The sequence below is a fragment of the Lepisma saccharinum genome, chromosome 6 (assembly GCF_977018435.1).
Source record: "Lepisma saccharinum chromosome 6, izLepSacc3.1, whole genome shotgun sequence".
NCBI classification, from domain to species: domain Eukaryota; kingdom Metazoa; phylum Arthropoda; class Insecta; order Zygentoma; family Lepismatidae; genus Lepisma; species Lepisma saccharinum.
In genome coordinates this window covers 79,436,707-79,508,795 of record NC_139234.1, presented here as the reverse complement: position 1 = coordinate 79,508,795, position 72,089 = coordinate 79,436,707, and the positions used below count along the sequence as shown (strand labels likewise).

General features: G+C 37.8%; 1 protein-coding gene across 1 annotated transcript; it reads right to left on the bottom strand.

The window, feature by feature from the left end:
• Nucleotides 1-56,794: 56,794 nt before the first annotated feature.
• LOC145989123 (uncharacterized) lies at nucleotides 56,795-62,263 on the bottom strand. The gene has a single exon (XM_083124417.1). The coding sequence runs from the start codon at nucleotides 62,261-62,263 to the stop codon at nucleotides 56,795-56,797; it is 5,469 nt and encodes a 1,822-aa protein (XP_082980543.1).
• Between the last annotated feature and the right edge of the window lie 9,826 nt (nucleotides 62,264-72,089).

Sequence of the window (72,089 nt, the reverse complement as noted above, 5' to 3'; positions counted from 1 at the left end):
CATGTCTTGCTCAAAGTGGGCACCTCCGTTACGAATGCAGGCACGCAGGTTTTTTACGGACATTTGGTCTCGTAACTCGTGATGCGATGTTGTCCTTGATGTGTTGACCAGCTGTTAAGATCCTCTCCCTGAGCTCTGCTTGCGGGTTTGCCGGTGTCTTGTCGTGTGGCTCCAAATGTAAAAGTCTCTAGACGTCAAATCGATCGGGGGATCGAGCTGGGCAGTCATCATGCTGATAAATCATGTCACGTCTTGTAACTAGAGGCACATCCTCCAACAACATTGCCATCCCGTTCCTCAAAAAATCTTCATAAGAGATGCCATTTAAGATTTGGGGCAGGAAAACTGGCTCGATCAAATGATTGTTGATGACGCCCATCATCGTTCTGCCTGGGCATGCGATAGTGGCTGTATGAAAGTTACCCAAAGAAATTGATTGGCCTAGGCGGCCCAATTCCCTGGCCGGCTCGATCCCCAGATTTGAAGCCTTGCGACTTTTACATTTGGAGCCACATGACAAGACACCGGTAAACTCGCAAGAAGAGCTCAGGATCAAGAAGATCTTAACAGCTGGTCAACACATCAAGGACACCATCACATCACGAGTTACGAGACCAAATGTCCGTAAAAACCTGCGTGCCTGCATTCGTAACGGAGGTGCCCACTTTGAGCAAGACGTGTAATGTTCCGTAATTGTATTGTTGATTGATTCCATTCACATGAAGATGAATGAAGTATTATTTCTTGTACACAAATGTGTATGTTAGCAACATTTGTACCTTGTTGGATAGCAGATGACCCAAGGAAGTAATTTAAGTAATTTGTACGCTTTGTGTCATACCATTTTTGTTATTAATACGTTGCCAAGTAAACTTAGAGTGCATTTTTTTATCATCACTTGTAAGTTTAGACCCACCCGTTACTTACATGTGATTGTTATTTCGGAAAAACTTTTTTTTCAACGAACCACTTATTTGTTAGCTATAAGAAAACGCTGAAATAAGTTCCATACAATGAGCAGTTTTTTTCTCAATTCATCTTTTTATGTGGAAAATTGTCATTTTTTTAAAAAAACAATAGAAATTCGATTATCTCGAAAACTACTAATTTTCGGACGGGGTATCATATGGTCAAATTTATTGCAAATTGTCTGTACTTTAACCCCCACACATTCTCGATCTAGGCCATTTTGCAGGGGATGTGATCAGCACCATGCTCCGGCAGCCTTTACCCCCCAGGCTGGGTGCGGAGACAAGGCTGGATAAATTCCAACCAATTCCTGGAATCGAACCTGGATCTCCCACGAGGTTGTCAGACTAGACCACCGCGGACCCTTGAATGAGTTTCATATGTTGATTATTTCAATGAATTTAATACATTTGCTTGTTTTTTATGGATTAAAGTATAATAAAACAATGGTAATGTGAATTTGTAGAAAGTTTTCGACATACCCCCCCCCCCCTTGATGAAATCCTGCGTACGCTACTGACGTACATGAAAGTAATACATGTCATATGTACAAATAGAATTATGTTCATCATGCATTTTGTGTCTTTCAAAAATACAGTTGTGTGCTTGTTTTCCAGTATTAGCTAATGTGAAATTGAACGTGTTGGAAAAATATTTTCAAATCATTTCTTCCATGACAAATGCTTTAGCACAGACTTCTAACCCCTTCTTGCGTGATTTTTAATAACGTCTTTGATGCTACTATTATTACTACCACTACCACCACTATAGTACAATTATCATTATTTGCACGTTTGTCCTGGTACTGGCCCCCCCTCCAGACAAAAATTCGTGGTTGCACCCACTGGAGTACGCAGGATTTTTTTTCTGGAATTGTATAGGTGGATGCTTTCAGTGGCACAAACTTATAGGGATCCGTGGGAACATAGCGCACCTAAGAATTTGTAAAGGGAAAGTGCTCCCCTGTGCTTAGCACCACGCCATGAACGCCCCACACTTTCTTGATCCGGTCGTGAGTGGGGGTGATGTGATCAGCATCACGCCTCTGACCGCCTTTACCCCCTAGGGTTTCCCCAGGTACCCATATCAGTCGAAGCTGGGTGGGCGCCGGGGCCGCTTCCAACGTTAGGAAAGTTCCCGGATTTGAACCGGCCGGGGATCGAACCCCGGTCCTTTATCATGGTAGTCAGACGCGTTACCGACTGAGCCACCGCGGCCACACTTAAGAATTTGTCGTGTTATTATTATTATATTTGTTATTGTTATATATTTTCGTATTAAAATCAATAAATAATATTTTTAAAATAGCGAGTATGTTGCATGTTGCAAGATCCGCTGACTAACGACAGGTGCGGTCCTCCATTCATATTGGGGGTTAGGCGTAGAGCTGACAACTCTGCACTGTAAAAAGATATGTCAAGAAAAAGCAATATGAGGCCATGGATGTTCCCAAGGCAAAATATTCCGGAGGTAAAATAGTCTCCCATTCGGATCTCCGGGTGGGGACTACTTTGAGAGGTCCCTGGACTAAGGATAAGATCTACATTAGGAATAAGGATATTAAATTAGGCACCTGGAATGTTCTGAGCCTTTACCGGCCTGGGGCATTTCAGTGTACAGTTAATGAGATAGTTAAGTATAAATTAGATGTAGTAGCTGTCCAGGAAGTTAGGTGGCCAGGAGAAGGGAATTGTAAAACTAAAAATTATATTTTTTTCTTTGGTGGTACTGAAAATCATAATTTTGGAACAGGCTTTTTCATAAATAATAGAATTATCTCGGCTCTTAAAACAGTAGAATTTATTAATGATAGGATATCATATGCAGTTTTACAGGGTAGGTGGTGTAAACTTATTTTAATAAACATACATGCACCAACGGAAGATAAAGATGATAATACTAAAGATGATTTTTATGCAGTATGATATGAAAATTCTGTTAGGTGACTGTAATGCACAGATTGGCAAAGAAGAGACATTTAAACCCACGATTGGTAAAGAAAGTCTTCATGAATTAAGTAATGATAATGGTATAAGATTGATTACTTTTGCAACCTCAAAGAATTTAATTGTGAAAAGTACCATTTTTAAACATAAAAGACATCCATAAATATACCTGGTCTTCTCCAGATGGTAAAGCTCATTGATAAGAGAAGGCATACTAGTATGATTGACGTTCGTACACATAGAGGTGTTGACTGTGCCAGTGACCATTATTTAGTAATTGCTAAATTAAGAGAAAGACTCTCAATGATAAATCATAAGCAACAAAATCTAAAAGTTCTAAAATTTGATACAGGAAAGTTTACTGATGAAAGAATTAAGAAAGATTACCAAATTAAACTGTCAAATAGATTTGATGTTTTGCAGGATTTAAATGATGATGAAAATATAAATGAAACAGACGTAAATAAGAATTGGGAGCACATACATAATGCAATAGAATCAGCAGCTAAAGAAAGTATAGGATACCATAAACCAAGAAAAAGTAAGCCATGGTTTGATAATGAATGTCATAATCTAATAGAATTAAGAAATCAGGCTAGACTTAGGTGGTTAAATAACTCTCATGATACAAATATAAACAATTATAATAGAATAAAGCGAGAAGTTAACCGCACGTTTAGAAGTAAACAAAGAGATTACTTGAAAAGCAAAATTAACGAAATTCAAACAAACAGCAAAAACAAAAATATCAGAGATTTATATAAAGATGTAAATGAATTTAGAAAGGGGTGGCAACCTAAAGTAAACTTGATAAAATATAAAGACGGTGATTTTCTAGCTGACCCAAGCGATATTCTAAATAGATGGAAGAACTACTTTAATGACCTTTTAAATGTTCACGTAGGAGATAAATCAAAGTGAATGAAGTACACACAGCAGAACCTTTAGTTCCAGAACCTAACTTGACTGAAGTTAAAGATGCTATTAAAAGGCTAAAGAATAACAAAGCGCCTGGCATTGATTTAATACCAGCTGACTTAATTAAATTTGGTGGAAATTCATTAATATGTCAAATTATATAATTCAGTCAAAAGAGATAAATTATATAATATATTAGTAGAGTTTGGAATACCTAAGAAGCTTGTTAGTATGATAAAAGTATGCACCAGTGAAACAGAAAGTAAAATTCGTGTGGGTATTAACGTGTGTGACAAATTCACAATTCATGATGGGTTAAAACAAGGAGAAGCATTATCTCCATTGCTCTTTAATTTTGCCTTAGAATATGCTGTTAGGAAGGTAAGCGAAACTAAAGAAGGACTAAAATTAAATGGTGTGACTCAGTTGTTAGCATATGCAGATGATGTAGACTTATTAGGGGATGATATAAATACAATTAAGAATAGTACTAAGATATTTTTCAAAACTGCTAAAGAGATAGGTTTGGAAGTTAAAAAAGAGAAAACTAAATATATGCTTACAGGCCGAAACCAAGTGTTAGGTAATAACCAAAATCTAATTATTGATAACAACTCGTTTGAACCAGTTTCCAAATTCAAATACTTAGGAGTAATATTAACAAATGAAAATTATATTAAAGAGGAAATAAAAAGTAGGCTTAATTCAGGAAATGCATGTTACTTCTCTCTTCATAAACTATTGTCTTCTCGTTTATCTAAGAAACTAAAAGTTAAAATATACAAAACAGTAATTTTGCCTGTAGTATTATATGGGTGCGAAACTTGGCCCCTTACATTGAAAGAGGAACATAAATTGAGAGTATTTGAAAATAAGATCCTTAGGAAAATCTTTGGACCTAAAAGGGATGAGGAGACAGGTGAGTGAACTACATAATTTGTATTCATGTCCAGATATTATTAGAATAAATAAATCAAGAAGACTTAGGTGGGCAGGCCATGTGGCACGAATGGGAGAGGAAAGAGGAGTTTACAGGATTCTTGTTGGGAAACCTGATGGCAAGAGACCTGTAGGAAGGGCAAGACGAAGATGGAGGGACAACGTTGAGATGGATTTAAAGGAAATCGGTAGGGATGGAAAAGAGTATATAGATCTTGCTCAAGATAGGGACAGATGAAAGGCCTGTGTTGCTGTAGCCATGAACCTTCGGGTTTAAGAAGGCTAGAGAGTTAGTTAGTTAGTTAGAGTATGTTGCATATTAATATCAAAATACATGGAAGGGAGAATTTGAGATTTTTTGAACTTATAAGAACCCAATGTTTTTCAAAATTTGGCATCCCTGACTGCTCTCTAGTGGGGGGCATACACAATAAGATATATCGTATATTTACAACTTTCCACTCTCAAAAATCTCAACTGGGGATAAATTTATAGGGCTTGAATTTACCACTCTGGTTTTTCCAGAAGTTTATGGTGCTTTTACTTGAAAATGTCTATTTTTCAAAATTTTGGAGGGGACAGTAGCGTACGCCAGTGGTTGCGCCTCTGCTCACAAAGAACACTCATGCCCAGGCTCGAAACTGGGACCCTTGGCTTCGTAAGGTGTTTAGTAACCATCCCACCATAGAGGTCGGCTGGTGAAAGATGTAGGACAGCTTAGTTGGTCAAATTATTATCTAACATGATAAAAGTGTGATATTGTTTCACATTTATTATTTTGCTTAATGTACGTAAAAATCTTGCATACTGGAAACTAGAGGGAAACATTATGAAGCACGATTTATAAAGGACTCCCTTAATCAGTTCTGCAGAGAAGCCAAAAGCTGTTGGTACATATTAATCGTCTATTAACATTATCGACCTGTAAATATCAAGTAGTTACAGTCCCGACTAGACTTTATCTTTGTATTCTTTGGCAGCCCGGAAAGGTCGTTATCGAAATATTGTTATTTGATGTTGCTCGAACTTTTTCCGTTCGTTGGAGTTTCAAGATATCATCCCTTTCCTGTTACTTATACCTTTTGCTATATCTGCCAATGCGACACAATATATTAAAAATTTGCCCCCTCTGGGATTGAATTTGCCCTCCCTACTAAAAATTCCTGGCTACTGACCTGAGTAATACTTGTGCATCCCTATGTACTCTTCGCGACACCTTATTGTCCGCCCTGAAAAAATTCGGTCCTGAATTCGTAAATTTCGCAACATAGCACTTCAGAGCCAACTTGCAAACGTTCTTTCTAAATAAAAAAGGCTCTTGTGAATTTTCATTCTTTCACATTCCATGATGGTAGAAACCCTAAACTAGTAATACAATACATCATTATTTAAACAAAACTCGTAAGTAGATATGAGAGTGCTGAATTTCTTTTTACGGATCTTCGTTCTGAAATTGAAAGTAGGGAAATTCATGTGCAGTTTGAAACACTGAACAAGTTCTCCTCCACCTGGAGGAAATTATAGACTTGACATCATGTATGTATTGGCATCTTTAAACTGGTAGCTAAGTTTATCGTGAGCTACTTGGAGTAGAGATAGCGTGATTGCTCATAAAGAGGGTGGGGTCCCGGGTTCGATACCCGGTGGAGGCACATAGTGGTTCGGATCCCACTTTAAACTGTAGGTCCAGTCCCGATTAGCCTTACTGTGCATAAAGTGGACTTAAAACACCAAATCAACCAACCAACCAACCATAAAGAAGGTGATTGTAGGTTCGATTCTCTATGGAGGCATGACTTTTTTTTCAATAGTATAGCGTTGGGCGTAAAGTTTATCCACCGAGCTTGGAAATTAACTTTGGTCTATGTATTTCACGAGGTGAAAGGAAACAGTAAGAAGTGCAGCATTTCCTGAAGCTATTTCGATGGTAGGAGGCAATTATGTGTCATGTGGAATGCGCAGAATCAAGATAGGTAGGGCTAAGTCTGAGGGGGTTGGTTCTGAATATTGCGAATTTAGTGGAAATATTGTTAATTCAAATACTTCGTTGAAATAAGACAAGTATTTTGGATACAAAGCAGTGGCGAATTAACGATCATTCTCTGCTTTGCATTTTTTAGATGTCACTCAGTATATAAATAGTTATTATTCCCCGCGCAGCTTCTTCTTCCGTTCAGCTCGGGTCATAAGGAAGCGTGGTTCACTCTCCCCCTCCTCGCGGGAGTGCGGTGCACAGGAGTCGCGAGTCTGCGCAGGTATCTTTGCTTGTGGTTCCACTATAGTAGATTTATCGCATGAGCCTTGGTCGCAATAGGCATTTCCTTACATGAATTGGTGATTTGCTATTAGTTTTAGACGCATCGCAAGATGGAGGTGAGAGTATTAACATCAGTCAGAAGGAACGGACGTAACATAACCAATCTTATCCATTTGAACTTTAAACTTTCCCCTTCGTTACATTACTGCACATAGAGAATATCTCTAATTTCGTTAATATTTGGTATACTAACTAAATTTGGCCTTCTAATGACAAATCTGTTGTTAAAATGCCGCGGACACATTTGGAAATCGTGAAAAAAAGCTGATGTATGTTGATTTTTTTAAAAGAAAAAAGCTTTTTCGCGTTGTTTTACGAACAAAATTTTAACTATGCTTGCCTAACCTAACCGAACCTTGCCGGAAATGGTTCGTGGGGCTATCCGTGAATGATTTTTGAGGCTATCCGTCAATGTTTGTGGGGCTACCCGTGCATAGTTCGTGGGGCTACCCGTGAAGTTTTACACGCGTCCGCAGCATTTTAACAACAGATTCGTGATTAGAAGACCAAATTTAGTTAGTATACCAAATATTAACGTAATTACAGACATTCTCTATATTCTCCATTCATACCACATTTTTCTCCACAAGTCGTGAAAAATCATGATTTTTTGAGAACTGTTTGATATCATGCAGGGTATTGTGAATAAAATGTCGCATAAACTCCTCATAAATTTGCCTCTTTCTGCTCAAACTTGATGGCAATTTCCTTTAGGTGGAGAAAGACCCTATTCAGTGCTTCAAACTTATCTAATTTCAAGTCGAGCACGCAGAATCGTAAAAATTCCTCAAGATACTTAATCCAATTTACTATTTCTGTTTGAGTGTGTGTGTTATATTAGCGGTGTATAGTTTCTAAGATCATGGAATGTGCGAAATTGGAAATCTTTCACAGCAGCGTTTTTCGTCTAGTTGAATGACCGACTCAAAGTTGGCTACCCTCAGCTGGCGCTCAAGTGCAATGTTGCTACGTTTACAAATTCAGGACTTAGAATTCTTTCTGAGCGGTTAATTAAGAAGTTGGGAAGAGTGCATTTAATTATTATGTAAGCCATACTTACTTTCTTTTCCCTTGTTAATTGAATCTGCCAGTTAATTCTGCCATTCTTTGAGACATTTTTACATGACAAGCTCTAAGAAACGGTTAACAATATACTGGTACGTACATTGCTGTAAGCCACCACAATGAATCGGGCAAAGATATGAATCATTATTCTTTAAATAGTAAATTTTTACTTTAATACCTTGTCTACAGATTATCCTTCTTAAATTTACATACACCTTAAATGCTGCTTTGAGGTACACATTTTTTATATAGTTCATTAACTATATCGCAACAATGAGAAAGATTTTGCTGTTTTTGTAGAGATATTCTACAAAGGATAGTATAATATAATATCCATTGTTTGTATTGAGTAAGGAGGTACAAAATTATCCACAATATATTTGTGAAATAGGCTATTAAAATTTAATGAAGTCGTAAAACTTCATTGTTGGATATTATATTTATTTGACGTAACATTTACATAATGCTATAGAACTGAAACATAATAAGTAGGGCTATGTTATTAAAGAAGGAACTGAATATCCTTTATTATGGCTAGAAAGTAAATACGTGACCTATACACATCGAACTACACAATTTCCGACAACGTATGCACAAAAATATGGACATAAAAATCCCATTTTTCTTCGTGTTAAATAAAGGAATATTAATAGTAATATGGTCGACATCCATGTAATCAAAATGTTTAATCAGCTAGGTCCGTACTTCGCACTGGTTGAACTCAAACATGTTTGCACTAACATGTAACTGAAATTTGTATTACACACAACGCACAAATTCGCTTGTAAATTATGAGGATATAATCATTTTTAATTTGAGATTGTAATTATTATTCTTACTCTGAAATAAATAAATTTACACGATCTGTTTTTCGAACTACTTGGTCATTCAAATAGATGTATTTCCCCAAAACATAGGATCATTCTTTTCACCTCATCAGCCTTTTTCGCATCGCAGATTCAGGCCTGTAGTCTTCGCCCCACACGTAGCAGACAAGCTAAAAAGATGAACGAGCGATTTGAAGAACGTTCATTTCTTGTCTGCTGTTGTAGGAGATTAGCTACTGCTGTAGCTATAATTAAAAATTAAAACAAAAGTATGGGCTATTCTGGATTAAAATTATCCGATATGCCTGGTGAGATTTTCAGGAACCACTCCACGTAGGACACCTCGATTCACTTCGCCGTGTTGAAGCCGTTCACAGCATGGGGAACATGCGAAAAAGTAGCGTATACTGTTCAGTTTTGTGCTCTAAATCGTTTTGTGGTTCAGGACAAGTGAAAAGCTTACATGTGTTTTCCACCCCGTGGAATCAACAAAATGAAATGTTTAAATAAATCAGAGAAAACAACTGATTGACAAGATTGGCATAACTGAAATGCGGCAAGGAAATTACGAAGAATGTACGAGTCTGTTCACTCTATTTTCCGAAATAATCTTTCGGAAAGATGATTTTATTGCCATGAAAGTAAGTTTTAAATTGTTCTTTAATTATGAATATAACATTTTGATTTTCGAAAACAATGTATTATGTATGTAATTTGGAACAGGTGCAAGTCGAATAAGTGCAAATATGAAAATAGTTTGAGAATTAATTAATGTCCGTAATCATAAAGTTAAGTCAGAAAAACATAATTGACATGCTAATGTTGCTGTTTCATTCAGTATGTTAATTTTCATTGAAGACTGAAACTAGCCTCAATGAAATTATTGATATTGTTATTATTATTATCATTATCCGGTGTTGTTATTACACCAGCCTACCTCTTTGAGGAAAAACCGCAACAGCATGTTTTCATTTATTTCCTCCCAAACTTTGCAATACAGGAGAATTGCTTTACTATCAAATCATTTCTGAGAGCACCGGTTAGGCAGTTACAACCAAGGTGCAGTGCAGGTGAAACAGCACCGCTTTGAAAAACCAGTGCGTATACATTAGTTTCGTGTGCGTTTTCCGTGTTATTTTTCTTATGATAATTAAATGCTTCGCTCTCAGCACAGCTTCACCTTCGTTATAGTTCCTGGAATTCACATCGCATTCGCAATATTTAAATATAACGCGTAATTTAAACGTTTCTTCCATACCAGCAATGACAACACGCTGATATTACGTACTACCAAGGTACCTTTATTAGGTATGCCCAGAGGGGGCCACTCCGCAACTTGCACGTTATTGGCTATAGCTTGTGACGTCACCAAGCGGACACGAGCGGAATAAAGCTATGCGGAGAATGTAGCAGATGGCCCATGAAAAGCTGCGTTTTCATTCATCTTTTGATATTATGCACCAAAGCTGTTAATTTAATTTGATAACAAGAGATGAAATACGCGATAGAAGAATAAATTTATTCCGAAACAATGCATAGTTTATTTTTCAGACATTATTTGCATGATATCTTGTCCCTGTAGGCTGTAGTTTACTGCTAGCTTTTCTTTCCAGCTAACCTATTGCATTTATTTTAAATGTCTAATTCTAAGGAAAGTTCTTGTCCGGGCATATTCTCATATGACTTTTTACTGAATGTCCTGGAATTTCCCTTTAATATTTTTACGTTAATTTTCAGATTCTCCAGTTGATCGCCACAATGAGGATAAATTTGTTTTTGTTATTTAGCGTCTTCTTCCACTTTTGGCTAATCGCGACGAACAGGGTGAGTGGTGATTAGTTTAAATTGATGAAGGGACACTTGCAGCAGGCACATATCCAAGGGGGCTTAGGGGGCTCGAGCCCACCGCCGGAAGTTTTCGGTTTACACTAGATAAAATGAGGTTTTTTGTTTCTTGTGGTGTGAAATAAAATAATGTGACGATAATTTAAGGAGAGAAATAATTATCGAGTCAAGCACGTATCCAAGGTGGGAATCAGGGGGCTCCAGCACCCCCTTCAGGAATTTTTCAGTTTACGCTACATAAAATTGGGTTCATGGCTTCTTGAATAATGTGATGATAATTCGAGAGAAATAATTATCGAGACAAGACACAGAATGTTCTATAACCCTGTTATTGTCAATAACGCGTATCCAAGGTGGAGATCAGGTGGCTCGAGCCCCACAGGATATTTTTCAGATTACACTACATAAAATTAGGTTCTTGGCTTCTTGAATAATGTGACGATAATAAGGAGATAAATAATTATCGATGCAAGACTGAGACTGTTCTATAACCCTGTTATTGTTAATAGCGCGTATCCAAGGTGGAATCAGGGCGCTGGAGGCCCCCTTAAAGTTTTTCAGTTTACACTAGATAAAATTAGGTTTTTGTTTTCTTGAATAATGTGCCGAGAATATAAGGAGATAAATACTTACCAAGGTAACATGGAATATTCTATAACCCTGTTGTTGATAATATTGCATTAAAACTTTTCTTGCGCTTTCGGTGTTGTCGCAGCACTATGCAAAGACTTGTCAGCATTTGGAAGCTGCAAACGCAGCGCCACACGTAGGGCGATTCATTGTAATTTTTTAATCTCTGGAAAGCGCGAGAGGCAAAGTTCTTGAATAAGAGAAGGAGTCGAACTACTGGCAACATTAACGAATCGTTTTTTCTGCGGAACGTTCTAGAATATAATGAGGTTAAAATACACGGCTTCAATTTCCAGGTTGATCTGTACAACAGAATCGGTTAATGACAATTCAAAGGTAAGTGTGACAGTTCATACAGTCGATTAGTGATCAGTCAGTGTCCATTGGTGGCTTTATAAGATCTAGTGATTCGAAAATGAAAAGGACTAAATACCGTAAAGTAACGAAGTCTACTACTAGTTTCAGTTCGGGTCCGAAGCTGAAGACATTGACGACAGCGGAACTTCCGGAGCATCAGTGTAGTGCTAGTTCGGTTCGAGGGACGAAGATACGAAAGGTCTCTCTCTAAAGTGAATATTTCAGCAATACCTGGTATTGGAGCAGTTTATTAAAAAGAAAAGAAAACAGTGACGTACGGTAACGTCAACACTTGGGGTAGAAATCAGTGGCGTGCACAAGGAGTTTGGTATGGGTCATAATCTCCCCTCCCCCTTTAGGGTCCAGTACTATACCTAAAAATATCAAATATTATGAATGGCAACAAGCAGATGCACTGAAAGAGTATATATAAACATTTTTCGTCAGAGGCGCAACCACGAATTTTTGTCTGGGGGCAAGTACCAGGATAAACGTTCCAATAATAAAAACAAAAACATTAATAATGGCATATTTATATATATATATATATATATATATATATATATATATATATATATATATATATATATATATATATATATACATATATATAACAATAAGAACAATAATTGCATTATTATTATTATTATTATTATTTCTACTACTACTAGTGGTAGTAGTAGTGTCAAAGACGTTATTATCCTCCTAAATTACGCAAGAAGGGGTAGATGTCTGTGCTAAAGCATTTATTTGGAACAAACTATTTGAAATATTTTTCAACACCAGCAACTTTACATTAGCTAATAATGGAAAACAAGCACACAAACTGTATTTTTGAATAGCAGAAAATGCGAAAATTCATGCCGAAGATATTTTTTGTACATATAACATGTATAATTTTCATGTACAACATATGTTTTACACATATGCAACATGAAGCGACATAAAATAAGAAAATACATATGCAAGATGCTAACACTAAATTATGTACGTATTCAAAGTTTATTCAATACATATATACAAAACATATTATTTAAATACATTACATTACAGAAAACAATTACATTGCGAGCGAAGCGAGAAAGAAAATTTTTAGATCCAATTTTTGCAATTGAAGAAATTATTGATTTAATAGGGAGCAAATAATATCACATGGGGTCAAGGCATTCTCTCTTTCACAACTTATTTTTTTAAATTTAGATCATTTGGCGCCCATGGCCGACTCCCGCAGCCCCCTAGCTACGGCTCTGAACTTGACGAGACTGAGAAAAGCAGGCATTGCAAGGGAAGCGAGCAAGCAAATGTTACGAAATGTATTTTTATTTGTATAAAATTTGAAATAGAAGGGGACAATTGCTCCTCTGTGCCCCCTGCAGGTTCCCTTGGCCATCAATGTTTGCCCCTCCTAGAATTTATTTCCGTCGAAGGTTGGGGGCAATGCCCCCCTCCCCCATGTGGTGCACCTCTGAGTAAGTCCGAAATTTGGAGGAACAAATTGAATCAATCCTGCTGCAGCAACTTGTTTTTTGGGAAGCGATGGTTACTTAATTCCAGGCAATTATCTTCTATTATTATTGCACGTGGCAAAAGCACAAACAGCGCGATTTGTACTCATTCTACCGGCATTCAAGAAACGGTGTGTATAAGTAAAAAATCGACCCATTTATTTCAAGCTTCCGTATCCGCTAACGAAACAAGTTCCATTCTGTCCTCTTAATGTCGTCATAGCGCGCACAGGATCATGGGAAATAATCTCGGAACCTCGGGAATGGCCTACCTTATAAAGGTACCTTGAGGTATGCCATTCCCGAGGTTTCGAGATTTTTCCCATGATTCTGTGCGCGCTATGACGTCATTAAGAGGACAGAATGGAACTTACTTCGTTAGCGTATACGGAATCTTGAGATAAATGGGTCGATTATTTACTTATACACACACCTTTTCTTGAATGCCGGTAGAATGAGAACAGATCACCCTGTTTGTGGTCTTGCCACGTGCAATAATAATAGGAGAAAATCGCCTGGAATAAAGTGATCATCGCTTCGCAAAAAAGAACTTGCTGCAGCAGGATTGATTCAATTTTTTCCTACAAATTTCGGACTTACTCAGTGGTGCAACCATAGGCGTAGCTACGGGGGCACACCCTAATGGGCTGCTTTATCAAAGAGAATTAAAGACATATATTTCAATAAAAGAGAAAATAAGCGGCAGTTTGTAAGAAGTTGAAAATGTCATTACTTGGTACAAACGTGTGCATTATCACTGATGAAACGAGTGTCTATAGTTTTTCGATATTTTGATTTCATTGGAGAAAGAAGATATTTACTGCATTCTACTCTGTACTACAGAGCTTTTCTTCTATACCTGTCCGAAGCAGCACGTGTGAGAGAACTTTCTCCAAGCTTACCCAAGTTAAAACTAAATTAAGAGCAACTCAGAAGCAGGATAGCATTGTACCTTTTGACAGACGTGTCTCTTGGTATAGATGACATGTATTTTGATGTATTTGTTTGTAACATTTATGAACATTTTGTGTGTGTGTAATTTCTATGCAATTTGATTTTTTCTACTACATATATTCAGAAATTTTCAACACTGTCATTTAGTGAATTTATATTTCTTTACAAACATCAGTGCAGTTAAAGAGCCAAGTGATTGTGTTGCAAAATATGCAATTAAAAAGGTACAATACCTATTTTTTTTTTCCTTTGTGCACACCCAAATATAAAGTTCTAGCTACGCCTATGGGTGCAACCACAGGGTGGGCAGGGAGCATTGCCTCCCAACCTTCGACGGAAGTCAATTCTTGGAGGGGCAAACATTGATGGCCAAAGGCACCTGCAGGGGGCACAGAGGAGCAATTGCCCCCTTCTATTTCAAATTTTATACAAATAAAAATACATTTCGTAACATTTGCTTGCTCGCTTCCCTTGCAATGCCTGCTTTTCTCAGTCTCGTCAAGTTCAGAGCCGTAGCTAGGTGGCGGTGGGAGTCGGCCATGGGCGCCAAATGATCTAAATTTAAAAAATAAGTTGTGAAAGAGAGAATGCCTTGGCGCCATGTGATATTATTTGTTCCCTATTAAATCAATATTGTTTTAAATTGCAAAAATTGGATCTAAAAATTTTCTTTCTCGCTTCGCTCGCAATATAATTGTTTTCTGTAAAGTGATGTATTTAAATAATATGTTTTGTATATATGTAATGAATAAACTTTGAATACGTACATAATTTAGTGTTAGCATCTTGCATATGTATTTTCTTATTTTATGTCGCTCCATGTTGCATATGTGTAAAACATATGAAAGTTATACATGTTATATGTACAAAAAAAATATCTTCGGCATGCATTTAACATTCATTTTCTACCATTCAAAAATACAGTTTGTGAGCTTGTTTTCAATTATTAGCTAATGTAAAATTTCTGGTGTTGAAAAAATATTTCAAATCGTTTGTTTCAAATAAATGCTTTAGCACAGACATCTACCTCCCTTTTGCGTAATTTATGAGGATAATAACGTCTTTGATACTACTACTACTACTACCACTAGTAATGATAATGCCATTATTAATGTTATTATTATTACTATTATTATTATTGGTACGTTTATCCTGGCACTTGCCCCCTCCAGACAAAAATTCGTGGTTGCGCCTCTGGCCTTCCTTCCACACTCGCTTTCCATATCATCACGTATGCAACTTTCAAAAACCTTTACACAATCCGAACTCAGTTTCTAAGTATTGCTTCATTGAATATTGAGTGCAAGATAAGATTTATTAGCTTTGAAGTTCAAACATCGCCCGCTAAAATAATACTTTGAACATCTCGTAGGTAGCCAACACTAATTAACAATTGCACTGTGTTATTTTACTTTATGTGCGTTTGTTGAGAAATTGTGCTGAAAATATAATGTACGACTTACAGAACAGACGTTTCTCCCCTGCACATCCTTTAAATCTTCTCGTCAATCAATGAGAAGAGCTGTCATGTAAATAATGCCCAAAGAAGCTATTCAATATAAAGCATACTTATCAAAGCAAGGAAAAATTTATCAATGATTTTTGTATTATCAATATAATGTGTTGTATACACGTCTATTATATTATAATTTAAAGATATCGTACAAATATAATACTATTTTGCTGGCTTTAATTTATTTTATATGTGCTTTAAAAAGCCTCGTTGGTTCAGTCGGTAAATAATCTGACTGTCACGCTGAAGACGAGGATTCTGTTCCCAGGGTGGTTGGTCCCGAGGGGGATTTTCTCAGCAACGTCCTTGCATGAAAACTGTTTTGAGGTTCACCAGGGGTCTAAAAAAATAGTATTTTGGGGGCCGGAAGGTGATGCTAACACCACCTTCATAAATGGCCGGGATTGTGAATCATAATCCCTATATTCATTCATGGAATGTTACAACGCGCAGAAGGTAGTTTTGCTTTTAAAACTTAGTGCATATTTAGTCGCACACCGTGGCCGTTCGGTCTAAGACGTCATGCTTTGGGCTCTGGCTACGGAACGGCAGGTTCGAGTCTCCTAGGGGAAGCGTAACAACTTTCCTTCTGAGGTTTCGCACTGTGTATGGGACCGGTGGCCACCCACCATTGTGAGGAAATTGGAGAGCAACGAATGAGTAGCGTAATCGTAATGGAAACTTACAAAAATGACTGAGGGGGTCGTCATGCTGACCACACGTCACCTCGTAACAGGTTGGATGATCTCCCGCCTCGGCAGGTGGAAGTGAGGCCGGCAGTCGGTAGGTAGGCCTTAGCCCTGGATTAGTACACATTTGAATACATGCCGCGAGAATACACATTATGAAATTTGTTTGACTCAACTCAAACATAACGTTACTGCAGAAACTCTTTCCATGTAGATTTAATAGCCGGCATCCGTGGCAGAGTGGTTAGCACATCGCTCTACGACGCCAAGGATCCCAGGTTCGAATCCCGGCCTGGGTATGGATCTTTGTAACTGTCCATTCATCAATTTCATCATGACTCATCCCCAACTTCGCAATAAGCCAAAAGTGGCAGAAAAGTGAAGTAAAGTAAACCAAATAAAAAAAAAACTAGATTTAATATTTCATATTTGTGTTGCTTGATTGCATTGGCGTTTTAAGTCCGCTTTTTGCACGAAGGCTAATTGGGACTGGGCCTACAGTTTAAAGTTGGATCCGAACCACTATGTGCCTACATCGGGTATCGAACCCGGGACCCCTTGACTACAAGGCGACGGCGCTACCACTAGGCCATTGGGGAATCCATATTTGTGTTGCTTCACAAGACTTATTTTCTAATTGCGCACTGTATTATTAGTAAAACACATTTTATATGTGTGTTGGATATGGTATGAGATTTAATTAGGAAAAGCGATGGATAATGTAATATTTATACAAAGTAAATTAATGTATTATGTTCTTACAACAAATGTAACTATTACAGAATAGGAAGCCAGTGCCAAAATTAGCCGTAAGTTTCTTTTTAATTCCTCGCAGTAGTAAATATTGTTACAAATAAAATCTAAAAATTTAGATCCTCAACTCAGGTGGATAAGAGACCAAATTATATTTCTCAGCTTGCATTTACCTCCGATTATTAGAAGTATCATTCGACCGAAAAGCAATCTCTGACTGTTGGCTGATAAATGCGACGTGCCTAAAATACAGGAAAACGTAACAGCATAATCGTTCCATTATTATTGTTGTATTTGTATTCCTTTTGTTTTATTTCAAGTATAATTTACCCCTTGGCTAATCGCAAAGATGAAAATGAATGGTGAGTAGATGAAATGGATGAAGGGATGATCACAAATCCATGTGGATCACAAACAGTACAGAGTAATACACAGATTGTTGGAGTAGAATGACAGCACTTCGTTCCTACGCGTCAGCAAAAATTCGATGCGACTGGTGTTATGTTACATCCGGTGTAGCGGGGTACGAGCTGTTTTATTGTTGAGTCAGCAGAACGTGTCTGATCATGTTGAAGACATCGGAAGCGGTGGGGGAGGGGGTCAATGGATTTGTCACGTTGTTTCTTGATGTATGCTAACCGAACACGTGCGTATGTTTGTGCGTGTGTGCGTGTGTGGAGGAAATGCGCGCGCAACCATTGCGTATGATGCAAAGACATGAAGAAATGATTTAAAGATGGCGCCGAAGGTGCTGTACCCCGAAAGCTTAGCGGCTAAGGTTATTGCTCTGTAAAACAAGAGGCGTCGAGGGTTCGATTCCTGGTAGAGTCAATATTGATTGATTGATAGATTGAGTTAGTTTTTTAAGTCCGTTTTATGCACGGCAAAACTAATCAGGATTGGAGCTACAGTTGAAAAGTGGTGATTCGGACCACTATGTGCCTCCACCGAGTATCGAACCTGGGACCCCTTGATTACAAAGGCGACGATGTCAATATTGAATGGTCTCGATTAGCCTGTGTGTAAATAAAGGCAACAAAATGGTTGAGTTCGAAAATCGAGTTGGGTTAGTGGTTAATGTTGTCGCCTGGTAATGAAGAGGTCGCGGGTTCGATTTTCTAGGTAGTTAAATGAGGCCAATTGTTTTGTCCCGCCATTATAGGTCCCGATTAGTCCATCTGTGCATAAATAGTATTTGAATAAAATCAATATGGCGGCCGCGTTTTGTGTTTAGCGGCGGCGGCGGCGCGGGGCGGAGCGGGGGGTGTTTTTTATTCCGCGGGATGTTTTAACCAAGTGGTTGAGGGTTCGATTCCCAATGTTGGTGAAAATTGGATATTCAATTGTATTTGTTTAAAAGTTCCGATTAGCTTTTTGTGCACAAAGAGAAAATGAACTAATTGGAAATAGGATGTTTATGCTGTAATGAAAAGGTCCCCGGGTTCGATTCACAATGTCAAATTGGCTGATAATGATGTTGTTTTTAAAATTAAAAAAAAAGAAGTGTGTTGAGTCCCCATTAGTATTTATGCAGGAACAGATATTAAAAATCAAAACAAAATGCCTTTTGATTACAACGCAAAGACTTTACCGCTAATGTATAAACATAAATTAGAATCTGTTGTTTTGCCGTGTGGGGCCCCCAGTACCGATTAGCTTAAATGCATAAAGAGTAGGTAAAATAAGCAAGATGGCCGTCACTATTGTTTTGTGATCAAAGAGGAGTCACAGGTTCGATTCAATCAAAGGAGGCAACATTCTATGTTTCAATTCCATGTAAAAGTCTAAAGTTATGTTTCGATTAACCTCAATGCATAAAAAAGAATTAAACAAAAAACAAGCAAAATGGCGACAGATGTGATAAGAAAAAATTGAATTAGTTTTTTTATAGTGACAAGAAAAAATAGCGAATCACTGTTAGAAATAGAATAAAAATAAAGATACTTGCCTTTGCGTGTCCAGCGCTGTGCAGAAAAGCTCTCATGCTTTATCTCCGACAAGTCCACAATACACAATTTTTTTTTATTGTATAGTTAATTATTAATGTTGTTATTAACACAGATTCTTACCAGTGTGAAGAAAAGCTCTCATGCTTTATCTCCGACAAGTCCACAATACACACTTTTTCATTATACAGTTAATTATTAATGTTGTTATTAACACCGATTTTTACCAGTGTGAAGAAAAGCTCTCATGCTTTATCTTCGACAAGTCCACAATACACACTTTTTCATTATATAGTTAATTATTAATGTTGTTATTAACGATTGTTACCAGTAAAAATATAAACCATGAGGATGTTTAAAAGGGGTGATAAGTGAAAAAAAGCCAAGACATATATTTTATCCCTGTTTATTACCAATATTTACAAAATTCAAAAGAGCCGCACACACACACATACATATGTAAAATGTTTATATTGTGTCACCAGTTTATCAGCATGTTATTTAACAAGTTTTTATTCTTCAAGTTTGTTCACTCACCCACATAAGGAATTGTGTCACTATCATATCCATTTTCTGCTGCAACCACTGAATTAAAATGTTTCACTATTTTTTCCACAAGCATGTTCTCGCAAAAAACAAACACTTCTTTGGAAAGTCTTTTTCTGTCGATGTTTTGTATAGACAAAGGCTCAGGTTTTGTACATCCATGTAGATGGGAAAGCACAAACTTCTCCTTATTACATGCATGGACAGGGGAAATATCTGTGCAACCGAAACATTGTTCGCGAAGGTCGAGAATGCAAGATTCCACACAGTTTCCAAAATATGATTTCAGATACGGCGACACTGTTTCACACATAACTTTCGCATGCTCGATGCACACAAATATCTTCATAAAGTTCCGCCACGAACTTTCTGCGATGAACACTATCTCCAGGGAACCGTAAGCTGGTTTCTTCCTTATAATGATCTGACGGCGATTGTACAGTGTGGTTATCAGCAATTCACGTTGCTCACTAAGTGGGTAGGAAACACGAGGCTGCTCACCTGGAATAGCGATGTAATTGTCGATTACTGGAAACAATTCCTGAAGAGCGTGCCACTCCTGCAACTGTAGTTCAACACCGGCCGCCCCGCTTCTGTGTAGCCTGACCACAGGTTGGAAATCCAGATGAGAGGAAAGTCCGATTGAGATAACCTTTGTTTTCGAAGCATTCAAATAGTAGACGTGATCAAATAATATCGACTGGCGTATAAGACTAGTTACTTGTTTTTGTTCTTCAGGTAAATGCTGATCGCTCTCTTTCTGAAGAACCCCCTTGAAATTAGTGTACGGTTGAAATCTTTTTTTCAGCGGCATCGAAATAGAGGATTCCATGACTAAGAACTGCGAGATACTGCATGTCGCAGCGTGCAGGTATACATTTGAAGAAATGCGTGGGTGTGTTTTTGAGACGCATGCGCGCGTAGCAAACCAAGCATGTGCTGGACAAAAAAGGTGGAGGGGGGCGGGGCTTTACAAAGATCAATGGTGAGAGAAAAATCAGCAGAATATCATAAACGTCATATTGAGGAAATATTGGATAACAAATATTAATTAATTTAATTAAAGCATCAACCGCATTGTCGATCTGAAATTAGGTTTATAGACAGGGGGCAAAATGGAAAATATCGACGATGTTCTAGTATTGGATTGTTTCTGTATTTCCATCGGTATAATCCTCCACCACATTTGAAGCATACTGTTTTATCCTCTTTTTGAATGTAAAATAATCCTGCTTCGGACAGAGCTTCTACAAACGGGAATTCTTTTGATTGCCAGTTTCTGAAAGAGGACAATCTAGCATTGAAAGATCCCATCTCTGGATATTGCGTCATTGTTCTGTAAATACACAAAACAAGATAAATATTATAAGTAAGCTGTTGTAAACTGTAACGCTACAAAATTATTAATATACTATTAGGACTATATGTAACTTGTATAAAATTTCAAACAGTATTTACTGTCAATACTTTCTAGTATACGTACCGAGTATTATAAATTTAATTTACGAGTCAGCAAATAAGTTGTTATAATATTGTCGTTTTTTATCGGTACTGGGAATAAAATTTGAAATTTATGCATGGGTTTACCAGAGGCTCTATGGAATAAATACAGAAAACAGTAATGCCCACAGTACACAGACCCGTAACTTTGTATCTGATGAGTGTTGTACGTATAGAATTTAGAGTTACTTTCCAAAAATCGCAAATGGTTATGCACATGTGGAGGTTTTCCGTAACTATCAAAAAATTCCCCCCGGGAGTTACTGTCTATGTAAATTGCTACCCAGTGCTTCCCGGGACTATCTTTGTGATCTGTATTTACAATCAACGCTGCTGGTAGTTCCACATGTACAGGTAATTCATTAGCTGCGAAAACCCCAACATGATGATTGTCAAAGGCTCTATTTGAAATTAACCCGTGAAGCAAATTTAAAGTCGACAGCATTGCTGGACACTAAATAGTAATATTGTGCAACTCACCTTTTTATACTTCAAAGTAGACGTTACACGTCACAGTAGATTCCAGAACCAATTTGATCTGGACCACCAAGCTGTTTATCGTTGTTTAAACAATGGAGAGCTATCTAACACAACGCTGATGCTCGGAATATGTAGGCGGGTTTTACAAATGCGCATGCGTACAGTGTTAATGCTACCTGGCATTTGTTGTGCTGTTGTAAAGTGAATTTTGTACTATAAGAAAATTGTCTGTATGTATGTGTGTATATGTGTGTGTATATATATATATATATATACAGACACACACACATAATTATTTATTGATGAAGTATAAATATATATATATATATATATATATATATAATACAATACAATATAATATATATATGTAATTTGAAGATACAACATATCAGTAAAATCTAACAACTAGAAAAATATTCATAACATTCGACTTTTATATTATATGTAATTTAAAACATTCTTCACAGTTTGAGAAATGGAGTGCTTGTGGAAACACCCGTTCTCTGCAATATTGGCTGGCCCATCAGGATGCGGAAAGACATATTTTGTGAAGCATTTTCTCCAGTGTTTATCCCAAATGGTAAATGTAAAATTGAACAATATTTTGGTGTGCTACGGGGAATGGCAATCTGCATACAATGATTTCCCTGGTTTTGTACAATTTCGGGAAGGAATGCCTAATATTGACCAATTTGTGCCAAATTCTGGACCTCATCTTATTATTATCGATGATCAGATGAGGGAATGCGATCAAAGAGTCAGATTTATTCACAAAAGGGTGTCATCATCGTGATATTAGTCTTTTCTTTATCACTCAAAATCTATTCCATCAGGGAAAAGGGAATAGGGATATATCTTTAAATAGTCATTATATTGTATGCTTCAAAAATCCAAGAGACAGAGCCCAAATTAATTATTTATCTAGACAAGTATACCCGGAGAATCCAAATGTTATAAAAGATGCATATTACAATGCCACCGCTGAACCCCATGGATATTTGCTGTTTGATCTGAAGCAGAACACTCCGGAAGAAGTACGTTTTCGGTCGCGGATATTTCCCGACGATGATATCAATTATGTATATATTCCTACAAAAAAAGCAAGCATAATCACTAGTCGTTTATTCTGTCATCATGGCTCCAAGAGTGAAACACGCTAAAGTGCTCCAAGTTTTGTCGGATGCTAAACCAGCTCTTCGCACAGCGATATTACAAGCTGCTTATTCTTCCTTAGTTAATTCAATCTGTGAGTGTTGTTACAATGTTCTAAAAGGGAATGTTCCTCTTTCAACACCTCAGAAAACAAGATTGAGCCGGTACAAGAAGGTGATACGTAATCTCTCTGCCAAAGGACACTCTACAAAGCAGAAGAAACAGATACTAGTGCAACACGGAGGATTTCTACCTGCGTTATTAGCCCCTTTAATAGGAGGTGTGTTATCAAGTTTATTTAAGTGAAAAAAAAATCTGAACATGGAGCATGCCAAAAAAATGGTTATAATACCTCAAGAATTTATGGATAACATGAGACATCCTGTTATGTCTGCACCGTCTACATCCTTATCGCAATTGGATCAGGATATGCAAGTAATTTTGAATCTCAAAGGTCTTTCGGATGATGAAAAATGGAATCGTTACAGCATTGTGCTCCAAAAATTTCTGTCTATTACTCGAAAACAAAGAGAACCTGTGTCGCTACCGATTACAGAATCTACTGAGAAGTTGACTGATATGAAAGAAGAAATTCTAGCTGCTACACCTAGCATGTATCGTAGAAAAGCCGAACTGTTGTATGAACGTCTTTTACATAATAGTAATATTGATTGGGATAAATATGGGGCAGTTTTTATTAACAATAATAAAATTGAAGGCTCAAATATTGTCGATCTAGTATCGGATATAATTCGACCACGAGAAACAAGCAATCCTGTTGGGTGGCAACTGTTCAATAGAGCTCTGGCGTTATCTAATATTCCTCAAGAATATATTGGAAACCCCCGGAGACAGGAGTTTATTCAACAGATTGTTTTTGGCAACTATCAAAAAATTCCCCCCGGGAGTTACTGTCTATGTAAATTGCTACCCAGTGCTTCCCGGGGCTATCTTTGGGATCTGTATTTACAATCAACGCTGCTGGTAGTTCCACATATACAGGTAATTCATTAGCTGCGAAAACCCCAACATGATGATTGTCAAAGGCTCTATTTGATATTAACCCGTGAAGCAAATTTAAAGTCGACAGCATTGCTGGACACTAAATAGTAATATTGTGCAACTCACCTTAGTAGTGGGGTTTGTGATAATATAAACTCGAGAAAGTATGAGCGCCCCTCAGGCAGATTTGGCTACACTTAAAACTAGCTCAAGATGTGCATATGAGCTTATTGCTCAAGTGTGGTACTCTGTCTAACCCAAGATTTTTGTAAAAATACCCTCGGGAATTTCCCGTGAAAGTATGAGCGCCCTCAGATTGATTTGCCTACACTTACAAAAGCTACATCTGTGAGATTGTTGTCCATAAGCTTGTTAAAAATATGGCCCTTCTTGATATTGTTTTTGCTACACTTAAAACTAAGCCAAAAAGCCACCTACACCCACCCACACCCACCCACACCCACACATATTTACTTCCGGTCCACTTCCGGTCCATTTTCGGTCCACTTCCGGTTTAAGTTCAATTGGACACCAGGCTCAACTCATATATCTAATACTAAGACAATGTAATATGCAGAAGCCTTCTAGAATTGCTCTGTGACTCTCTCATTTCTTACATCATAAACATATGATTTTTCACCTATAAGAATAACACTACATATAGTGTCATCAGGGAGTGTATCATGAAATTCACAGATAATTTTAATGTTTGTCCTGTCATTAACCACAACTTGTTTTCTTTTTGAGGTGTTGATGACAAACATGGGTCTCTGTGCTTTGAATTCATCTGGTGAGTAATACATGTCAGTATTGCCAGTAGTGACCCTTTTGTATGCTGTAAATGCCTCGTATAATTTAAGAAAATCATCCTTGGACATGTTTAAATTATAATTTTCTCCAGGGAACACCTCATTTCTGCCATTTTTAAGATATATGTTCTTGATGTTGCAGTTATCAAATTTACTTGAATTTTTTTCCTGATTATTGTTTCTTCCAGTCTGAAACAGTACCACCACAAAATCTGGCATGTCATATTGTATACTGGAGAATGAGTTTGTAGCATCAAATTCATAATAGGTACCAGTGGCAGGCTTCTGCACACATTGATATGTATAAAATTGTAAAGGCACCTGTGGATTTTTTAGGAAATCTGCTTTGTATTTAACCCATTAGTGCCCAGAATATTTTTTTTTCAGATATCTGTTTTATACTTGAATATAAGGCTATTGAGGGTCAGATATTATGCTTAACTTCAGTTTCGATATGATATCATTACTTTTTAAAGAGTGGAGGGGGGCCCACAAATGTGGGCACTGGGCACTAATGGGTGGGGTGTTTACTTGCCCACAAATGTGGGCACTGGGCACTAATGGATCTCCTGATATTTATTATGATAGAGCAATTATAATAATTCACTCTTCTACAAGAGCTTTAAAGTAATTTATAATGCAAAAGTTCTAAATTTATGAAAGTACAGTTGGTCTGTTCAACATTTTATGCACTGAAGTATACTAGAATTTACATAATATCTCCTTGTATATATAATGGTAGATTTTTTTTCTTAGTAAATTACTCCCAAAATATTTCGTCTACATGAGCTTCAAATAAATTTATAATGCAAATTTCTGGATTTAGAAAAGTATCTCTTCTATTTTTCAAAAGTTTATTTTTGACTGTGAAACCGTTCAAAACATTTGATGTGACATCCCACGTTGCACTTTCTGCACTTTTTCCAAGTATTCTTCTTGCACTCTCCACATCGTATTTGTGTTTTGTTGGTTTCTAAGATGTGAAGAGCACCATCTAGTCGAATATTATCGTCAAATCGTATCTTCCCAGTTGTGAATACTCGTGACTGCCTTGGACGCTCTTGTGTGTACCTAGACAAATAATTCTGAACTACAAAGCGGGTGAATGCGAGAAGATCTAGACCCTGCTGGTGCCCAATGGGTGTTAATCTGTACAGCTGCCAAGCATTATTCATTGTAACATTTAAAAAATAAGCAATGAGTTGCCAATACCATTTTCGGTTTCGAATTGTGATGCGGTAAGTAGATATGTTCTGATCCATTTGGTCTATTCCACCCACGTAAGTGTTGTACCTCGCAATGCAAGCTGGCTGATCTATAAAAATATGCTTCTTTTCTGCTCGACACCATCTTTTACTTTTCCCCAATGGATGCACACCACAGCTCGTCGATGCTACAGTTACAACGTTGTTGTCATTGTATTGCACCAAAGTTATTGCAGATTTTGTGCCCGTGACCTGGTTATACGAACCACGGATTTCCTTCTTGAACACTTTGGAATTAATGAGAGGCGCCTTTTCAACTCGATTTACTCGATTGTACCAACTGCATTATGCCCTTTTTGAAGTAAGGAGTCAAACAATCTGAGGGACGTAAAGAAATTGTCCATGTACAGGCAATATGTAGTATCACGTGGCATTTTGTTGACCAGTTTCGTAACAACAGAACCACCTACTCCAAGTTCAGGAATAGTATTACCTGTTGAGGCCCCCCGGTATGGTTCCACCTCGAAGCTGATTACCAGATAAATGTGTGATATCAAAATCTTCTTCAGAAGCGCTATCCTCATCGATGGCCAATGCATTTTCAGGTGGTTGAATATACACATCCGCATGAAGTACGTCGTCCTCTTCAAGAAGAGAGGGTCCCGGGTTCGAATCCCGGTCGGGCTTGGTTGTTTGTGAATGTCCATTCATCAATTTCATCAGTTCATCACTCATCCCCATTTTCGCAAATTAGCCAAGAGGCACAAAACGCGAAGTAAAATAAACTAAATCAAATAAAATCAAATCTTCAAGAAGAGCTGCGATTTCTTCAACATTTACCCTGGAAAGAAAAATAAATGCTTGTATTTATCTGATACCATTAGATGTAAACAAAATTTCATTCAACTTGAAAAGAACGAACGGCAAGGAGGCATTAAATGACAGTATTTCCAAGCCTACCTTTTATGCCCTTCCATTTAGAAAAAATCCGACGGCTATATAACAAAACATATACAAAGGAAATCCGTTTCCGCAATGAAGAAAACTCATAAACTTCAATCGTTTTGGTATATAATTTATAAATGCGATGTTGTAAATATTCTATGTTCCTTTTGCAACCAATGTCTTTTTGTGTAAAATACAATTCATGTGAAATATAGGTCTACGGCTCAATGTTAAAAAAAAAAATAGCTACGAAAACTGCTGTAGAAGTTCACCCACCCTCTTGTGCCCAGTGCCAACAAAAGTGGGCAGTAAAAATTAAACCCTTACTGCTACTATGCTATGAAGTTCAAAGAACCTTTTACTTTATAATAATAAACATAGATCATAGTAGTTTAAAATGACCCTAACAAATAATAGGTAGACCTGTTTAAAAACAATGAGAAAATAACTTACCTTCTGGAACTCGCCATGCTCGTAGACTTATCAACTACAACGTACTTCAACAATAGCTCGCGCCAAAACGAATGCAACCTTCAATTTGATAACGCTACTGCAGATCACTGTTGCCAACTCGTAACTGATAATACCAACAATTTCATGATCAATTTTTATTTACATAGTTTGTGGGCATGATCAATAACTGCCAACAGGCGCCAACAAATGTGGGCACTGGGCACAAATGGGTTAAGAGCATAACTGGCCTCATATTCAACAACCGGGATTCTTAGATCCATAGTCTGAATTAGGCACTTGCCCTCATCAGGTAGGGTATTAGGCAGAGCTGCCCCGGTAGAGTTTAATGTACTGTACCTCATCAAAGCATTATTATCATTGGCAGCTCTTCTAAATGTAATTCTTAAACCACCCTTCCACATAATATCTTTGTAATCTGAGAAGAATCCTGGCAACAGGCGCATAGGAAACAGCACTGTGTGATTCTTAGATATAATTTTATCACCAGCCTCAAATCCACCTATCTTGTAGTAAGAAGCCTCGGTTTTGGATAATTTTAGTGTGGCCAAAGCTGTAGATGTAATGCCAGGGTAATCTACTCTGTTTATAATAACACCATGTTTTCTGATCTCAATTTCAGAGAACAGATGTGGCACAAAATTGTCTACCAATCTTATATTTGAATTTGCCGGATAATCTGTACCATCGAGCTTTACAACATCAAATTTGATGTATAGATCTGCTCTGTGGGGGTGTATAAAGCCATTCCATACATCAAGATCAACCTCAATCTCTGTGTTGGGTTGATTTAAATTTGCAAGGTCCTCCTGTTTGGGGGGAATGATTGTAACTCATAACTCTCAATATTTTCCATTTTTTTTGTATGTATTTTTATTTAAATATTAATCTCTATGATAGCAGTTGTTGTGGCTCCAGCAAAATCAACTAATTCTTCTTTTTCATTAGTGACCATAAACTCAATGTAATCTATTCTATTATGGCACACAGGAAAATATAATGTTGGTGATGGAGTGTAGATGATGGGCTCCATGAATTCAGAGTTAGGTTTGAATGTTGCAATGATCCCAGTTTGTTTGTGAGTGCCTATGCCATTTGATTTGGTGATCATACCCTCGGCCACATTACAGTGAATATTCAGAGTCTCTATGGCTAAGAATTTAGGTATATTAATAGCAGTGTGTTTGATGGCTGGTTCAAGTTTTGTGTTGTTCTCAAATCCTAATAGTTCTCCTATAGTACCCAGATCCACTGTTTCTGTAGCAGACACAATCTCTACTCTGTGAGTGACAGAATTTTGAGTTAACACTATACCTCTGGGTAACTGAGCATTTAGAGTAGATAGATTATATTGCCGTGGAGTGATGACAATTTTTTGATTACCAACTGCAATTGTGTTGTTGTGGTGTGTAATATTAGGGATCAAGTACATGCCATAAAATGCTCTGAGAGCTATTGTTTTGGGATACACTATATCATCATGTAATCTAAGTTTCAATATTGAATTTTGGCTGGTGAGATGGAATACTCCCATGATGTTTCAGATACCACAGAGCTATTTGAAAATTTTCAATTGATGGTTTATTTATTTGAGACATATATCTAAGAACAGATCAACACAGATGTCCACAATTAACATCTTTGAAGTTTTGAACACGGGCATTATTGTAATAAAGATTACTTGATTTTAGATATTTCACTAAATTTTCAGGTGGAACACCTCCAAATGAATCAAACACAAATGCCTCATTTTTTAAATATTTAAGATAACAGATCCAGTGAGTGCCCTGATTTTTGAACTTATCCAAATTAACTATGCCACACTCTTTGTTGAGTGGCTGTTCCGGTAAAGAATCAGACATGTACACACCTCTAAAATTTTTGATGCCCAGTGGCTTGATTAAAGCTTCAATATCTTGGTTTGTAAGCGGCTCTTGTTTTTTTTGAACTTATTCATGGCTCTCTTAACACCTTTGCCTTGTTTCTCCATGGCCAGATTATGGCGCTTCATTTCATCTAATTCTGCCCTATTCTTCTTGGCATCTATTACTGTTTTTGCTATAGCAGCTGATCCCCCAGCCAAGCTCCCCACAGCCCCAAGTGCTGCTAAGATGGCCGGGATAGTAAATATGAAGCCACCCACATGTGATTTTTTTCTAGATTGCTGTAATTTCTTTAATTGGGGGGTACTAAGTAACAATTTCATACCATGGCCCTTGGCAAGACAAGAATTTTTTTTCTTGCGCTGCTTTTTGGTTAAAAGACTATCAATAGTTTTAAGAGATTTAAGACCTGCATAAGGTATCTGATACATAACACCTTTGGCCTTCATTGTAGGTTTATTATATATATATTCACAACCCCCACCCCAGTTTTTGTTTGGTGTTCATAGCTATGGTGGTCCCCAATGCTGCTATTCTCTCACTTAAAGAAGCATCTTTGCTTACAAATCTACCAAATGCAGCCTCTTCTAATTTCTTGTCTGCAACATGTCGCCTATCAAGATCAGAATGTGTGTTGTATGCTATGTCATGGTCTTTACAAGCAGCATCTAGAGGATTAACACCAGGATCACCTCTGTTTAATCTATGGTCCAATTTTGTGCCTGGACCACAATACTGATAGCCTGGAATGTGTAGTTCAAATGGCAGCTTGTTTATGATGTCATTAACCAGCCCCCGACCCTCAGAGATATTCCAAAATTTGGAGGGTAGAGTATTAATAATTTTTATAAGATATCCAATCCCCTTAGTGTCATTCACTATAAAATTAGACAATTTTGTGCTTATCATGTCCATAATTCCAACCTTTTCATTGTAAAAATTGTGGTTGCCAGCATTTTCCTCCCCAGCTATCACCAGCAACCTATCTACAAGTTTCCTGACATCATCAACCCACACAAATTCTTTAGGCAGGGTGTTGTATTGTTTGATTCCACTACCTGTCTTGATCTGTGACCATATGGGCTTGATTAAGTTGTTGTATTTTGCTCCACTGCTAGACTTGACTCTTTTTTGTGTGGGATCATTGTTCTGGTATAGAGCATCTGATTTTATTAATATTTCTTTGTAATGCTCATAATCTTGATCTGTATAGCTGCCAGGTCTCTTCCTAGTCATCAGTTCCCACAATCCAGGTGTGCCAGGGTACTTAACAAAAGCACCTCTTTCTCCAAGATGAGATTCTGAATATACAATCAGATCATCTCCCATAAATGTTACTCTAAAATTGCCAATTCTATGTATGATGCTACCATCACGCTCTGTGTCAGCATATAAGCCAAAAACCTCATCTTTGTTGTCTTTAGGTGTGCTTAAATATTTTTGAGCAAGAATTCAATAGGATCCTGAATAGGTTCAATTCTTCGAGGAGCAACAGGACTAGGTGTATGAATACTAGAAAGTGGGGTGATTGGATAATCTAATATGTTCCTTGCAGCTACAGGTACAAGCTCTGTGATCAAATTTTGATTTTGCTCTGTAACAGTTTTGATATTTTTACCTAATTCACTAATAGCATCAATAATAGGCTGTTCTGTTTGCTTGTGTTGTTCATAGATTCCTCGGTTCTCTGATTTCCATACCTTAAATCTTTTTACAAGATAATCTCTTAATTTAAGATCATCAATAATTGGCCTTTTCATGGTTATTTATATATGTTTCAATGTCTAGAAAATTGTTAATTTTATTTCTGTATTTGCCACTATTAGGTTTTCTTGTCATATCAATTGTGACAAACCCATAGCTGTCCTGGTTCCAGCACCTACTGCAAAACTTAGAAAAATCATTGTAGCTCAAGTCACCACCTACATATTCATCATGTATGTGTTTGAGGTTGGTATGATCTTGATGAAACACACATATAAAATTGCTGTTGTCTCGGATCAGCTGCTTCGGTATTTTAGAAAAAGTCTGTGCCAGGTAGAAGCAATCAATGTTTTTGTGTCTGCCCTGTGTAAAGAAATTTCTAACCTTGTTTTGATTATCCAGTATAATGTCATCAAACACAACAACAGAGTTATCAAGACATTCATGAAGTGGCTTAACATCTGATTCAAAAGTGGCTATATCTAGTCCATCATATAGCTTCATCAGCTGCTGATATTTTAATTGTTCGAAGCTCTTAGAGAAGACATACAAGTGCCTGTTTTTCCAGTCTAACCATTTGGGTGCCAATAAAAAATTATCAATCATTAGTGTAGTTTTACCACAAGCCGATGGCCCAACAATAAGACATCTAATATTATCAGGCAGAAGCATTCTATTTCTCTTAATCTGCTGTTCAGGCTCTGGCAGTCTCTTTATAACATCCCAGGTGTTCATAGTATCACTTTGTCTGCCTCGATCCAGCTGTGTTCTGGAAGTCCTAGCCATTTGACAAGTATCTTGTTGCCTTTTCTGCGGATGATTTTTTCTATGAGATATGTGTCAGGCTGCTTAGTTTTGCTGAGTTCTTCTTCATAAAACCTGCCTTTGAGAATTTCTCCTCGGTGGTCTTTTATTATATATGTGTATCGGGTCCCAGGTTTAACTTGAACCACTGTAAATAATTCAGTGCTCCAGTTTCTGGTAAAGCCTCTTTTGAATAAGTGCTTATATTTGCTGATTCTTACTTGATCACCTACCTTGTATTTGGCTTTTCTTGTTGTTGGCTGGTATCTAGGATAATAAACAGTACTGATCAATTTTTGCTCATCAGATGAAGTTACCTCAGAGGGCTTCATGTTGATTGTGGAATGGACCGAGTTGTTATATTTATGTAGAAGTTCTGGTAGAATACTGAGCCATTTATAATTACCTTGAAGTGTGAATTGTTTATACATATGATTTTTTAGGGTTTTGTTGAATCTCTCTACAATAGAGGCCTTGAGATCACTGTAACTCGAGTAATGTTGTATTGACTGGCTTTTAATAAATTGTTGAAACACAGAATTATAGAATTCTTTGCCATTATCTGTTTGCAAATAGCGCGGTGATCTTCCACTCTGATTGATGATTGTCCTGAAGGCTTCAGTAACACATTTTCCAGTCTTGGATTTGAGTGGCACAGCCCAGGCAAATTTTGAAAATGTATCTATGACAGTGAGCAGATACTTGTAACCCTTGTTGATCTTGTCTAAGTTTTTCAGCTGTCCACTTGCCATCTCAACCAAGTCACACTGCCATAAATCATCTATGCCTTTTGTAACCACTGGCAGTCTCTTATAATTATGTCTGGCTTGTCTGTGTAATTCATCAACAATAATTTGTCTAGACATAGTATGTAAACAAGAATATTGCAACTATAGGGTGTTCAGCAGCTGATACTACAGGATTTTCAAAATACAGTTTGTCTCCTGTTTGTATATTAAATTCAAGAGAACCATCATCTTCAGCATAAGATGTTTCTAATGTATTGGGGTCTGTAAAATCCTCTAACTCAACACTGGTGATTTTTGCTTTGTTATCAGCATTTGTTATTGATAAGGTAGGGTAGTGGTGTACCTGTGGTTGAAGCCAATATTTGATCTTGATTGGTCTAAGTGTACCACCAACAAAAAAACTGGTAATAAAATTGTGCAGGAGACAGCATATATATTTTGCCGCCTGGTGTAAATGGTGAATCATATTCTTTGTTGGGGATACTGTACAATTCAAGAATTACGGTATGTTTAGGATTCTCGATTAGGCCAGTTATTTCTTTTTCTGCTGTAAGCAATCTACTTGTTACAGATTCAAGGTGCCTGGCTTGATTTTTATGTCCACAACAAGTTTTTTGTATTGTTGCACAATCTCTTGAAGCTGGGTGGCAAAAACAGACAGAGCATTTGCTTGATTGGATTCCATGGTCCCTAGCTGTTGCTTGATATTAGCTACAATTTGCTGTAAATTTTCAACAACTGCCAATTTTGAATTTTGAGCAGTAAGATCATGGACTTGTCTTATGATATCCTCAAACAATGCATGCAGTTCATTAATATGTTGATTAGTTGGTAGAGTGGCCACTGTCTGAGTAAGTTGTTTGATCTCTGTCTGGATATTCTTGATATCTTCTGATTTCAATATGCGATTCACAGCTCTCTTAATATTTTTAAGTTCCTGTGATGTAGGCAGATTTGATACAGTATTCTGCAAAGATTCCAGTGCCAATTTTACATTATTTAATTCAGAAGCATCAGCCACACCACGCATAGCATCTTGGAGCAGGGTTATGTCTGCCTGAATGGGTGTTGATTGTTGTAAAATTTCAAGCTTTGTTTGGATATCATCGATCAAGTGATGAAAATGAGATAGCTCAGATTCAGTGTTGAGGTTTTCAAGTTTTGTGATCTGTTGCTGGACACTGACAAGGGTATCTACAATACCAGGCAAGCGGGATTCTAGAGTTTCTTGTACACTTGTCAAAGCACTTTGCACTGCTGCTATTGTACCCTCAAGATGGGTTATGGTACTTTGAATTTTTCCAAAATCTTCATATGTTTCAAGTTGCAGCTTAATGTTGGCAACACTCCGAGTTATAGCACTCAAAGCATCAGAAGATGGCAAGTTGTTCATAAAATTTTCAAGTGTCTCAATTTTTTCTTTAACCTCGGCTATGGCATTGTTCAGAGGGTCCAGATTAGGTATCTCCAGTGATTGAATCTGTTCCTTTAGAGTGGAAATCACTAGATCAAAATCTTCTTGTGATTTTATGCTTTTGACAATTGTTTGGAGTTGTGTCTGGACATTATTTATCTGCTCTTCCAATTGTTGTTTCAATTGCTCAGAGTTGGCGGCCTGGGTCTTAAATTTGGCTTGAAGAGCTGCTACAGCCTCTTCTAAACTTTGAAAATTATCCAATGTGGCCAAGTCAGTATATTTTTGAAGCAGCACTTTGAGTTCTGAGTCAATTTTAAGAAGAGGGTCCATGCATTGTGATTGTAAATTTGTAATTTCTAGTTGAAGACTGATATTGAGTGTGGTTTGTAAAGCTTGTAAATCACTTCTTAATTTTTTGACTCTGACATCAAGCATCAGAATCTCATCACTGTGATCTTCATGCCTTGTATGGCCAAATATATCATTAGGCATTTTGTTTTAGTGGTTATTTATTATTGAATATCTAATTCTTAATTCTATAAAAAAAGGTATAAGCTTGTCATAGGATCCTGGGACCTCAATATATAAACAGTCACCAGCAGAAACAGTATATACAGTGCCAGAAATCATGTTTGAGTGCTTAATTCTATAAATATTTCTCCCTATTGAAATCTTGACATTACCCTCGGGGGTTGTAATAAATTGTAATTGACCACCTACAGGTAACTGGTAGTGATTTAAATTATTGTTAAATATGTACAATGTTTTACCTGTTTTATCATCAACATCTGTAAGTATGCTGTTCAGATGAATAATTAACAAAGCACTTAGTTTAGATATTATATCAGAAGAGGGTGCTGGTGTTGGCAGGTCCGTAATAGCCTGTTTTTTGAACCCAAATAAGTTCATAGGCATGTTTATTTATTTCAAATCATGCTTTGTAATTGGGCATTGTTTGCCACTTTTCAAATCACAATGCCCCCATGGTAAAGTATGTATGCCACATGATAAAATGCATCTCTTATCATCATGTGGGTCTAGAGCTACTTTTCTTACAATATTGCTAGTCAACAAGTGATCCACACTTTGAATTCTATTTTCTGATGTTCTGATTAAACTCTGGGTTTTGAGACAATTTTTGTAATCTTTAAATTCAAGCTCTTTGTCTACAGTTACTCTACCGATGCCCTTGGCTTTTTTGGCAACAGCACCACTACATGTTTCAAAACTATACATCTTGGCCCTTAACCCAGCAAATGCCACAATAACATCACCAAGTGTCTCATCTTTTAACTTGCCAGGCACCTTTTTGTTGTGGGGTTGAATCTTTGTATGTTCACTGGTATCAAAATATTTAAGCAATTCAGGCTGTGATATATCTTGATAGACATCTTCTGTCTGAATATCAAGGATAAAGCTATCTGTGTCCATGTACATCAGTTTTACACAATCACCATAAAAAGGCTTGAGCACATCATAATAGAGCTCCAGCATGTGTAATTTGGCCAATTCCAATATCACAGCCCCTACATAAATAGGCTTATCAAACTTAATCTTTGTTTTTTTCATGTTGAAGAGTGCCATATGTTCATCATAAATTCTTCTGTAGTTGAAATTAGGCTTTGCTATCAATTTTTTGCTCCGGCTGGGGTCAGTAATTAATTTAACATCACTATGTTTTTTGACATTTTCTATGGTTTTGCCATACACTGAATTGACCATCAATTTAAACAAAGTCTTATCAAATTGGCTCATTGCAGATGTTCAAAGCTCTGTGTTTGTATCAATATATGGCTTCAACCATCTTGAGTGCCTGAACCTCAAAACTTTGCCAAGTTTGGTCACTTGAACACCATGATTCATTAGGAACTGGAGGTTTTTGTAATATATGACATAATCCTGTTTTGGCTCTAGAGTCATCATGAGCTTCTTCTGTTTAGAGCCAGGTGAACACTTAACCTCAGGAATTGGGGGCAGATCAGAAAATGTCTTGTGTAAATCATCAGGAATTGTCAGATCAACCTCTAAGAACAGGCCATAATTACCGTCATCAAAATCCTGAAGATCTTCAATATTGAAATCTTCAACCCACTCAAGCCCTGCATATGGCAGTTTATCCATCATAGCATAACCATACAGGCTATTGGCATCTACATACAGTATATAATTTGATGGCAGTGCTGGATCATAATTGAGAATATACTTGTTATTTGCTCTGGCATATCTCTGAGAACATTGCACCATGCCTCCTCTTATACATTGCTCCATAAACAGATACATGTCTTGATCCTGGATCAGATCCAATTGCATTTTAGTGTTTAAAAACATTGCAGACCATGCTAGGCCTGGTGCACTGTAAAAATACATTGGATCCAGCTTATAATTTTCCATGGAAGATTTTCTAAATGCCTGAAGTATATCAGCTAAGAGAGTGACATCAAGTTTTAAATATGCCTTGTGATAATCACCAAATGTCTGGCATTTTAAATTGTTCCACATCAACTGGGCATGGTGATAATCTTCATCAGTGATTCCAGATGCTCTGAGTTTGCTGTAGAACTCTTGTTGTGGTGGCAGAGAACACTCATCAAATTTAGAAAAACCTGTAACATAGTCATATGGGTATACACCCTTCCGCCTAATTAATTTCAGGTCCTGATTTGGAAACAAAGCACATGTGATTTTGAATTGATCATCAGATAATTGACTGGCCAGTGTAGCCAGGCTAGCAGACAGAATTCTGTAGGAATCAAGAAATCTTAAATGAATGAGAACACCATTAACTTGAATTATCTTGCTAATAGCAATATATTTCTCATTATTTTCTGCTAAAATATTTAAATTCTGCTTGTCAAACCCCTCGTACCTGATCAAATGATGAAAATCATAATTGGATGCACCATGGCAAAATATAGGGACAAATTTTGGTCTCTGGATCTTAATATTACAGCTATTACACAGGGCCATTTTGAATTTACCATCTGTATGAGAATGGTGTTTCACCTTGATATTTGTATCTGAAAATTCAGAATCACATACCGGGCATTTTTCTGCATTATTGAAATCTTCAATCTGATCCTCTGTTAAAGGCAACATAGGTTTTGATTTTAATAAGATATTAGATGCTATGTCATGGCACTCATTTTCTATTCTATGTGCAAATTTTTTGATGGCATCTGATCCCATGTATAAATATTCTTTACTAACCACACCATCCTGTACAACAACATAATAAAAACTAGAAGGTTCATGTAACTGGTATGATGTAATTGAAGATTCATCAGGATCTGGACTGCAGAATGCAAGGGGTTTGAGGTTTGATTCAAAATCACAGACTATATATGCTGGGTGTTCCAACAAGGCTTCAAATTTTTTGAATTTGGCATTTTCACTTGGATTAGGCATCACCATATGAACAGGTTTATGATTGCCACAGTATTTTAAATGTTCAATTAACTTGTTTTTAGCAATTTCTGTATTCTGTTCACAAACACCATTCACCATTTTTCTACCATCAAATACAGTTAAACATCTTCTACACAACTTGAATATTGTCTTAGATTTGTCTAGTTGTGTTCTAACTAAAGCTTCAAGATTATGTATCAGAGTGTAATGATATGTGCCATCCTCTTCAATTAAGAGCAGATCAATCGGAACAGCAGAATCATCATCAAGTGTACTGATTCTGAGAGGTGCTATCAAGCAATTGCCACGGCCAGTAGAACAAATATATACATTAATAGATAATTGTTTACCATTGATATCCCTGGCCTTTTTTTCAAATTTATCAATATTCTGAACAGACATTGGATATTCTAAGCCCTCCATTGCATCATCAAAATCATGTTCATGTTGTTTATAATAAGTTATTCTCTGAGGATTCCTTAAAACTGGATACAAAGCAGCTAAAATACACCACAAAAAGCATTTCTCATCATTATTTTCTATGTTAACCACGGCTCTTTTGTTTTTAATATTGGCAGGTAATAGCAGATATGTAGATCCTTGTAATGGGTTAAATTTAGAAATATTAACATAGAGCTTGTGTGGAGATCCGCATAGGCTCCATCCTGATTCTTTTGCTGCAAATTCAGAATGTTTAATATTCAGTTGCTCTATCAAACTGCTTATTATTTTGTCTAAATTTGCATTTGAATATACAGCTACAGTTTCTGTTATGTAGGGCTGTGTAAATTTTGTGCCATTTGGTTTCTTATATTGTGTAAACAATTTGAGGGACAGCTTATAAGAGCCATTTTGTGGATTTAGAATTGCCTGCACATTAGGATTTATACTGTTCAAAAAATTCTTAATATCACATGTTTGCTCTGATACAAACCGGTAATCCCTAAGTTGGCCATTAAAACTGCTATGGATGGGTTCATAGCGTGGCTGCTTTGCCGGTCTAGCATTAACAGGTGTTTCAAGCCTCCTTTTCAGACCAGATGTAGATGGTTGTGGGGGCAATGTTGATGACTGTGCAGAACAAGTACCCTTATGTTTATATGTGAAATATTCCATGCTATATTTTCTATGGCATTTAGGGCATATTTTAGTGGGAGTTCTGCATTTGTCTGGATTACAATTCTTTTGGTGCTTAGCCCAATTGGGGCTGGATATATTCTTATTGCATTGATTACAAATTTTTGATTTGGCATTTTTGGTTTTGGTATTTATATATAATTTCTTGGGGCTCAAATCAAAAACTATATACTTAATAAAAATATCAGTTGGGTTCAGCAGTGTACTTTGTATATTTAGTGTGTTATTATTTTTGGTTTTGGTATTTATATATAATTTTTGGGGCTCAAATCAAAACTCTATACTTAATAAACCTATGACAGGTTGTAAAGCTGATAGCCTACATGCACAAAGGTAGAATAAGTATTGATCTACTGAAGCACTGACCTATCACAATTGCATGTCTGCACAGGCATGTCGTGGTGTGCATGGAAAGGCAATGACCTAATACCATGTGTCATGTATTGATCTTGTATAACAAACTGGGACAGATATAAACCCTTTGTTCAATATATTAGAAAATTCTGTATATTAAATCAAACAAACCTATAATTCAATTTATACAAATCTGCCATATTTTTGTGGTTTTTTTTAAAAAATAAGAGGAGTACTGCAACAACACATCCGTACTCCTCAGCCACTCTCACAATACTAACTGATATGTGATGCAAAAGCTCTTGCATCATAATTTGTTGCATAATATTGGGTAATAATTTGTTGCACAACATAATGCAAAAGCTCTTGCATTATAATTTGTTGCATAATATTGGGTAATAATTTGTTGCACAACATGATACAATAGAAATAAACCAAAATAGGCAACAAGTGGGCCGAAAGTGGGTAAACCGGAAGTGGATCGAAATGGACCGGAAGTGGACCGGAAGTAAATATGTGTGGGTGTGGGTGGGTGTTGGTGGCTTTTTGTCTTAGTTTTAAGTGTAGCAAAAACAATATCAAGAAGGGCCATATTTTTAACAAGCTTATGGACAACAATCTCACAGATGTAGCTTTTGTAAGTGTAGGCAAATCAATCTGAGGGGGCTCATACTTTCACGGGAAATTCCCGAGGGCATTTTTACAAAAATCTTGGGTTAGACAGAGTACCACACTTGAGCAATAAGCTCATATGCACATCTTGAGCTAGTTTTAAGTGTAGCCAAATCTGCCTGAGGGGGGCTCATACTTTCTCGAGTTTATATTATCACAAACCCCACTACTCACCTTGTTATACAATTAATCCAGATGAATATCTCTTTGATTATTAATTTCCATGAGAGCGTCAAATTCAGAGTAGATAACACAAGTCACAGTAGATTCCAAAGCCGATTTGAAGTGGACTTCCAAGCTAACAGCCCCTTGCCGTTGAAGACTGCAGTGGGATATGGCACTTGCAGCTGCGTCTGGTGTTATGTCGAAAACAAGTAATGTGTATCCCTGGGGGTATTCCTCACGCGATATATTGTTTCCTTCATCCATATAGTGTATCCCTGTTCCAGAGAATAATGTGTGATGTGCTGTTATGTACTTGTTGTTTTCAAAGTCTGGTTGAAGTGGTTTGCCGTGAATTTGGACTCCATCAACATATAAAGTAAAGAAGTTGTAATTGAAATGTTGAAAATTGAATGGGTTTGTAGACAGAGTGCCGTTGAATGCATCGTTGGTAACAAACCCCACAACTAATCGTTTCGGAAGACGTCCAAGTATCACATTGTCAATTGTTTTTGAAACAATATCTTTTGGAATAGTTACAGCTTTAAGTTGTACTCTTGTTAGAGGGTATTTTGCTGTATGTTTTTGCAATATACGATTGTGACTAAGTTTGATGGATGAACTGACCGATACTTTTCTCACATATAGTGTAGCATCCAGAATTTCCACTTTGCCTTCACTGTCATCTAATCCCATCAAGCAGAAAGTGTTTTTCGAAGGAATCAGTTTTATTCGCATTTCCACTCCATTGATCAAAAATTTCTCTTGATTGAAAATATCAGAATGCAAGTAACCAAACATATCAAATGTTTTACTCTGTTTTGTTAGTTGGTTACGTTTTGTAAAGCCTTTGTTGTCTTCCGAAACGTTATCAAAAGCGCCTGCTGTATCCTTGTACCACAATGCACTTTGGAGATGAGATGATTTTGCAGATATGTCATAGTTCAGTGCTTTTTCAAAATAAGACCTGTATGGGTGCATGTGAGATGGAAACGAGATGAGTTTGTTATTTAAGTAGATTTGTACTTCGCTGAACATTGCATTGAGAAAATCATTGACAGGCCCAATTGTTTTATCTGTGGGTAGCAATAACTGACCATTCGCTTTTACAATTCTGGCATCTATATTCAACATTGTGTGTGCTAAATCCATATAATCATCACCATGTCCAGGTATTACAAACTCGGTGGGGGCATTATCTGCCAGAGAACTAACAGGTTTGTATCCGATGGTGTGGTGTTCTAAGATGTTTGTCTGAGTAGGTTTTACCGAGAAAATATCCAATTCACTTTTAAAACACTCACATGATTTCTCCCTAATTAGCGCCATATCTAATCAAAAATATCTGATGTTATTTGAATTTTCTTACGGTTGCGTTTGGTTGTTTTCTTGGTGTTTGTATTGGCACTGGATCTCTTCTTTCTCTGAGCGGTCCTTCCAGTTCGCTGTCCCGAAGCAGAGTGATTCCTTTTGAAATGTTTATGCCCCTGATAACCTGAACCAATCATTTCTTTTAGCTTTGTTTCAGCTTTTCTTTTAAGATTTGATCTGGCATCCGAAATTCTGGATTGTAGTGACTGTTTTAGGGGTGTTTTGTCTACAACATCACCTAACACATTTACCCCTGTTTTTAACATTTCTTTCCCTATTGCTTTCGCTCCTTTCTTGATAAGAGGCAAAGCTGACCGAAAAAGTCCTCCAAGAAAACTTCCAATGTCATGTCCTTTTTGATAGGCAGCATCGTAATATATGTTACCCACACCAGATCCAGCTTGTTGGTGGTAGTATTGAAAATATGGGTCATTCATAATCAGAGCTTTTCACCACAACATCTAAAATGAAGTTTCAAACACACTAGTCCGAAGGAGAATGGGATGTGTGCACCAGTGCTGTCCCTTAAGTCAATTTCTATTTGTTCGAAATTATGTTTCTGCACTGGGATGTAATGTGGTGAATCGAAAATTTGCACACCATCACTTCCAAAAGTATGTTCCATAGGATTAATGTTTATAATACGTATTAGAGGGGCCATAGCATCTCCCACCATATGTGATTCCACAATATCTGTGTAAATATACATCTGGGAAGGAATCTCTCTCACAACATTTGGAGGCGAGCGTCCAATTTTTACTTCTGATAGATCATCGGTCAGTTTAAAACCTAATATCCGTGCCAGTTGAGGTGACAATCGTACATTTTTGTTTCTCTGCTTGGTAGATATATCAACAGTCACATGTTTGTACGCAGGATGATTTCGGAGACTAAAATTTAATGTTTCAGAATATTTATTGATTTCTGCAACAATGCTGTTTATAGATGCGTAATAGCCTTCGGATATTAGAAGTTCCTTCCATTTGACATCATCCATAGATTTATATTGAATATAGTTGTTAAATTTTGTAATGTTTAGTATTGAATAAGGATAATGCACTTCTACCAATGACATCTCCCATTTGTTGGTGTCCAACTCCACACGGTTCTGAAGCTTTGTGGTGTAATTAGTTAGAGTATTACTTGGGAAATATTTCATGGAACTGTTACTAGGCAAAGTAAGGTAGAAAGCGTTTGCTTTTCTCATGATGTGTTATGAAGGTTATTTGTACCACTGATGAGAATACCTACAAAAATTTATGCCTCTCTCTCTCTTTTTTTGACTCCAAAAACGATGCGCTAATCCAACTGTCAAATAATCTGGAGTAACCTTTCCAATGAAGTAACAACTTTTTACTGGCTCCTTTACCTTTGGTCGCAAGGATTTTATCAATTTCATGCATATCCGGTAAGCGGACCAGTTGCAACTCTTCCGTATAAAATGTTCCATCGATTTTATGTCCTTGTAGATCTTTTAATTCATACACTTGAGGATTTCTTTTCGAAATACGTTCCACCACAAATATTTCTCTTGTCCAATTTTCCATCTAACCTTTGTCAAAGCGTTTTTTGGTTTTTGTTATCCTCACTGTATCTCCTATTTTGAATGGCATCTTCAATGACAATTGTGGACATGAATCAGATTTGAGTTTTTTGTCATACATATTGTGCCATACTTTCAAAACCTTCTCAGGAGTAACATCTGCTGGTGCCATTTTAATACTCGAGTGAATTTTATGATTATAAGCTTTCAAAAGCTTTGGGAGTACATTAACATAACAGCTGGTTCTTTGCTTAGTAAAATACTTCCACATGCGTTCCTTTAAAGTTCTGTTGAATCTTTCAACAATACTAGCTTTAATATGAGGATTCTTTGTTGTAAAATAAATTACATTTTGTTTTTGAGATATTCCTGCACAATACTGTTGGTAAACTCACGCCCTTTGTCAGTTTGTAATTTCAAAGGTTTTCTTTTGCTTTGTTTGAAAATTTGCTGGAAAGCCTTTTTTATACATACACCAGTTTTATTTTTTACAGGGACAGCCCAAGCATGCCTGCTAAAAATATCGATAACTGTGAGTATATATCTGTAACCTTTGTTGTGATTCCGCAAACTCTGCATGTCATTCAAGTCAGCCTGCCATTGGTCATCGATATTATGCACAAAATAGAAGTTTCTCGGAAATCGACGCTTTACAGGTCTATGCAAAGTGTATGCAGTTTGCTTTGTCAACCAATGTTTGATTGTTGACAATGGTATGGATTTTTTTACAGCTTTCCATAGTGTTGAAGCTGTAGAATAGGATGCTGGATGAGATGGATTGTACCAGATATTCTCTAATATTTTTTCGCTCATGGTTTGTATCTTGACCAAACTGGAACAGTACGTTTACGTTTGTGCCCTGGAAATGATGATACAAAAGAAATTGGTTCCTTTTCTTCTTCTTCTTCTTCTTCTGCTTCTGTTAATTCTTTTGCCTCTTCTTGGTTAGCTCCGGACAGCGGAACATGGCGTCCGGGGTTGCCAAAAACAATCTGTTGAATAAACTCCTGTCTCCGGGGGTTTCCAATATATTCTTGAGGAATATTAGATAATGCCAGAGCTCTATTGAACAGTTGCCACCCAACAGGATTGCTTGTTTCTCGTGGTCGAATTATATCCGATACTAGATCGACAATATTTGAGCCTTCAATTTTATTATTGTTAATAAAAACTGCCCCATATTTATCCCAATCAATATTACTATTATGTAAAAGACGTTCATACAACAGTTCGGCTTTTCTACGATACATGCTAGGTGTAGCAGCTAGAATTTCTTCTTTCATATCAGTCAACTTCTCAGTAGATTCTGTAATCGGTAGCGACACAGGTTCTCTTTGTTTTCGAGTAATAGACAGAAATTTTTGGAGCACAATGCTGTAACGATTCCATTTTTCATCATCCGAAAGACCTTTGAGATTCAAAATTACTTGCATATCCTGATCCAATTGCGATAAGGATGTAGACGGTGTAGACATAACAGGATGTCTCATGTTATCCATAAATTCTTGAGGTATTATAACCATTTTTTTGGCATGCTCCATGTTCAGATTTTTTTTTCACTTAAATAAACTTGATAACACACCTCCTATTAAAGGGGCTAATAACGCAGGTAGAAATCCTCCGTGTTGCACTAGTATCTGTTTCTTCTGCTTTGTAGAGTGTCCTTTGGCAGAGAGATTACGTATCACCTTCTTGTACCGGCTCAATCTTGTTTTCTGAGGTGTTGAAAGAGGAACATTCCCTTTTGGAACATTGTAACAACACTCACAGATTGAATTAACTAAGGAAGAATAAGCAGCTTGTAATATCGCTGTGCGAAGAGCTGGTTTAGCATCCGACAAAACTTGGAGCACTTTAGCGTGTTTCACTCTTGGAGCCATGATGACAGAATAAACGACTAGTGATTATGCTTGCTTTTTTTGTAGGAATATATACATAATTGATATCATCGTCGGGAAATATCCGCGACCGAAAACGTACTTCTTCCGGAGTGTTCTGCTTCAGATCAAACAGCAAATATCCATGGGGTTCAGCGGTGGCATTGTAATATGCATCTTTTATAACATTTGGATTCTCCGGGTATACTTGTCTAGATAAATAATTAATTTGGGCTCTGTCTCTTGGATTTTTGAAGCATACAATATAATGACTATTTAAAGATATATCCCTATTCCCTTTTCCCTGATGGAATAGATTTTGAGTGATAAAGAAAAGACTAATATCACGATGATGACACCCTTTTGTGAATAAATCTGACTCTTTGATCGCATTCCCTCATCTGATCATCGATAATAATAAGATGAGGTCCAGAATTTGGCACAAATTGGTCAATATTAGGCATTCCTTCCCGAAATTGTACAAAACCAGGGAAATCATTGTATGCAGATTGCCATTCCCCGTAGCACACCAAAATATTGTTCAATTTTACATTTACCATTTGGGATAAACACTGGAGAAAATGCTTCACAAAATATGTCTTTCCGCATCCTGATGGACCAGCCAATATTGCAGAGAACGGGTGTTTCCACAAGCACTCCATTTCTCAAACTGTGAAGAATGTTTTAAATTACATATAATATAAAAGTCGAATGTTATGAATATTTTTCTAGTTGTTAGATTTTACTGATATGTTGTATCTTCAAATTACATATATATATTATATTGTATTGTATTATATATATATATATATATATATATATTTATACTTCATCAATAAATAAATATGTGTGTGTGTCTGTATATATATATATATATATATATACACACATATACACACATACATACAGACAATTTTCTTATAGTACAAAATTCACTTTACAACAGCACAACAAATGCCAGGTAGCATTAACACTGTACGCATGCGCATTTGTAAAACCCGCCTACATATTCCGAGCATCAGCGTTGTGTTAGATAGCTCTCCATTGTTTAAACAACGATAAACAGCTTGGTGGTCCAGATCAAATTGGTTCTGGAATCTACTGTGACGTGTAACGTCTACTTTGAAGTATAAAAAGGTGAGTTGCACAATATTACTATTTAGTGTCCAGCAATGCTGTCGACTTTAAATTTGCTTCACGGGTTAATTTCAAATAGAGCCTTTGACAATCATCATGTTGGGGTTTTCGCAGCTAATGAATTACCTGTACATGTGGAACTACCAGCAGCGTTGATTGTAAATACAGATCCCAAAGATAGTCCCGGGAAGCACTGGGTAGCAATTTACATAGACAGTAACTCCCGGGGGGAATTTTTTGATAGTTACGGAAAACCTCCACATGTGCATAACCATTTGCGATTTTTGGAAAGTAACTCTAAATTCTATACGTACAACACTCATCAGATACAAAGTTACGGGTCTGTGTACTGTGGGCATTACTGTTTTCTGTATTTATTCCATAGAGCCTCTGGTAAACCCATGCATAAATTTCAAATTTTATTCCCAGTACCGATAAAAAACGACAATATTATAACAACTTATTTGCTGACTCGTAAATTAAATTTATAATACTCGGTACGTATACTAGAAAGTATTGACAGTAAATACTGTTTGAAATTTTATACAAGTTACATATAGTCCTAATAGTATATTAATAATTTTGTAGCGTTACAGTTTACAACAGCTTACTTATAATATTTATCTTGTTTTGTGTATTTACAGAACAATGACGCAATATCCAGAGATGGGATCTTTCAATGCTAGATTGTCCTCTTTCAGAAACTGGCAATCAAAAGAATTCCCGTTTGTAGAAGCTCTGTCCGAAGCAGGATTATTTTACATTCAAAAAGAGGATAAAACAGTATGCTTCAAATGTGGTGGAGGATTATACCGATGGAAATACAGAAACAATCCAATACTAGAACATCGTCGATATTTTCCATTTTGCCCCCTGTCTATAAACCTAATTTCAGATCGACAATGCGGTTGATGCTTTAATTAAATTAATTAATATTTGTTATCCAATATTTCCTCAATATGACGTTTATGATATTCTGCTGATTTTTCTCTCACCATTGATCTTTGTAAAGCCCCGCCCCCCTCCACCTTTTTTGTCCAGCACATGCTTGGTTTGCTACGCGCGCATGCGTCTCAAAAACACACCCACGCATTTCTTCAAATGTATACCTGCACGCTGCGACATGCAGTATCTCGCAGTTCTTAGTCATGGAATCCTCTATTTCGATGCCGCTGAAAAAAAGATTTCAACCGTACACTAATTTCAAGGGGGTTCTTCAGAAAGAGAGCGATCAGCATTTACCTGAAGAACAAAAACAAGTAACTAGTCTTATACGCCAGTCGATATTATTTGATCACGTCTACTATTTGAATGCTTCGAAAACAAAGGTTATCTCAATCGGACTTTCCTCTCATCTGGATTTCCAACCTGTGGTCAGGCTACACAGAAGCGGGGCGGCCGGTGTTGAACTACAGTTGCAGGAGTGGCACGCTCTTCAGGAATTGTTTCCAGTAATCGACAATTACATCGCTATTCCAGGTGAGCAGCCTCGTGTTTCCTACCCACTTAGTGAGCAACGTGAATTGCTGATAACCACACTGTACAATCGCCGTCAGATCATTATAAGGAAGAAACCAGCTTACGGTTCCCTGGAGATAGAGTTCATCGCAGAAAGTTCGTGGCGGAACTTTATGAAGATATTTGTGTGCATCGAGCATGCGAAAGTTATGTGTGAAACAGTGTCGCCGTATCTGAAATCATATTTTGGAAACTGTGTGGAATCTTGCATTCTCGACCTTCGCGAACAATGTTTCGGTTGCACAGATATTTCCCCTGTCCATGCATGTAATAAGGAGAAGTTTGTGCTTTCCCATCTACATGGATGTACAAAACCTGAGCCTTTGTCTATACAAAACATCGACAGAAAAAGACTTTCCAAAGAAGTGTTTGTTTTTTGCGAGAACATGCTTGTGGAAAAAATAGTGAAACATTTTAATTCAGTGGTTGCAGCAGAAAATGGATATGATAGTGACACAATTCCTTATGTGGGTGAGTGAACAAACTTGAAGAATAAAAACTTGTTAAATAACATGCTGATAAACTGGTGACACAATATAAACATTTTACATATGTATGTGTGTGTGTGCGGCTCTTTTGAATTTTGTAAATATTGGTAATAAACAGGGATAAAATATATGTCTTGGCTTTTTTTCACTTATCACCCCTTTTAAACATCCTCATGGTTTATATTTTTACTGGTAACAATCGTTAATAACAACATTAATAATTAACTATATAATGAAAAAGTGTGTATTGTGGACTTGTCGAAGATAAAGCATGAGAGCTTTTCTTCACACTGGTAAAAATCGGTGTTAATAACAACATTAATAATTAACTGTATAATGAAAAAGTGTGTATTGTGGACTTGTCGGAGATAAAGCATGAGAGCTTTTCTTCACACTGGTAAGAATCTGTGTTAATAACAACATTAATAATTAACTATACAATAAAAAAAAATTGTGTATTGTGGACTTGTCGGAGATAAAGCATGAGAGCTTTTCTGCACAGCGCTGGACACGCAAAGGCAAGTATCTTTATTTTTATTCTATTTCTAACAGTGATTCGCTATTTTTTCTTGTCACTATAAAAAAACTAATTCAATTTTTTTCTTATCACATCTGTCGCCATTTTGCTTGTTTTTTGTTTAATTCTTTTTTATGCATTGAGGTTAATCGAAACATAACTTTAGACTTTTACATGGAATTGAAACATAGAATGTTGCCTCCTTTGATTGAATCGAACCTGTGACTCCTCTTTGATCACAAAACAATAGTGACGGCCATCTTGCTTATTTTACCTACTCTTTATGCATTTAAGCTAATCGGTACTGGGGGCCCCACACGGCAAAACAACAGATTCTAATTTATGTTTATACATTAGCGGTAAAGTCTTTGCGTTGTAATCAAAAGGCATTTTGTTTTGATTTTTAATATCTGTTCCTGCATAAATACTAATGGGGACTCAACACACTTCTTTTTTTTTAATTTTAAAAACAACATCATTATCAGCCAATTTGACATTGTGAATCGAACCCGGGGACCTTTTCATTACAGCATAAACATCCTATTTCCAATTAGTTCATTTTCTCTTTGTGCACAAAAAGCTAATCGGAACTTTTAAACAAATACAATTGAATATCCAATTTTCACCAACATTGGGAATCGAACCCTCAACCACTTGGTTAAAACATCCCGCGGAATAAAAAACACCCCCCGCTCCGCCCCGCGCCGCCGCCGCCGCTAAACACAAAACGCGGCCGCCATATTGATTTTATTCAAATACTATTTATGCACAGATGGACTAATCGGGACCTATAATGGCGGGACAAAACAATTGGCCTCATTTAACTACCTAGAAAATCGAACCCGCGACCTCTTCATTACCAGGCGACAACATTAACCACTAACCCAAGGCCGCCATATTGATTTTATTCAAACACTATTTATGCACAGATGGACTAATCGGGGACCTATAATGGCGGGACTAAACAATTGGCCTCATTTAACTACCTAGAGAATCGAACCCGCGACCTCTTCATTGCCAGGTGACAACATTAACCACTAACCCAACTCGATTTTCGAACTCAACCATTTTGTTGCCTTTATTTACACACAGGCTAATCGAGACATTCAATATTGACATCGTCGCCTTGTAATCAAGGGGTCCCAGGTTCGATACTCGGTGGAGGCACATAGTGGTCCGAATCACCACTTTTCAACTGTAGCTCCAATCCTGATTAGTTTTGCCGTGCATAAAACGGACTTAAAAAAACTAACTCAATCTATCAATCAATCAATATTGACTCTACCAGGAATCGAACCCTCGACGCCTCTTGTTTTACAGAGCAATAACCTTAGCCGCTAAGCTTTCGGGGTACAGCACCTTCGGCGCCATCTTTAAATCATTTCTTCATGTCTTTGCATCATACGCAATGGTTGCGCGCGCATTTCCTCCACACACGCACACACACAAACATACGCACGTGTTCGGTTAGCATACATCAAGAAACAACGTGACAAATCCATTGACCCCCTCCCCCACCGCTTCCGATGTCTTCAACATGATCAGACACGTACTGCTGACTCAACAATAAAACAGCTCGTACCCCGCTACACCGGATGTAACATAACAACAGTCGCATCGAATTTTTGCTGACGCGTAGGAACGAAGTGCTGTCATTCTACTGTTGGATTGTTGTTGATCCCTTCGGCCCTCGACCCGAACTAGCACTACACTGAGGCTCCGGAAATTCCGCTGTCGTTAATGTCTTCAGCTTTGGGCCCCAGTCGGAACTAGAACTAGTAGTAGACTTCGTTACTTTACGGTATTTAGTCCTTTTCATCTTCCAATCACTAGATCTTATAAAGCCACCAATGGACACTGACTGACTGATCACTAATCGACATATGAACTGTCACACTTAACTTTGAATTCTCATTAATCGATTCTGTTGTACAGATCAACTTGGAAATTGAAGCCGCGTATTTTAACCTCATTATATTCTAGAACATTCCGCAGATAAAACGATTCGTTAATGTTGCCAGTAGTTCGACTCCTCTTATTCAAGAACGTTCCCTCTCGCGCTTTCCAGAGATTAAAAAAATACAATGAATCGCCCTACGTGTGGCGCTACGTTTGCAGCTTCCAAATGCTGACAAGTCTTTGCATAGTGCTGCGACAACACCGAAAGCGAAAGAAAAGTTATAATGCAATATTATCAACAACAGGGTTATAGAACATTCTCCGTGTTGACATGGTAAGTATTTCTCTCCTTATATTCTCGGCACACTATTCAAGAAAACAAACACCTAATTTTATGTAGTGTACACTGAAAACATTTAAGGGGGCTCCAGTCCCCTGATCCCACCTTGGAAACGCGCCATTAACAATAACAGGGTTATAGAACATTCTGTGTCTTGCCTCGATAATTATTCCTCTCAAATTATCATCACATTATTCAAGAAGCCATGAACCTAATTTTATGTAGCGTAATTTCCTGAAGGGGGTCCTGGAGCCCCCTGATTCTCACCTTGGATACGTGCTTGACTCGATAATCATTTCTCTCCTTAAATTATTGTCACATTATTTTATTTCACACCACAAGAAACCTCATTTTATCTATTGTAAACAGCAAACTTTCGGGTGGGCTCGAGGCCCCTAAGCTCCCCCTTGGATACGTGCCTGCACCGAGTGTCCCTTCATCAATTTAAACTAATCATCACTCATCCTGTTCGTCGCGATTAACCAAAAGTGGAAGAAGACGCTAAATAACAAAAACAAATTTATCCTCAATGTGGCGATTAACTGGAGAATCTTAAAAGTAGCGTAAAATTATTAAAGGGAAATTCCAGGACATTCAGTAAAAATTCATATCAGAATATGCCCAGACAAGAACTTTCTTTAGAATTAGACATTTAAAATAAATGCAATAGATTAGCTGGAAAGAAAAGCCGGCAGCCTACAGGGACAAGATATCACGCAAATAATGTGTGAAAAATAAACTATGCATTGTTTCGGAATATGTGTATTCTTCTATCGCGTATTTGATCTCTTGTTGTCAAATTAAATTAACAGCTTTGGTGTATAATATCAAAAGATGCATGAAAACACTGCGTTTCATGGGCCATCTGCTACATTCTACGCATAGCTCTCTTCCGCTCGTGTCCTCTTGGTGACGTCACAATCTCTAGCCAATAACGTGCAAGTCGCGGAGTGGCCCCCTCTGACGTACTACTACTGAATGTAAACAAAGATCTATCCTACGTAGAGCGGTCATATTGGAAGCGACACTAGCGCTCAAGTGGTAATTTTAATCGCGAATAGATTGGCTCCAAGGAATATATAGTAAGCAAGGTAGTCACGATTAAAATTATATATTTACTACGGCCATTTTATGTGCGTCTTTCCAGTAGGGGTGTGCGGCATCCCGAAAAGTTGGGACCGGAATCGGGAAAAACATTCCCATCCCGATCCCGACTTTTCGGGATCCTGAGCAGTCTGGAATTACCGAATGGTCATTTTAAAAAGTATTTAATTTTCGACGTATTCTGCATTGCAAGTGTCTAGAACTTATCGGAAATTGTTAGTTTTTATTTCAGAAATGCAAAAAGAATCATTTAAAGTGAAAATGACGTGTAAAATCCGAGATTTCCAGGGCTTCGAGTAATTTCGAACATTTCCCGTCCCGACTTAAAAGAATTCTGTCCCGCACCCCTACTTTCCACTGGGACATTCTTACCCCCTTCTGCGGGCGCCATTGATTGTTGTTCTAACAACTGTGTGAACTTGTGTATGTACAGTGGAATCCATGAGTATTATCTTGCAAATTGTCCATCACCATGTTCGTGCACTTCATTTGACCCAATAAGAGCTTAAAGTATTAAAAGAAACTCAAAACAAGCTGTTGACAACTTCTGCACCAGCATCCATAAAAATCCATCGCTTAAAAACACATAGGATGTAATGGAAAACATAAAGAAAATAATCATGGACAATTTGCAGGATAATACTCATGGATCCCACTGTACCTTATATTTTCTATTTGCATTGAACAATTTTGCTCCTAAAGTTTCTGTTAAAACAGAAGAATGAATGGATTTTTACATGTATATTTTCTAACAAGTGATGTGAGAAATTTTATGAAAGGAACTGGGTAAATAGAGGATGTCTACCTGGCAACTGTAATGGAAGCAAAACAACGTGTTGTTTACAAAAAATATTTTAAGGGTGTTCTAAAGCCATGTTAAAGAATAGGCCCAAATTCCCAGACACAACCGTAGCATTAAGATAGATTCGGTAAGAAAGAAATTTTCTGATATGAAACATTGTTTTATTCACTACAACCTGGAATACCTATCATTTTGTTACGATTAAAGGTATTTAAGTAAATAACAGAAAATATAAGGTCTGTGTCATGTTCAAACTGCTGCGTACAGATGGCGTTGAAGTGGTAGTTCTTGTCAAGACCTGTGCATTTTTGTCTTTTATGACCAGTAACCAAGATTTTGTTGTGAAACAACGAATCCAGTGTGTAGCCGCTAGTACCTGAAATATAATTTGAAAAAGTGAAAACATTTCGTATCTTTAGAAAGTAGTGGTTATCTTTATGGTTTTTGAAGTGTCATATCGTCGTGGTGCTAATTTTAGCATACACTGTTGCCAAAATTTCACTCCGCGTTTTCTAACGATATGATCATTACAAGTGCTTGATTTCCCGAAACTCAAACCAAGCTACCAGAGAATAACTAATGTAACTACTACATATAGAAGAACAAGGGGATAAATATTTCATCGGGGATGTGAGAAAAATGGAATAACTTGGTTTCGTTTGAGTTGCTGTTTTATGTCCACTTTATGCATGGTAAGGCTAATCGGGACTGGACCTACAGTTTAAAGTGGGATCCGAACCACTTGTGCCTCTTGATTACAAGGCAATGACGCAATCACTTTTTTTTAAGGAAATACCCCCTACCCGGAGGAATCCCCCACCATTCACACTTGTTCTCACTTTTACACTTTTCAATTGTTACATTTTCTTTGTTTCTTATCACCTGGACAAACACAAATACCCATGTCTTACCCGGGACTCGAACTTTCCATTGTGCTCGCATAAGAAAAAATGAAGGAAATTTGTAAACTCTGTTAATTTACGGAAACAGAACTATTTGAACTATTTTGTAATCTCTCTCTCTCTCTCTCTCTCTCTCTCTCTCTCTCTCTCTCTCTCTCTCTCTCTCTCTCTCTCTCTCTATGTATATATACAAATATAGATATATACAAGAATATATCGGTTCTGCCCCCTCCCAAAATAATCCTGGGTACGGGCCTGTCTGGCACCATTTTGCGATCATGGGGCGTGACATCGCATTCTCACCATACACCTCGACAATTTGGCGATGTATTTCACTCCGATTATGCCTTTGTGCCCACAAAAATTGGACGTCGGAGCGCACCTTAATGTTGGACACCACCTCAATACGACGTACCATACTCACACTGTAACTACTCGCATACCATCAGTGGCGCAGGAACGTTTTTCATTTGGGGGGGTTCAAAATTCAGCCTCCCATATATATATATTATTTCACAGGTTTCTATTCCTAGGTAAAATGTGAAGGCATGGGAAATATTCCATTTTAGAACTGCAAATGCTAAATTTGAACAAATAATTTTTATTTATTTATTGTTTTTTAGAATTTATGATAATTTTATAAACATTATTTAAGATCAGATAATAATTCCGAAACATATACAGCTCTGGACCTTGTTCTGGGCTCATTTTGAATTTAATGGAAAGGAAAATCAGGAGTTCGAAATGTGAAAATTTCGAACAAAGATACATCTATTCATTTTAATGCAGGTTGCGATATAAAGGGCGTGAGGAAAATTCCCACCCCACCCCTCTATCTTAAGCCATTCCAACCAGGAATAATCATCTCCCACCTACTGGATATAGAAACCATATTATTGAATATATCATATTTACAGAGTTCCACTTCAGTTCAGATCATTTTAATGTCCCATGCCTACATATAAAAATAAGTAAAAGTAAAGTGTTCCCCTGTGCTTTGCACCACGCCATGAAGGTGTGGGGTTAGGGCCCTACACTTTCTTGATGCCGGCCGAGCTGGGTGTGATGTGATCAGCACCACGCCCCTGGCCGCGTTTAGCCCCCAGAGTTTCCTCCAGGTACCCACTTTATACGACGCTTTGTCGGCGCCGGAGCAGCTTGAACAGGTTAAAAAGTCCCGGTTCTTCCACGCCGGGGATCGAACCCATGTTGAACGACTGAGCTACCGCATCTTTAAAAAATTCATGGCAAAGCATTTATTTGTAATATACGAGTAATTAGAAAAATTCAATATGCTGACCAAGGCAGAAATTTATTTTATTATAAAACATAAACTAAACGTAACGTTTCAACCTTCTAGCAAGGTCTTCTTCAGACTATGTACCAAGTACAAATGTAACATGCTACAAGAACAGGAAGCTATATATACACAAAAATACTCCCCTCCAGACTATTCGAAAGTTGTTCTGGAACATTCTAGCAGGTGGCTTTCCCTTGTCAACTTTACTTTCACCTGAAAGTGAATGTGGTTGGACTCTTTATCTCACGCTCTATTTCCTTCATTCTTCTTCCTTCTTCTCTCCTCTTTCTCTCTTGATCTTTCCACTCTTTCTAACACCTTCTTCCATTCTTTGTTTATCATCAGTCTCCCATTCCAGTTCATTGTGTCTTCTTCACCTTTCTTCTCTATTTCCTTGGCCTCTTTCCATTTTCTCACTAGCTTTCTCTTCTCCCTTCCTATCTGCTGTCTCATCCCACTATATGTCATGTACTGTTTCTCTCGTGTGTTTAAATATCGTGACATGACATAGAGTGGGATGAGGCTAAGCAGATAGGTGATGATAAACAAAGAATGGAAGAAGGTGTTAGAAAGAGTGGAAAGATCAAGAGAGAAAGAGGAGAGAAGAAGGAAGAAGAATGAAGGAAATAGAGCGTGAGATAAAGAGTCCAACCACATTCACTTTCAGGTGAAAGTAAAGTTGACAAGGGAAAGCCACCTGCTAGAATATTCCAGAACAATTTTCGAATAGTCTGGAGGGGAGTATTTTTGTGTATATATAGCGTCCTGTTCTTGTAGCTTGTTACAATTGTACTTGGTACATAGTCTGAAGAAGACCTTGCTAGAAGGTTGAAACGTTACGTTTAGTTTATGTTTTATAATAAAATAAATTTCTGCCTTGGTCAGCATATTGAATTTTTCATATCATGGAAACAAGGCTTAATGGTGTTAAAATATAATTAGCTGTACCTAATGACGCTGTTCAAGCACTGAAAGTACTATTATTACACATACAAAAAAGAAATCCTTCAGATCTCAGAGCAAGCAAGGAAACCATACGCTCGAAAGTCTCTTTCATTTCAATGTTTGGTGGACAATATGAAGAACCAGCCAAGGGGTTTTTTTTTTTTTCATATACAGTGGTATTAAATGAAGAATGTAGGTACATGCGTGTGTTTTAGGGTGACATGCCAATTCTTCGTCCTCCGTGGCGTAGTGGTTATCATAGCACGCGGTACGATGACAGAGGTTCCGGGTTTGAATCCGGCCCTTCATCAATTTCATCATTCATCCTCCTCTTCGTAATTAGCCAAAAGTGACAGAAATGCGAAGTAAAATAAACCAAATCAATCAATCAAACATTCCCATCTCACTCAAAGACCTTGTGAATCCAATCCAAAATCAACTGAATGTGAAAGCGGGTTCAATGCCATAAACCTAACCTTAACTGATTAGAGAAATCATTTAGAAGTTTTAAACCTACTTTTCCTTTCAATAAATAGACCCCCAGTGCATTGTTTTCATGCAGAAAAAATTGCAAAAAGTTGGATCAAGTCTAAGCATCACAGTACCCTTGACAAGCCAACTGGCAAACCATAGAACCTGCAGTGATTCTGATTTCTCTCGTACATTCATCTGATTTTCTTACAGTTTGACTTTAGGTTTTAACTTAAAATGGCGTTGTGTTTGTGTTTCATTGGATATCAAATTTGATTTTAAGCGATTAGTGTCTAATTCTAAGTATATCTGATACGTTGGTAAAAATAAGTCCTCCTCCCTCTGATAAAATCACAAATGTCTTAATATCTAGAAAACATTTCATTTCACCTAGGAATGATATCGCAATGAGACAAGTCGAGAATTGTCACAGCCTCATCTCGTCTCCTGTGTGGTGAGGTCCTTCTCGTTCTTGTTTGTGCTTATTCTTGTCTCTGTTTCGGATCAGAAGTTATTAAAACTTTTTCTAGATTCACTTCATGATCAGATAGGCTAATCGGGACGATCTACAGTTTAAAGTGGAATCCAAAGCACTGTGCATGTGGGACCTCTTAATTACAAGGCGAGGTATCTCGTCCTGACCCACGAAATGTTTAGTATAAGCAACTGTTGCGGTAATGACCGACTTCTAATGCGTTGAGACTCTGGTAATTTAAGTTAACTGTTTTACCTTAGGCGTAGTTCTACCAGATGAATAATACGGTACATCGATTTAGATTTTAGAATATTTATAATACTAAAGAATACATAAATGGTATGTAGAACCGCAATTACAACTTGTCTAATATCTCGTAGATAGTAGGAGACGCGCGCGTAGTATGTTGCACGGCCGAGCTCCCATGAGCAAGTCCCCCAGTCTTCTCGCTGCGCGCGCATGCGCCGCAGACGGCTCGCAGCAGAATGCTTTCATTCCCGAACATACTCCCCCCGGTTGAATGAACATAATTCAACTAATCTCCGTCTTTACCTATGGGGAGGAGCACAATTTTACCAACACTTCTTCTAAACACTCCGTCTTTCGTTTTCACTGTCACTACACGCACTAGTCCATCGTTCCCAGGATGCACCGCTTCCACCTTAGCTAGTTTCCACTGTAGTGGGGGTACGTCGTCCTCCTTCAGTAGTACAACTGTCCCTGGAGATAAGTTTTTGGTGGAGGATGTCCACTTCTGGCGTTGTTGAAGTGAATGGAGGTATTCTTTATTCCACTGCTTCCAAATGGATCTTCTCATCTTCTGTATCAGCTGGTATCTGCTGAGTCTATTGTCGGGTATGAGGGTAAGGTCAGGTTCTGGGAAGGTTGTTATGGGTCTGCCAATGAGAAAATGCCCTGGAGTTAATATCTGGTAATCTGATTCGTCGGGTAAAATGCAAAGTGGTCTTGAATTTAATATTGATTCAATCTGGCAAAGTAAGGTACTTAACTCTTCGTAGGTTAGTATGGTGCTTCCCATCACTCTTCGTAGATGATGTTTCAGCGACTTAATCGCCGCTTCCCAGAGTCCACCGAAATTTGGCGCTCTTGGCGGTATGAATTTCCATTCAAAGTGCTCATTTGCAGCGTAGTCTTGAATGACATTTTGAAACTGGGTAGATTCAAACATATTGCGTAGTTCCTGAAGTTCTCTGTGTGCACCTCGAAAGGTACTGGCGTTGTCACTGTAAATGGCTGCGCATTTTCCTCTTCGGGATATAAATCTTTTCAATGCAGCTAAAAATGCTTCGGTTGTTAAATCGGTAACAATTTCAACGTGTACAGCCTTCGTTGAGAAACACACAAAAAGTGCAATGAAACATTTTCTCGTCGCTTTGCCTCTTGGCGCTCCAGTCTTTATCCTTATCGGTCCCGCGTAGTCTACGCCACTGTACATGAATGGATAAGCGGCTCGGATTCTGTGCTCCGGTAGATGTCCCATCAGTTGTTTACTAGCTTCTGATTTAAGTCTCTGGCATTTAATACAATAGTGTAGGATGTGCTTAACTATTTGTCTTCCCCGGACGATCCAATATTTTTGTCTGATAGAGGAAAGTAGTAACTGTGTTCCAGCATGAAGTAATCTGCGATGTTCGTATTCAATTAACAGCCGTGTAAGATGGGCCTTAGGAGGCAAGATTATCTGATGTTTAGATTCAAAAGCTAGATCGCTGTTTTGTAAACGTCCGCCCACGCGAATAATGGAATCGGCGTTGAGAAATGGATACAGATCTTTTATTCCACTGTTCGGAGAAACTTCTCTCTTGTGTGTTAAGTCTTCTATTTCCTGCGCGTAGAATAAGGCTTGCGTTACTTTAATGCACGTATCTGTGGCTCGTTGCAAATCCTTGGCATTCAGTTTCGAAGTATAAACATTTCTCTTCGTGGGTCCCTTGCAATTGTCAATGAAAATATGACAAAGTGCCATAACTCTTATCATTCTCAAAAGTTTAGAGAATCGCGTAAGAATTTCATCTGATTTGTGTGTAGTTACCAATGAGGTTATTTTCACCTTCCTTCGTTCTGGTACTTCTGTAGGTGCATTTATTCCAAAAGTGCTCTCGTTGATGGCCAAATTCGGATCTTGATCTGATTGGCTTAGAAATGCTGGTCCTTTTAACCAAAGTGAGTTTCCCTTTAGCTTCAGGGGTTCGACTCCTCTCGATAACATATCAGCAGGATTATCCTTTGACCTTACATGCCGCCAATCACACACCTGCGTGTACTCCTGTATTTGAGCCACTCTATTTGCCACAAAGGGTTTCCATGTCTCTGGGTCCTTTGCAATCCATGCTAAAACAATCTGCGAGTCTGTATATAAATATACCTTGTTTATTTGGAGATTCAATAAAGGTATTACTTTATTAACTAATTTTGCCAATATAAGTGCTGCGCACAGCTCAAGGCGAGGTAAAGTTATTTTCTTAATCGGTGCAACTTTCCCCTTGCTGCACAATAACTGTGAATTAACTTCTCCTCCTGCAGTTACAGTTCTGACGTAAATGCACGCGCCGTACATTCTCTCAGACGCGTCAGAAAACCCGTGAATTTGAATGTTTATAATCTTCCCTTTAGGTAAAATACATCGTGGAAACTTAATATCTGAAATGTGGCATATTTGTGCTTGTAAAGTCTTCCATTCGTTTAATACATCTGAAGGTAACTCGTCGTCCCAGGATACATTTAATTTCCATAGTTTCTGTAGAAATTGTTTAAACAGTGCAATAACAGGCCCAATAATTCCAAGCGGATCGAAGAGTTGCGCGATTTGACTGGCAACCCTGCGTTTGCTTACAACTTCGTGAATGCTCAAATCGTAGCCGGCCAAATTGTTTTCTTTCTTTGCACGTATCGTCGAAGAGCTTTGTTTATCGTAAAGAAGTTTGCTGCAACCAGCAGTCGTATTGTTTCTTTGATTGTTGATAGCTGGGTGATTGTTTACAAAACAAGCGTTGGTGTCTGCTTTCCTGTGCACTGGATCACTGCGTACGGGGTAGGTTGTAAGATGTTTCTTCGCCGGTGCGAGTGTAGCCAACTCAGCATTGTGTTCTGGCGCTAGCGCTGAATCTCCGGCCGTTAATATGCAAAGAGTGTCAGCGGTGGTATTCCAATTGACACCTAGAGTTTTTGTACTGTCGTCGTTAAACAGAATCGTGTCTTTAACTTCCCGTAGCTCTAAAGGTATAGTTTCCATTACTCTTGCAGAATTGGATGCCCATTTTCGTAGCTTAAATCCTCCTGCCGATAATAATGCTGACAGTTCATTACGTAGATTAATGGCTTGATTCTCGTCTTCTTGCCCTGACAGCAAGTCATCTATATAAAAGTCTCTCTTCAGTATTTCAGCAGCTTGTGGATAGTTGTGCATTTCGTCTGTCGCTAGTTGCTGTAGGCATTTAGTTGCTAGATATGAGCTAGATGTCAGGCCATAAGTTACAGTGTTTAATTCGTAGATCATCAGTGGTTCGTCGTGAGATTTTCTCCATAATATACACTGTAGTTTCCTATCAGAAGGGTGCATATGAATCATTCTATACATCTTCTCAATATCAGATTTCAGAGCGATTATATGAGTCCTGAAGCGAAGCAGTAAACCGAACAGGTCTTCTTGTAGAACCGGTCCTGCACTTTGTAGGCAATTGAGTGACCTGCCACTGGTCGTTTTTGCTGAACCGTCGAATACGACTCGTACTTTCGTCGTGGAGCTGGCTATATTCACAACTGGGTGATGGGGGATGAAATATCGGATGTCTCCCGTTGCTGGCGCCTCTCGCACTTCCTGCACTGCTTGCATGTGGTGTAATCTCTCGTACTCGCTCATAAATTCCACATATTCTTCTTTCAATTCCAGTTCTCTATCTAGTCGGCGTTCTAACTGTAAAAATCTGGAGTGTGCATATTCCAAAGATTCCCCTAATGCTGATCTATCTTCCGTCAAAGGTAAGCGTACCGTGTAAGTGCCATCTTCATTCCTTTCTGTAGTTTGGCGAAAATGTGCTTCCATTTTCTTTTCTTTAGGCGACATAATTTCTTCCGACAAATCTTCCACCGACCAGAAACGATGTAAGAGCATTTCCAACGGCTCACCCTGTATGAAGAATGATCTGCTTGGATGTGACGTTGTTCCTGGAGTGTTGCCCACTACAATCCAGCCAAACTGTGTGTTTTGTAACGTAGGATAAGGTCCTTGTTTCGACATCTTCTCTGGCAGTAAGATATCGAAAAATATACTTGCAGAAATTAAAATGTCAATCCTGGCAGGAACATTGAAGTTTTCATCCGCAAGGTCAATATCTGTAGGTATCTCCCATGTTGAAATATCCATTTTTTCTGCAGGCAAACGTTCCGTAATATTTTTCAAGGCAGAACACTGTGCCTCTACAGTAAATTCATTGAATCTTGATTTTAATTCCACATTCACAGCAAAAGGTGAATTTACAGTGTTGGAACTTATTCCCTGTATCAACGTATTTTGTCTCTGTCTTCGTAACCCAAGACGTTGTACCATATCCATACCAATGAGGTTCACTTGAGACCCCGGGTCCAATAAGATGCGGCAGGGCAAGTATTTTCCATCTTTGTCCTTTGCTAGAACACAGGCAGTAGCCAGCAAAACATTTTGGTTCTTATTCTTTACTGAATACGATGAACTGGTTCCCTCTCCGACTTGAGGGTTGGAAACACTGATTCCTTCGTTCGCAGCTGATATTCCTGAAATGAGGGGAGGTACACGGCGCTCGCCACCCCTTTCTTCGTGCAAACTCGTGTGATGACGCAACCTACAGTACCTGCAAGAGCCGGCGTTACAATTTAACACTGAGTGATTAGCAAAACGCAAACAGTTCGTGCATATGCGGTTCTCATGCAGGAATTTATATTTCTGTTTATTCGTCAATTTCAAAAATGACTGGCATCTGAATAAAGGATGAAAAGGAGATGCATCTCTGCAGTAGATGCAGCTTTTGCTCGACGCAGTAAAATACGTGTTAGATGCTTGTGGCGTTCTTGGCCTGATGTTACTAACAGCTGGTGACCTTGAAAACGGCTTCGTCGATGTCGAAGGTTCATTTGCTTCGAATTTCTGTAGAGAGTTGCACTTAGCTTCTAAAAATATAAGCAATTCTTCTATGGTACTGAATTCTGTGTTGCTTGATTGTTTCTCAAAGTCTCTTCTCGTACATTTATCCAATTTGGCTGAAAGATACTGAACGAGAAAAATATCAATTAAGTCCGCGTCTCCCTGAATGTTTCTTAATGCTTCTATAGAACTTCTAATCGTAGTCGTGAACTTTCTTAATTCTGTTACACTTTCCTTAGTGACCGAAGATACATTCAAAATGTCATTTACGTAAGCAGCGGCTATTAACTTTGGATTATTGTATTTGCGCTGAATCAAATCCCAGGCAACCTTGTAATTAGCACCTGTGAGTTGCAAATTCTCAATCGTTTGTAATGCATCACCCTTTAACGAAAGCCGTAAATACTGCAATCTTTGTATGTCTGACAAGGTTTCATTTTTTTCTATGAGGGCTACAAAAATATCTTGAAAAGATGAAAATTGAGTATAGTTTCCGTCAAACGTTGGTAAAGTTACATCTGGGAGCTTGATTGGAGATTTAGTTTCAGGCTTACATGTGTTATTCTTTCTCGTCGAGTCTTTGTCTATTATTGAAAGCATTTTAGCTTCTAACGTGAAGTAACTTTGCTCAAGTGACGCTCTCTTCTCGTCGTGAGATTGCTCATCTGATAATTCGGATATCTTGTCCATTACATCCTCTAGTTTTGACCAAACACTGCCGAGTTGCTTATGCCTGGCTACAACTTCGTTTACATGACCACTTGCTTCGTCATAATTCGACACGTAGTTCTGAAGCCGAGTTAATTGTCCTTGAATTACACTGCGTTGTCTCACGAGCTTATCAAGCATTTCACTTTCTTCCGGCATTTTCTCAGGCAAGGTTAGGAATATGAACAAACAAGCATGGAAAAGGAAAATAAAAGGATTTACTCACGTACATGGAATCTGCAGCCGTCGATAATTCCTCTGCTCTTGGCAACCCTGTGACTGGATCGTGCTGTCCGTTGATTCTCCTAGCTCGCTCTAATTTCCCCTCGCGCGGCGTGGCTGAAGTGGCGGGAAAACTGCTTTGTTCTGTAACTTCACTGTACTTTCACTGTCTGTATCACTTCACTTCACTAAACTGCACTTTCACCAGTCCCGTCGTTTACCGATATCCGTAATTCATCCGGTTTTGCGGAGGACCATATGTTGCGGTAATGACCGACTTCTAATGCGTTGAGACTCTGGTAATTTAAGTTAACTGTTTTACCTTAGGCGTAGTTCTACCAGATGAATAATACTGTACATCGATTTAGATTTTAGAATATTTATAATACTAAAGAATACATAAATGGTATGTAGAACCGCAATTACAACTTGTCTAATATCTCGTAGATAGTAGGAGACGCGCGCGTAGTATGTTGCACGGCCGAGCTCCCATGAGCAAGTCCCCCAGTCTTCTCGCTGCGCGCGCATGCGCCGCAGACGGCTCGCAGCAGAATGCTTTCATTCCCGAACAGCAACATGTACATTGTGTCACCACTCTCACAACGTACAATATCTCATTAAAGCAAAAACTTTAGTTAATAACGTTTTTCTGCTTTACATCTTGTTTCGACACTGCGAACCATCGAAATACGGAATTTTATCCTGAATAGATTAAAACGGGTAGCACAGGCTTGCAATTGTCACTACTGGATTTACTTTGCAATTACAATAAATAAAATACACGGCTAATTTGAAAAATAAATTAGTATGTCTGAAAAAGACATTTTAAATTTATTTTAAGCAATTTCTTCAAACATGATAACCAAAGTTACCAAAGAGATCGTATCTTACATCAAGTATCGTTTCGCTTTGATTTTGCAGAGATTTATTTCATTCTCGTCTAGAAATTTGAGAGAAAACAGATTTTTCTTGTCTTAGTAACATCTGTATTTTCAACAAATCTCTTAATACGAGGTATATAGGTTTAAGTATAGTTTTCCGAATACCCTCTTACAAAGTTATGAAAATTATGAGTGAGGTACAGGAGTAGACTGTACCCCCCAAGTTGGTCAGTCGTGTCTAGTCTCGTTTGTGTAAGTATTTTGTTTCGGAAAATTTTAAATCAGTGACGTGCACTGAGGAGTAGCTAGTCTAGCAGAGATAGATTAATCAATCTCACATCTTTAATTATTTTCAAATCACAATATTTATTGTCTTGTTAAAGCCACAGTTCATATGCAACACTTTCTTTTTCACGCGCTTCTCGTCCCTCGTTGCGATCCGAGGGGAAAACTGGCCTAGCTTGCTCTTCTTCCACCTTAGCAGTTCCAGGTAGAAACGGGTTTACGGAGGAAAAGGGAAGATTTCTGCCTCTAACTCCCTTGCCCCCTCGCCCCCGCTGCAATGGTTGAAAGCCCGTGCTTTCAGGTCACCCAGTCTATCTCCTATAATAGAAGTGGAAGCTACATTTAAACCTCGCTGCGCTTTGAAATTGCATTTCCATCGGTGGCCAGTAGATGGCGCGGCCGTCTTCTTTTGCTGCTCGCAGTAAATAGGGGGGGGGGGAGATTCATTGTCCCACTGGAGTGTCCTTCACCACAGAAAGGACAGGGGTGGGTTGTGAAACAGGTTTTCTGAAAACGAGGGGGAATATATGTCTTTTTCTGATTTCATGCAGTTCGTGAATTTACGGAATGAGGACTTTGCCAGGCAGCTACATACCCTACCATGGCGCGAAATCATTGAAGATTGATTTTTTTTTCAGGGGGGGGGGGGCGCAAGAAGATTGTGGTCTACACAGACATACACAAACTATACATATATATTATGTATGTGCATGAAACTTTTCAAATTTTCTACCAAGCATCTGAGAAGAAAGAGCCTATATGATTAATATTTATAATGTTATTAAATATAAATTTAAATTACTAAACATGTAAAAATACATTAGTATTTAATACATATAAGGGAATTTATTTGATATTTTTTATGTATCAGATATTTATAACTGCCTTCTCGATTGCGCCGTGAATACGTTTTCGCCTTGCAATCAAGGAGTCCCGGGTTCGATACCTGGTGGACAGGCACGTATCCAAGGAGGGGGCTTAGGGGGCTCGAGCCCCCCCCCCCCCCGAAAGTTTTCAGTTTACCCTAGATAAAATGAGGTTTTTGGTTCCTTGTGGTGTGAAATAAAATAAAATAAGGATAATTTAAGAAGATAATTAATTATGGAAGAAAGACGGAGAATGTTCTGTAACTATATTATTGATAATAGCTCGTATCCAAGTTGGGAATCAGGGGGATCGAGCCTCCTTCCCCAGGAAATTTTCAGTTTACACTAGATAAAATTAGGTTTTTGGCTTCTTGAATAATGTGACAATTATTTAAGGAGAGAAATAATTATCGAGGCAAGACGGGGAATGTTCTATAACCCTGTTAATAGCGCGTATCCAAGGTGGGGATCATGGGCTCGAGCCCCCTTCCCAGGAAATTTTTTAGTTTACACTAGATAAAATTAGGCTATTGGCTTCTTGGATAATGTGACGATAATTTGAGGAGAAAAATAATTATCGAGGCAAGACTGAGAACGTTCTATAACATTGTTATTGTTAATAGCACGTATCCAAGATGGGGATCAGCGGGCTCGAGCCCCCGTCAGTAAAATTTTTCACATTTCGTTAGGTTATTGGAGATTTAATAATATGATGATAATTTAAGAGTAATAATTATAGAGGCAAGACGGAGAATGTTCTATAACCTTATTATTGTTAATATCATGTATCCAAGGTGGGGATCAGAGGGCTCGAGCCGGCCCTTAAGGAAATTTTTCAGTTTACACTGCATAAAATTATGTTTTTGTCTTCTTGAATAATGTGACGATTCAAGGAGATACATAATTATAAAGACAAGACGGAGAATGTTCTATAACCCTGTTATTGTCAATTGCATGTATCCAAGGTGGGGATCAGGGTACTTGAGCCCCCCTCCCACACACATACACACAAACAGGAAATGTTCAGTTTACACTACATAAAATTATGTTTTTGTATTCTTGAATACTGTGACGATAATTGAAGGAGATTCTTAATTATAAAGACGGAGAATGTTCTATATAACCCTTTTGTTGATAATATTGCACGTAAACCATTCTTGTGCTTTTGGTGTTGTCGCAGCAAACTTTTTGGAAGCTGCACAACAAAGGTAGCGCAACTAGTAGGACGATTCGTTGTAATTTTTAATCTCTGGAAAGCACGAGAGGGAACGTTCTTGAATAAGAGGAGTCGAACTACTGGCCATATTAACGAATCGTTTTATCTGCGGAACGTTCTAGAATATAATGAGGATATAAATATGCGGCTTCAATTTACCAGTTGATTTGTACAACAGAATCGGTTAATGAGACTTCAGAATTTCCAGAGTATGGCAATTCATACAGTCGATTAGTGATCTGTGAGTGTCCATTGCTTGCTTTGTAAGATCTAGTGATTCGAAAATAAAAAAGACTGAATATCGTAAAGTAACGAAGTCTACTAGTTCGGGTCCAAAGCTGAAGACATTGACGACAGCGGAACTTTCGGAGCCTCAGTGTAGTGCAGCTAGTTCAGGTCGAGGGCCGAAGAGATCGAAGGTCTCTCTCTCTAAAGCGAATATTTCAGAGGTTTATTAAAACAGAAATATGCTTCACAGATCAACTGAAAATCAAAGTTTTGAGTGATGATTTAGTTGTGCCCGAACAAAATTTCATGTATGCAGTCCGAGAATTTCATGGCATAAAAGAAATAAATTTGTTTAAGCCTACTGGGTTCACACACACACAAATACTTAACTACCATGAAGGGACAGCCGAAAATTTCATGAATGTCGAGAAGAGAAACAAGAAGATGTTGCATATGTAGTTATTTTAACGGAAATTGCAGGCTCTACCAGGACCTGAATCAGGGCTCTGGCACACCATGCCATTGCTCTACCAACTGATCCACGAGCCACCCTTGACTTCGACTGAGCTTGCGCTAAAATGTATAGGCTACATAGTACATGTTCTGTGTATGTCAAATTGTAAGATGTTACCTGTTTTATTAACAAGCACAGAAAATAAAGGAGAAAGAAGAAAACTGATGGGCATTCCCACCGGTTGAGGAGACATTTTTCTTCGGTGGTCAACACGAGCTGCTGCTCGTGGCCTATTGATGGAGTTTTCACACTGTGTTGCCCGAGGATTTCACAAGTCAAACGTTGGTTTGTGAGGCCTTTTGTGTCGCTACGGTGTGAAACGTTTTGTTCATTGGCTCATTCCATACGTCATGTATCGCGTATCACTTCGGTCTGAAATCTACTCAAGTCGTGAAGATCCAAGTCACAAGGATGGAAAATTAGGGCTTTGTTAAGGTTAGGTACGAAGGCAGGCGAAAGCACTCTAAAGGATAAAATCCAAACCTGCAGGAAGACTTTACTTAAGTCTCGAATACGAAATGATAAAAACTTCTGGTGAGTTGATTTTTAAAAAAATGTGTCCGAGATAAAGAATGGCGTTCCCAGGATTATCGGTAGGGAGAAGGGTTACGAATACTATTTTTGGTAGTCAGTCCTCATTTTGCCATCCTTTCCTGTCTTTGAAGTTGTTTTTTTTTGTTTTAAGGAATACTGGATCAAATGGGGTTATGACCCCACCAATGCTCCCTTCGGCACGTCAATAGAAATAAATAAGTAAGCATTTGATCATATTGGGAGACGAAACATTAGATGTGTTGGGAACGGAGGGTTTTTTAGAGGCCTGAATATGAACAATTTAGTGGGGTTCGGCTTTTATAAGAGCTGCAAACATGGGAGGACAAGACACAGTAGTGGTGTTCAGGCTCGAATCAGAGAGAAATATTCGAGAACTGTCTGCGTCCAACTCGCAGCCCACAGTTTCAATCTTGCATTGTCGAGTGGATTGTCCATCCCGTGCATGTGTAACGGCTTCTTAAAAACACTCAGGCACCATAGATGTGTTGATGCCTGATGAGAAGAACTGGACAAACACACACACTCAGATGGTACTGGTACACAATGTTAATGCATGGAAAGAGGGGAGTCGAGTGGTAAAAAACGTTCCGATTTCACGTTGATTAAAATGGCAGCCTTAAACAGTGGCAACCATTTACTGGATAGTTGCTCCCCATTTTTTTACAATTGTGAGGTTCTATCTATATATCTTAAAGAGATGATATTCACCCCCCCCCCCCCCGAAAGGAATTCCTGGATACGTGCCTGCTGGTGGAGGCACATAGTGATTCGGATCCCACTTTAAACTATCGTTTGATTGACTTGTTATTGATTTTTAGTTTTGGTTATTATGTATAGGTTTTCTACCTACCTGTGGGTGATCGCGGCGATAGGGTTGAAATAAAACATTATCTCTTATGCCTTTAGAATCGGTTTGGATGGAACGGGGAAGGGTGCGTGGTATTCGCATTAACACAAGGTTAGTCGAGCAACTGTGCAGAATAAGGTTGACTAACAATGGCAGTGAGCCTAAAGTATCCAAAGTAAACATATATTGCTTAAATATGTCTGCATTATACAGTGACTCAACTACAGGGGGGACAGGGGCTAATGCGAGCAATTACCCCTTCGATTTCAAATTTTATGCAAATAAAAATTCATTTTGTAAAATTTTCTTCCTTGTTTCGCTCGCATTATCTGCTATTCTTGTTTTCATCAAGTTCAGAGGGGCGGCGGGAGCCAGCCATTGGGCACGAATGATCTAAAAAAAGTTGTAAAAGAGAGAATGCCATGGCGTCCAGGGAAATTAATTGCGCACTAATAAATCAATATTGTTTTCAATTGCACAAATTGGATCTAAAAATTTTTGAGGTATCTATCTGCATTTTTACGGACCTTCTCATCGGACTAAAATGTATGATATAAAGTAATCCCCTCACATTAGCCTTCTAATACTAATAGTAACTAATGTATTCAACAATGTGCTCATTTCTGTTTTGGGGGTTGAACTGGACCTCTAGATTTCTAGTGTTAACCCAGCATCACAAGTTCAATTGAAATCTAGTAGAAGGAAATATGGCGGAACTCCAGCCTTGAAAGACGGGTAATAGGGCGGTGATGGGACTTCATTCACTGAAAATTCGTCACTCAATGAAAGTCGATCGGAAAGACTGAATTCCGAAAAGGATTTCAATTTTAATAATAGTGGACATTATTAATAATAATTTCAACAATAGCATTTCTCTTCGATATATTTCATGAAACAAGACCTTTTTATATTAATAATAGATCATCAGTGTGGAGAAGGAGTGCAGAGGGGTGCTTTTCCCCCAGTTATGTACATTTCCATTAACCATCGCCTCCTGCTAGGATAATTTGCATAAGCATCCCCCACTTCTTCATTGTCTCCATGCTGATCTACACAAAGACCCTCCTCGACCAAGAGGCCTCCCTGATGGCGCAGTGGTAGCGTCGTCGCCTTGTAATCAAGGGGTCCCGGGTTCGATACCCGGTGGAGGCACAAGTGGTTCGAGTAGTTGTATTGATGCTATAACCAGCACAACAAATGATGAGCTCCTCAGATTGAATTTGCCCACACTTAAAACAATGGCAAATCGGGCATATGCCCTAATCGGCCAAGTGTGGAACCCTGTCTAATCCAAGATTTTTGTAAAAATGCTCTGAAACTACAGTGTACAAATGATGAGCCCCCCTCAGATTGATTTGCCCATACTTACAAAAGTTGCATCAGCCAGATTTTTGTCCATAAACTTGTCAAAAATTGATATTTTTTTGGCTACACCTGAAATTAAGCCACCCTCACCTACACCCATACATATTTACTTCAGGTTTAAGTTCAATTGGATACCAGGTTCAAATTGTTTATCTAATATTAAAACAATGTAATATGCAGAGACCCTCTAGAATTGCTCCGTGATTCTCTCATTTCTTATATTATATGTTTGCATGTTTCAAGTAATTCTCCTCTGTGGCAATGTGTGCAATTCCCGAGACGGTAGTATTGATTTTTTGCTTTGCATGTTTCTCCTCAGCGCCAGTACTTACAGAAATTCCCGAGTATTGCATCAGCCAGTATTGTGAGAGTGGCTGAGGAGAACAGGTGTGTTTTTACAGTGCTTCTCATACTTACAGGCCTGCTTGATTTAATATGAATATTAAATATATTGAACAATATTTTGCCTGATATTTGTTACATCTAGCTTGTTTGTTGTAATCCACTCTTATTTAGGGTCAGGCATATATCTATCCCAGCTTGTTATACAAAAATCAATACATAATACTCAGTGCTGGGTCATTGCCATTCAAGATATGCATGTTCGTGCAGGTATTTGCGGAAGGTCAGTGTGAATGAATATTTATTCTTTTTTTCCACTTGTGGGCTATTGGCTTTACAACCTGTCATAAGATAAGCATAGAGATTTGATTTAAACCCAGGAAATTTTATATAAATACCAAAGCCAAAAATATTAATACACACACACACACATACACACATACACACACACAAAGCACAGTGCTGAACCCAACTGATATTTTTATCCAGCATAGAGTTTTGAATTGAAGCCCAGGAAATATATATAATAAACCAATAACAAAAAATGCCGAATCAAAAATATTGCAATCAGTGTAATAAGAATATATCCAGCCCCAATTGGGCCAGACACCAAAGGAATTGTAACCCAGACAAATGCAAAACTCCAATTAAAATATGCCCCAAATGCAATAAAATATTTAGCAAGGCATATTTCAATAGACATGTGGGCTCTTGTTCTGTACAGTCATCAACATTGCCCCCACAACCATCCACATCTGGTCTGAAAAGAAAGCATGAAGCACCTGTTAATGCTGTACCGGCAAAACAGCCACGCTATGCACCCATCCATAGCAGTTTTAATGGCCAATTAAGAGATTATCGGTTTGTATCAGAGCCAAGATGTGGTATTGAGAATTTTTTGAACAATATAAATCCTGATCTGCAGGCAATTCTTAATGCACAAAATGGCTCTTATAAGCTCTCCCTCAAATTGTTTGCACAATATAAGAAACCAAACGGCACAAAATTTACACAGCCCCACATAACAGAAACTGTACCTGTATATTCAAATGCAAATTCAGACACAATAATAAGCAGGTTGATAGATCAATTGAATATTAAACACTCTGAATTTGCGGCAAAAGAGTCTGGATGGAGCCTATGCGGCTCTCCACACAAGTTATATGTTAATATTTCTGAATTCTCTCCATTACAAGGATATACATATCTGCCATTACCTGCTAATATTAAAAACAAACAAGCCGTGGTTAATATTGAAAATAATGATGAGAAATGCTTTTTGTGGTGTATTTTAGCTGCTTTGTACCCAGTTTCAAGGAATCCTCAGAGAATAAGTTATTATAAACAATATGAACACAATTTCGATGAGGCAATGGAGGGTTTAGAATATCCAATGTCTGTTCAGAATATTGATAAATTTGAGAAAAAGGCCAGGCATATCAATGGCAAACAATTATCTATTAATGTATTTATTTGTTCCACTGGCCGTGGCAATTGCTTGATAGAACCTCTCAGAATCAGTACAATTGATGATGAATCTGCTATTCCGATTGATTTGCTCTTAATTGAAGGGGATGGCAAATATCATTACACTCTGATACATAATCTTGAAGCTTTAGTGAGAACACAACTAGACAAATCTAATAGAATATTTAAGTTGTGCAGAAGATGTTTAACTGTATTTGATGGTCAAAAAATGGTGAATGGGGTTCGGGAAAAAAATGCAGAAATTGCTAAAAACAAGTTAATTGAGCATCTGAAATACTGTAAAAATCATAAACCTGTTCATATGGTGATGCCAATGCCAAGTGAAAATTGCAAATTCAAAAAGTTTGAAGCCTTGTTGGAACACCCAGTATATATTGTCTGTGATTTTGAATCAAACCTCAAACCTCTTGCATTCTGCAATCCAGATCCTGAAGAATCTTCAATTACACCATACCAGCTACATGAACCTTCCAGCTTTTATTATGTGGTTGTACAGGATGGTGTTGTTAGTAAAGAATATTCATACATGGGACCAGATGCCATCAAAATATTTGCACATAAAATAGAAAATGAGTGCCGTGACATAGCATCTAATATTTTATTAAAATCAAAATCCATGTTGCCTTTAACAGAGAAACAGATTGAGGATTTCAACAATGCAGAAAAATGCCCGGTATGTGATTCTGAATTTTCAGATACAAATATCAAGGTGAAACACCATTCTCATACAGATGGTAAATTCAAAATGGCCCTGTGTAATAGCTGTAATATTAAGATCAAGAGACCAAAATTTGTCCCCATATTTTGCCATGGAGCATCCAATTATGATTTCCATCATCTGATCAGATATGAGGGGTTTGACAAGCAGAATTTAAATATTTTAGCAGAAAATGATGAGAAATATATATCTATTAGCAAAATAATTAAAGTTAATGGTGTTCCTATTCACATAAGATTTCTTGATTCTTACAGAATTTTATCTGCTAGCCTGGCTACACTGGCCACTCAATTATCTGATGATCAATTCAAAATCACATGTGCTTTGTTTCCAAATCAGGACCTGAAATTAATTAGGCAGAAGGGTGTATATCCATATGATTATGTTACAGATTTTTCTAAATTTGATGAATGTTCTTTGCCACCACAAGAAGAGTTTTACAGCAAAATCAGAGGATC

Excerpts from the sequence above, each read along its gene's own strand:
- LOC145989123 (XM_083124417.1), bottom strand. The coding sequence starts at position 62,263 with ATGCCGGAAGAAAGTGAAATGCTTGATAAGCTCGTGAGACAACGCAGT.